This window comes from Molossus molossus, unplaced genomic scaffold (genome assembly GCF_014108415.1).
Source record: "Molossus molossus isolate mMolMol1 unplaced genomic scaffold, mMolMol1.p scaffold_m16_p_15, whole genome shotgun sequence".
Lineage (NCBI taxonomy): Eukaryota > Metazoa > Chordata > Mammalia > Chiroptera > Molossidae > Molossus > Molossus molossus.
Window position 1 is genome coordinate 40,544,601 of NW_023425350.1, and position 72,089 is coordinate 40,616,689.

The 72,089-nt window shown below is 35.5% G+C and overlaps 1 pseudogene; it reads right to left on the bottom strand.

Moving 5' to 3' along the window:
* Nucleotides 1-37,450: 37,450 nt before the first annotated feature.
* Nucleotides 37,451-38,222, bottom strand: LOC118631243 (annotated as a pseudogene).
* Between the last annotated feature and the right edge of the window lie 33,867 nt (nucleotides 38,223-72,089).

Here is a 72,089-nt window from a genome sequence, read left to right on the forward strand (position 1 = left end):
AAATTTTTTCATTTAGCCTGGGTTGTCCAATTTGTTGGTGTAGAATTTTTCACAGTAGTTTTTTAATGAAAAAGTATTTTGGTGGTGTCAGTTTCTGATTTTGTTTATTTGGGTCCTCTCTCTTTGTTTCCTGGTGAGTCTGGCTAAAGGTTCATCAATCTTGCTTATCTTTTAAAAGAACCAGCTACTTGTTTCATTGATCTTAGGAATTTTTTTTTTTTTTTTTTTTAGTCTCTATGTCATTTATTTCCACTCTGACCTTTACTATTTCTTTTCTTCTAGTTTTTCTGGTTTTTCTTTTTGTTTACTCTATTTCTTTTAGTTGTAGGGTTGGATAGTGTTCTAGAAATTATTTTTGTTTCCTTTTTTTTTCAATTATTATCAAAAGATATTCTTCCATTATCTTCAGATAGAATGGGGTGGGGGGAGAAACAGTGATAAAGAGAGATATATCAATTGATTTCCTCCTACATGACCATGACCATGACCAGGGCCAGGGACTGAACTGTAACTGAGGTACATGCCCTTGTCCAGAAACAAACCTGAGACTCTTTGGTCTGCAGGCCGACACTCTAACTGCTGAGCTAAGCCAACCAGGGCTTTTTTTGTTTCTTGATGTAGGCCTATAGTGCTATGAACTTCCCTCTCTGGACTGCTTTTGCTACATACCATAGATTTTGTGTTGTGTGTTCATTTTCATTGATTTCCAGGAAGTTTTGTATTTCTTCCTTGATCTTGGTAATGCATTCATTGTTTAATAATATGCTATTTAGCCCCCATGTGTTTGAGTGTTTTTATTGTAATTAATTTCTAGTTTTATGCAATTGTGATCTGAGAAGGTGCTTGATACGATTTCAATCTTCTTGAACTTGTAGACTTACTGTCTTAACATGTGGTCTATCTTTGAGAATATTCCATGAGCTCTTGAGAAGAATGTGTATTCTGTAGTTTTGGAGTATAATTTTCCATAAATATTTATTAAATCCATTTGATCTAGTGCATCATTTAGAGTCTCTATTTCCTTGTTATTTTTTGTCTAGGGATTTTATCCAGTGATATACCCTGCTATAACAGTATTGCTGTCGATTTCTCCTTTGAAGTCCTCCAGAGGTTTTTAAATATATTTTGATGCTCCTATATTGGGTGAATATATGTTTACCAAGATTATATCTTCCTGTTGGATAAATCCTTTCAATATTATATAGTGGCCTTCTTTGTCTCTTCTAAAGGACTTCATTTTGAAGTCTATTTTATCATATATAAGTATTGCTACCCCAGTTTTTTTCTCATTTCCATTTGCTTAGAATTTTTTCCATCACTTTACTTCCAACCTATGTGAGTCTTGTGTTGTGAGGTGGGACTCTTGTAAACAACGTATATATGAGTCATGCTGTCTTATCCATTCAGCTACTCTGTGTCTTTTGATTAGAGCACTTGATCCTTTTACACTTAAGGCTATTATTATGTAATTATTTATCACCATTTTATTCATTATGCCTATGTTTCTCTCTCTATTTCTTCTGCTTACTGGAGCAGTCCTTTGAACATTTTGTGCAGGGCTGGTTTGGTGCTAATATATTCCCTTAGCCATTTTTTTTCCTTCTTTCTGGGAAGCTCTTTATTTCATCTTCTATTATGAATGACAGCCTTACTGGATAGGGATCCTTGGATTCAGATCCATGTTCATTACCTTGATTACTTCATGCCATTCATTCCCTTCTGGCCTGTAGTGTTTCTGTTGAGAAATCAGCTAATAGCTTTATGAGGGCTCCTTTGTAGGTAACCTGTTGCTTTTCTCTTGCTGCCTTTAAGATTCTCTCTTTGGCCCTGGCCGGTTTGGCTCAGTGGTTAGAGTGTTGGTCTGTAGTCTAGAGAGACCTGGGTTTGTTTCCTGCTAAGGGCACGTACCTCAGTTGCAGTTTGTCCCCAGCCCTGGTTTGTCGTGTGGGTGGTGGGTGGCAGCCACTCGTTGTGTCCCTTTCATGTTGATGTTTCTCTCTTTCTCTCTCTCTCCCTCCCACTCTATCTGAAGAAAAAATGGAAAAATGCCCTCGAATGAGATTTAAAAAAAAAAAAAAAGATTCTCTCTTTGTCTTTAATTTTTGGCATTTTAATTATGATGTGTCACCCTGGCTGGTTTTGTGCTCAGTGGTTAGAGCATTGGCCCATGGACCAAAGAATCATGGGTTTAATTCTGGTCAAGGGCACATACCTTAATTGTGGTTCGGTCCTGGCCCTGGTTGGGGTCATATGGGAGGCAACCAAGCAATGTGTCTCTTTCACGTTGATATCTCTCTCTCTCTCTCTCTCTCTCTCTCTCTCTCTCTCTCTCTCCTCCTCTTCCTCTTCCTCCTCCTCCTCCTCCCTCTCACTCTGTCTGAAGATAAATAGAAAAATATCTTCAAGTGAGGATTTAAAAAAAATTAATTATGATGTATCTTGGAGTGGACCTCTTTGGGTTCTTCTTACTTGGGTCTCTCTGTGCTGCCTGAACTTGTATGCCTTTTTCCTTCACCAAGTTAGGGAAATTTTCTGCCACTACTTCTTCAAATATATTCTCTAACCCTTGCTCATTTTCTCTTCTTCTGATACTCCTATGATGAAGATGTTATTATGTTTCATATTGTACCACAGCTCTCTTAAACTGTCCTCCTGTTTTTTAATTGTTTTTCCTTTTTGGTTCTCTGATTGAGTGATTTTTGTTTTTGTTTTTGTTTTTTTTCTACCCTGTCTTCTAATTTGTTGATCTGATCCTTGGCGTCCTCTAATCTGCTGGTTATTCCTTCCACTATTTTATTTCTGCTATGTCATTCTTTATTTCTGCTTGGTGGTTTTTCATTTCCAATTGGTTTGTTTTTATTGTTTCTTTACTCATGCTATTGAGCTCTTAACTCATGCTGCTGAGCTTCCTCAAAATCATTACTCTGAACTCTACTTCTAATAACTTGTTTAACTCCATTTCATTTATCGCTTCTTCTGTATAATTTTCTTGTTCTTTCATTTGGAATTTGTTTCTTTGTTTCACCATTTTGGCTGTCTCAGCAGGGTTTGGAGCCTGCAAAATATTCTCTGTGAGTGTTGATGTTCTGCTAATTGTGGCTCCTTCTGCTGGGTATGGATGCATAAGGAAGAAACCACAATAAACACCAATATCTAGTCTTACTTTGCAGGTCAAGCAAAGATTCAATTATCCCAGAGCTTTTGCCTGCAGGCTAAATATTAGTCTCAGTTAGTTAATGAGCCTCAGATTGTAGCCCTCAGCTAAATAAAGAATCCCACAGGTGGGCAGGGTAAGAGGATTTCCAGAGGGTGGAACAATTGCTTTCCCCTGGGCTAAAGTTGCTTTGAGAAGAAAATGATTTCTGCACTCTGGGTTATTAGCTCAGTGCAGAGACCCAGGCCTCCACCTTCACAGCTCAGTCCCCAGAGTCACGAGTCCCCACTCTGATAGCCGGGTCCAAAGCTCAAAGCTTTCAGAGGCTCTGCTCTGCCTACTGGCTGGCAGGTAGTCTCTGGCTGTCAATGAACTCAGGTTGCACTTCTCTGGGCCAGTGGCATTAAATTCCCAAGTTAGGGGCAGATGCTTCTCCCCCAGGCTAAAGCCACTTTGATGAGGCTACTTGACAGAGATGGCCCCTGAAGCATGGGGGAGTGGTTCAGCATAGGAACTCAGGCCTCAGCCTTCACAGCTCACTTCCCAGAGCCAAGGACCCCCAACACTGAGCCAGGTCCAAAGCTCAAAGCTTTCAGAGACTCTTCTCTGCCTACTGGCTGAAGTGTCTGGCTATTAATGAGCCTTGGGTTACACTTCTCCAGCCAGGTGGTATTAAATTCCTGAGGGAGGGGCAGTTGCTTCTCCCCTGGGTTAAAGCTGCTCTGGGAAGATGGCTACTTCTTGCGGAGTGACTCAGTTTAGATCTCCTGATGGCCTCCTTCCAAGCTCTCTCCCTAGAGCCACAAACCCTTGACTCTCCTCACACAGTTCCAGTTCAGTCCAGCCTCCCTCTGCTGGAGCCCAAGGTGAGTGGCTGTGGCTGTAATTTAGTGCACTGGCCCTTCAGGGAAATGCCAGTGTTCTCTGCGCCTCTCCCTCCTGGACAAAACCTCTGCTCTGGTGATTTTCTTAGCGAGGTGATATGTGGGTGCCTTTCCCTGTTCTGCCACTCTGTGCTGAGGAGCCGTGTTGGAGTTTTAACTCCTAACTTCTCAGTGGGAACTGCTCACAGCTAAGACAGCCCTCAGCTGCTGCCTTTGGGCACCCAGCCAGACCTTCTGTGCCTCCACAGCTCCTACCAGTCTCAATTTGAGGTCCTCTTTATGTTCCTGGTTATAAGGGTTCTCTCTAGCTGCTCTTCCGTTGGTTTCCTGATGACTTGTCTTTATTTTAGTTGTAATTCCAGTTTGGTCCTGGGAGACAGTCTGTGTAGCTTCCATTCATTCCACTGACATTTTTATTCTCCACAAGAAGTATAATTTAATATTAATAAAAATAAAATTCAAAATTAAGATATTATAACCATGCATATTTTGGCATTTGCTGAAGATTATCACTTATATGTATGAGCACAATTCTTAATGTAAAGCTACACATATGTTTCCAAAATGCTAATTCTTAAAACATACAGTTCAATATATTTTTATACTATCATATGATAAAAATAAAATTTTACTAAGGTATATTTTCATAACTGAATGTTGTAACTGAGGCTGGACAATGCATTATATATCTCAAACATTATTTTCTTTTCCTTTTATTTTCAATGTTTAAATTTATGGGGCAGAATTATACATTATGAATAGCTATTAAAAAACATCATTTTGCCCCTTAGCTAGTGTAGTATGTGTGTTGATATATGGTAGTAACTTGTAAAGGTGTTTACTTGAAAGAAGTCATATTATCAAGCTGAAACACAAGTATAACCTTATATGTGGTACAATACTACAGGCCATTTTGATTTCTTACGTGGATTCACTTTGATGTTGCAAACTTTTCTTAGAAAAGAAATGACAGGGGTTGTTATTGAGAAAATTAGTATATTTTATACAGGAGCTGACTGATGGCGAAGGGAGCATAAGGATTTACTAATGATCTGGCTTTTTTTCTTAGAATCTGTGTTAGATGCTCAGTATGATTTTAAAAAGATAACTATGGATAATTGTGAGTAGGCTTTTGTGAAATTTTTGTTGGTTCCATTTTTTGTTGTGGTTGTGGTTGGTTCCATTTTTAGGGGAATGGTGCCCTAGTAGCCATATAATATTAACAGAGATTTAAAATTATTTCCCTTCCATTCATTCAGCTTCAAAATCAGGTCAGGTTGTTCTGTAAATGAAAATCCAACAGAAGCTGTTTCTCTTATCCTTTTCTTTAGCTAAATCAGTTCTAGACTTCAAAGCTAAAAATACAATCAGTTCAGACAAAAGGAAAACTCACAGATCAGCCTCTTCAAACTTTGAAACTAAGATGAGAAGTCCCATTTTAAATTCCATGGACAGTGAAATGTCATCATAATCATGAAAATTTGACCCATAGGTACAATTTTCTTCATGCATTTTCTTTAAAAGCAGTGGGCTTAGTCATGCAGCCATTAAACAGAGATAACTTGAATGAATTTTGCTTTAACAAAGACTATAGATAGTTTCTACAGGCCCATTCAAAAGTTGTAGCATATCTTCATGAATATGTGGAGTAAAAATCTTGTTAAATGTTTTAAAGGAGAATTTATACCCCTGTGCACTATTGCTGAATGTCTATCGTATAAATCTAACAATTGACAACCTATGTATTTTATCCTGTGTAAAAAAAAAGAAAAAAATAATATTTTCAATGAACGTGTTGAGCATCTTTCTTGAAATACCAGGAAAATATGAAAAATAATACTTTTTAAAATACCAATTTCTTCAAGAATATCAGGTTTACTATGGATGACAGAGTTATAAATTCATAGTTAGTAAACTATATACTATAGCCCTGTAGGTGCTATTCTAGAGTTTATGGTAAACAGATAATAATAATAAAAAAAAAAAACTTTCTAGGAGAATTGATTAAGGCATTGCAGGAAAAATAACTTAATATGAATTTGGAATTATTAAAAATAGTACAATAGACAAAGAAAGTGGGGGAGGGGGGTTTAGGCAGAGGAAAGAGAATGATCCAAAACACACTAAAGAACAGTGTATTTGAGCTTGGCTGGGGCATGGAACCCATGACTGAAGATACATTGTAATGGGCCTTTAATGACACAGCAAAGAATCTGAATACTGGCTCACGGGCAATGAGTAGCCAATCAACATGACTATATTTTGAATTTACTTGGTTTGTTTTTTGAAAATATAATTGACAGTGGGCCATGAGTCATGAATGAAGAATGAGCTATGAGGAGAACTAAGTGTCCAGAAGTAGGTAATGAGGCTGCCTCAGTAATGAATAATCAAATTCAAAAACTTATTAGATAGGGAGGAAGTAAAGAACCCAGGCTTCATTTCTGAGAAAGCAATGACTTATTAATTGGTCATAAATGGGAGAAAAAAAGTTGAAGATTAAGATTCTAGTTTGATAAGGAGAGTGGTACACATAATCAAAATAGGGGATATTATAGGAGAAGTAGATTGAGGAGCCTGGGACAGAGAACAAAAATAGAAAAAAATGAGATATTTGTACCCAGGGTGATTTTTGAAATTTCTAAAGGCCACTCATTAGTGAGTTAGACATACAGGTTCAGGTCTTGTCCCATAAACCTAAAAATCAGTAGTTGATATTCTGCCAGCTGAGGAATTCACCCTTTGAAGAGTATATTAAATGAGACAAGGTCAAGAATCAAACTCTAAGACATAGCATTTGAAAGCATGTGGAAGAAGAGGATTCAAATAGAAAAACTAAGGAAAATTTATATATTAGAAGTTGTTGCTGGTAATGATATTATTCTAAAAGTCAAAAGAGATCGTTTCCAAAAATTTACAGTCAACCCTTTCAAATGACAGCTCTTGTGTCTCAATGGAGCTATGGCACTATTTTTGTGGATGTTATATGCATTTTCAGTTTTTATTTTGTCAAACAACCCAGTGACAATTGTGTTGTAAATAAAAAATGCATTACAGTCATGCCTTTTTTCTTTTATCTTGCACATATACACAAAAATGAATGTTGCATGTAACATTTTTTATTTTTTTGTTTTCAATTTAGCTCTGTGCTAACTATAGATTGCATTTGACTGTGAGTAACTGAATACCAAAATATCACTCTTTAAATACTCAAGGATTTAATTTCTCATGCTTAAAAAATAAATGTAGCCTGGCCAGTATGGCTCAGTGGTTGAGCACTGACCCATGCACCAGGAGGTGGCTGGTCCTATTCCCAGTCAGGACACATGCCCAGGTTGTGGGCCAAATTCTCAGTGGGGGCGTACAGGAGGTGGCTGATTGATGTTCTCTCTCATCGATGTTTCCATCTCTCTCTCCCTCTCCCTTCCTCTCTCTCTAAAATCAACAAAGAAAAGAATAAAAAAAAAAACATAATAATAAGTATAGCCCTCTCTAATCTGTTACATTAGCTTTACAGTATTCTGGATCTGATTCTTTCATATAACAGCCCATTACCCCCTATTACCATGTGGTGTCCATTCTCAAGGTCAAGGTGGCTGATGAAGCTCTGGTTATCACATCTGAGTTGCCAGTTTAATGAAAAAGAAAGAACAGAGGGTAAAAATGATGTTCCTCTCTGCTGAGTCAGAGCCTTTGAAATAACCTTCCCAGAATTCCCTTCCACACATATTTACTTGACCACATCTAGCTTCAATTAGAGATTGGAACTGTAGCATTTATTTCTTGCAGCAATGGACGAGAATAAAATTTGGAGTCTGGTAAAAACAGTGAATATGTGGTAGGTTACTAGATGTCTTTGCCATGAACTCCTAATAATATATGGAAGGGTATGCCTAGTTTGAAAAAAATATAAAAAATATTTAAATGCCATTCTTTCCTTTCTTCAAGTACCTAATATAGTCATGTAGATTATCACATGTAAAACCAAAATATAAAATCAGTTTTGCCATTAAGAAGGTATTACAAACTATACAAAGGTATGCATGTGTTTTCACGGAAAACATGATACCTGATGGAATGCAAATTTTCTAAGTAGCTAAGACTAGGGCAGAACACAAGATGATGAAAGACTTTTATGGGCATAGAAAATGATATGTGATAAAGCACCAAAATGGTGAGAATAACACTGAACCTCAAAAAATGAAACAGAAAATTCAAATCCACATCGAAAACTTAGAAAAATTTACTTATAAAGAAAAATTTGAGCACTCAGGTACACGCAAATGTCTATGCCCTGAGTATCAGCTACTGAGAAAATTTACATGAAAGCCACCCTCCCAAATTTAAAAACAAATTCTTTAATAAAGTTATAAGTTGTGCTTATACTTGATTTGTTAATTTTTTAAAAGCTCTTATGATTCTCTAAAAATAAATTGCTATAAACATTGTATAAAAGATGAAAAAAGTTTGCTGTTTTATAAATCTTCAAGTATTCAATTTAGATAAGTTTAATGTTTAAAGAGGGCAAAATACAAAATATATTTTAGGTGTATATTAAATTTTATCCCAAATGCAGATACTAAAGCTATGTTTAGAAAATTTAAAACAACCACTTAAAATGATTGATGTTTATTCAGAAGAAATTTTTATACAATATGCAATTTGGTTTTCTGAATTAACTGTCTTTACATAGCATAAATAATAAGTAAAATGACTGATAAATTATAATATGTATGCTGAAAACATTCCACATGAAGATGGGAATATACATGATAAACTAAGAAAAATATTTGTAGTATTTTCTCAATGTACAAAATCCTTACACACAGAGATAACAAAATAATTTTTTTTTTAAAGGAGAAAGAAGACACAAAAATGTTTACCAGGAAAAAATATTTAGAATGAAAAATCATATGCACATTCTCCCATCTGAATCAACATTTCAAAATACATGTTAAAATTAAGTTTTTGTTTTCTGTTAGATTGGCAAAATAAAATTTGACAATATTAAACTCTGGAGAGTACTTAAAAAATAAGTATTTCTATATATTGCTGATAAGACTGAAAAGTGGTACAAGTTTTTGAGGAATTTAATGATTGATATCTATTCATATCTTCGAGGCATATACCTTTTGCCTCGGCAAATTCTATTTCTGGAAAGGCATTGAACCTTCAGTCTTGTAAGTCTCATCTTGATATAGACATACAGATATTTATAGTGTCCTAAATGTCAATCAAGAGTAAATTGGTTAAATTATTTGGCATTGGTTACATAAAGTACTGGTATGTTCATATGTAGAATACTATATAAACTTTTTCAAAGTAAATTAGAAAAGTATGTCTTAATATAATAGTATGCATGGTATGGTCCTATTTATAGTTAAAAGTTTATATATACACATGTATGTGTGTGTGTATATAAAACAATTCTAGATGATAACTTAAGAGACTAGAAATAGTGGTTATCTCAGGGAGACTTTATGGAAATGGAATTGAATTATATTCCATTTAAATTTTGCTATATTGCTTGCATTTTTTAACTTGAACATCTATTCTAAATGAATAACTTTATCAATTAAACCTTGGGCTCATGGGATATTATAAATCATGGAAATACAATTGCAGAGTACAAATGTATAAATATATATATATTTAATATGTTTTTATTGATTTTTTAGAGAGAGAGGAAGGGAGAGGGCGAGATAGAAACATTGATCAGTTGCCTCCTGCACACCCCATATTGGTGATCAAGCCTGCAACCCAGGCATGTGCCCTGACCAGGTTTTGAACTCTACTGGTGCATGGGAAAATGCTCAGCCAACTGCGCCACATCAGCCAGGCTACTTATATTTTTAAAATGTATTAATATATAGTTATTCAAAAAGTTTATTCTGAATTATATTCCCAACAAAGCTATAAAAAGTTTTCACTTTCACTACATCCTTATCAATTCTGGATGCTATCAGTATATAAATGTACATGCTTACATCACAAATTATTTATAGTTAATCTAAAATAATATTTTAATTTGTGTGCTCACTAGGCTTTGAAAAATCACAAAACACTGGACATTTGCTGAGTTATCTTAATTTATTACTAATTCATAACTTAGCATTTTCCTTAGGTTGAAATGAACAGAACATTAAATTAAATGGCATTGCCCTTACTAGCCTGCAGGGGAATATGTTGCATTCTATTGCTCCTTCAAATTATATTTTTATATATTGCACACCTTTCACATCATATCAATATGCACCAATTTCCCACCGATCTATGAAATGTTTATCCATATTTGCATTCAATCCTCTCAGAAATAATAAAATGTAATTTATTAAAAGTGAGTAAATTGGCATTTAGATTATAAAGTAAATAGTAAAATTGTAAATCTAGTGTACCAATAATGGCATATTTTGCAATAGATTTAGAATTACATTATTATTTTCTATTTATCAAGAAAGATACTGATAGCCAAGAATATATTTACTCCATAAATATATTTAAAATTTGAATTTCAAATTTTAAGTGTTATATTTTAAATACCTATCTTTGGATAATATTCAATAATTGTTTTCAGTTGCTTCAATATTTTTGTCTTTCTTTTCCTCAGGAAGCTCCAAATATACTCACAGATTTTCGCAATTAAGAAAATGACAAAACAGAAACAACAAAAACCAAAAAACCAACAACATGTTATCTATGAAATATGTGCCCATGAATAAGAGTCATAGGAGTTAGATTTCCCATGCCCTAGAAAGAGGGACCAACCTGAAATATTACATCTTGCATTATGCTTTAAAGGTCAAAGCAAAGAGATCACAGCATACACACTTTCTATGGAAAACCTCTTCTACCGGCTTTGTGAAATTCCAAACAGGCAAACTGGCTAGATTCTGCTGCAGGGAAGGAGAAACAAGGAGTCAACAGCAATGACAGAAACCATGAACTAGTATTCTGATCTCAGGGAGAGCAGCTTCCCAGAGGGAATCACAATTCTGGAAGAAATCAGTTTTAGAAATTCTTCCTGAATGTCACTCGGCTGGCAGTGCCAATTCCTCCTATGTTCATAAATATTCAGGGAAGAGAAAGCCAAGTCCCTCTTCATCGTGGAATTAGCACGTTTTAGGGTTTGAAAAGCATGGTCGGAGCAGGTGATGATGCCAGCAACCAGGTGTTCAAAATCGCATCTCTCGGTGCCTCCTTCTCAGACACGCACCAAGCCATGGGCTGAATGACACCTTAAAATCTTCTTGAAGAGCCACAAGCAGGCCTATGGGTCACACCCTGACTTCCCCTGCCTAAGACAGTCAAAAGAGAATAAACTCTCCCAGCCAGAACTGAAGATAATGAAGTCTCATTTCGTCTACTGAGGAGATCTTACTTTCTGGTCGAAGTCCTCATCTAGATCAAACGTGTGGAAGAGAGAAAAAATGGGACTAGCCTTCGCAATTCTGTGGTGTAGACGTTTATGACAAATCTCAGCAGGTGGAGATTGTGTATTCATGCACTTCCCTCACCTCTTACCAAGGGTGTTCTGCAAACACCCTCTCGCCGCCCTGCCTAGCCCTCTCACACCTGCTGTTGGGTGGAGGATTCCTTATAATTCATTTATTTATTCCATAAACTAAGTTGTCATTTTTCCCTTTTTCCACTCCAAACTTCCCCCCCTCCAGCCTTCTTTTGAGGCTCTGTCGGGCACAGTGATGGTGGCTGACTCCCTTGCTAGGACAAGCTCTGAACAAATAACCTCAGCTTGTCCTCATTTGAGTGGTCTTTATTTATTTACATAATAATGTTATCCAAAATGTCAACATTGAAACTGGATAAAAATGTTTTTTGATACTGTAAACCTATATCTGGGGAAAGATACAAAAAATAGAGTTAAATCACTGAATGAGATCCTTAGAGGAATTTCTTATATAAAATGTATAGTACTTAATCTCTTAGAATGGCAAAATTTTCCATAAGTATTACATATTTGCACAAAAACCATATGCTAGACCCTTCTTACCAGGACTCTGAGGCTCTTGTGCAAGAGGGTAATATGAAATTTATTTTTCCAAGTAAATTTATTTAGTCTGTTCTTTCTTAAAGCACACACACACTCCTATACATGTACATATCTTTGTGTATTAAATGCTCACCTGGTGAAAATCACTGTATTTGTTCATGAACTGATTTTTCAAATTATAAATAGAAACAAAATGCATAACTTTAAAAAGAAAAAGTTTAGAGCCATAATCTGTTATTACTTTCTTGGGTTTGCTTATTTACTTAGTCTGTTTATTTTCCACCTTTTTGTAAGAACTCTTCTTGTTTCTAAGGTAGGAAGATAAAAACACATGGCCTTGAACTAAATACCCCAGAACCTAGTGGGGGACTGATGTATGTAATACAAATCCATCAGTGTGAAAATTACACTGTATGAAAGGAGAGTAACACGGTTGTGAAGAACACATCGAGGGGAAACACACTCTCTCCCCACAATGTCAGAGGCTGCATAACAGGATTGGTACTTGAGCTCTATCCTTAAAGAATAGACAGGAGTTTTCAGGTGGAGAAAAAACACAGACAATAGCAGGTGCTCAGATTAGACTGTGTACATTTATGGAGGTATTAAAAAAACTGAATTTAGTGAAAAGTGAGTATATCGGCATGGCTATACACAATAATGTGGGTGGGGAGATGGGATATGGAAACCTAGTCTAGAAAAATATGTTGAGTCTAAATTATGAAGGATCTCACATGCTGAGTTAACACTTTATATTAAAGGAAATATGCAGTCGTTCATTTGTTTTGAAGCAGGGGTATAACACAATTGTATTTGTATGTTAGAATGGCACGATTAAATGTGGGTAGTGATTAGTAATGTCAAAGCTAACAGATCTCGGTTTATATCTGCAGTAGGCAGAATAAAGGATCCCCAAAGATGCATATGTTCTAATAATCCTGGGAACCTGTGAATATATTAGGTTACATAGCAAGAGGTAATTAAGGCTGCTAATTAGCTGATCTTACAATAAGGAGATTATTCTGTATTACACGGGTGAGCCCAGTGTAATTACTAAGGTCCTTTAAATGTGGTAGAGGGAATCAGAAAATTTGTCAGAATAAATGCAGTGTAAGACTTGGCTGGCCATTGCTGAATTTGAAGATTGAAGGAGGCATGAGCCAAGGGATGAGGGTCGCTTCTACAGGTTTGAAAAGGCAATAAAATAGATTCTTCTTCAGAGCTTCCAGAAAAGCCCAGCCAACATCTTGGTTTCAGCCTGCTGAGACGCCTTTTGGACTTCTAACATCAAAAACTATAAGATAATACATGTAATATGGTTTTAAGTCACAGAATTTATGCTGATTTGTTACATCAGCAATAGGAAACTAAAAGAATATACGGTCCCATGCACTACATATGTGTGACCTTTGGTAAGTCACTAAACTTACTATTTTCCAAATTGTAGTACAAGATAAGAATATGATTCAATGTGTCTTCCAGAAAAACTGGAATAATGTATATAAAGCACTTTGCCTATTGTTAGGGTTAAATAAGTAGCAGTAAGCAGTAGAAGTAGAAGAAACTTCTTTGTCATCATTGAAAGTTCGGTGAATTAAATAACTTGGAGTGAAAAAATACAAATTCTGATTTTTAAAAATAGATCATATGAAATATGAGTAGGTTCTGAACAAAGCTAGTAGTGGTGGGGTTAGAGAGGAGAGAAAGTTCTGAGAAGAATTAAGGGAAGATTCAGACTTTGGGCTGGTTGGAAATGGATCTAAAATGTAGCAGGTTGCCCCTGGCTGGTTTGGCTCAGCAGTTAGAGCATTGGCCCGTGGACCGGAGAGTCCAGGTTCGGTTCCCGCTAAGGGCACATACCTCAGTTGCAGTCTTTCCCTGGCCCTGGTTGGGGTCCTGTGGGTGGCAATCACTTGATGTGTCTCTCTCACATCGATGTTTCTCCCTCTCTTCCTCTCTCTCTCCCTCTCGCTCTGTCTGAAGATACATACAAAAATGTCCTTGGGTGAGGATTAAAAAATAAATAAATAAAATGTAGCAGGTTTCTATCTTCTATTTTGGGTGATTGAATATATTTCATACATATCAATATGGTTTAATAAATCATGCCATGCTCTGCTACATGAATGCCTGTATAACTTGGGATGAGAGCTATATGAGAGATGGTTTCACATTCACAGACTTTTCCCGCCTTCTAAAACTATTACAAGCATTCAGTATCTGTGCTGAGCTGCAAGAAAAACTGATCAAGTATGACATTCAGTGGTTCTCTACCTTCCTAATGCCGTGACCCTTTATACAGTTCCTCATGTTGTGGTGACCCCCAACCATAAAATTATTTTCATTGCTACTTCATAACTATAATTTTGCTACTGTTAGGTCTGAGGCAACCCCTGTGAAAGGGTCATTTGACGTCCAAAGGGGTTGTGACCTAGAAGTTGAGAACCGCTGAATAAGACCTGTTGTCTATTGTACCTGCTCTGCTGAACCTTCAATAGAGTCTTAAAATCTACCTTGTAACCTCATTAACACCTTTTCCTCCCCAGCATCTTGACCCCCCACGTCTTTAATAAAATGCTTGTCTGCAGGGTGATCACACTGCTTGTGCTAGTTGTAAACACCTGAATGTTCCAGCCTGATAATTATCTTCCCCAACAAACTCCCTTTTAAACTTAGGCTCCCAACAGCAGAGTTTCTTAGTTGCTATGTATTCTGGATGTATACCATCTGGTCAACTCTCGAAACAAATTCTCTCCTTCCTACCAACAGTTTATCAAATAGATATTTTCTTTTACATCACTTCCTTGTTAAAAGACAAATGTACATTGAGAACATACTTATCAGGCATCCTGCTGAAATTTGTACTTGGACTTCTGCTGATTTTAATTTTCATAAATGATCTACAGAAAGGAAATTACTGTGGACTAGCTGGAATTTCTAATCAGTCAAAATTGCAGGGGAGGCTAGAAGGAGAGGAAGCCACAACCAAACACAGAAGGGGTTCAATATGCCCTGTAGCTAAGTGGGCATGTGGTAAACGGAACATAATAGGAAACTTTGCAAAGAGCTCAACACATCGGGCCTAAGTGATTAAGAAATAAGTAATGCCATTCAACTGAAATGTGTGATGTTTGGGGCATAATTATGGATCAGTCACTCCAAAAGAGTATGAACTGTGTGAAACTTCAATTAGACCAGAAAACAGATAAGATCCACTAATATGGTACACTTGGAAACAGATTTGCATTTCAATTTACTTTAGCTTTCATAAAAAATACTGCTGAGAAAGGAAATAGAAGTAAGATATCAGGATTTGCTGGCAGAGACTCATCTAATAAACTGGGAGAGAGAGAGAATGTTTGAAGTTAAGTGTATAATTTGATAAGCTTTGATACATGTATACACCCATGTAATTACAACCTCAATCAAGATATATACATTATTTTCATGAATATGTTCTTGAGTCCCCTTAAAAGCAATCTTCCTTTCCCCATACTTCTTATTTCTATCTCCATAGAATATTAGGGTATATTTCAGAATTTCATATATATGAAATCATACAGGATGCACTCTGTATTTGCCTACTTTCACTCAGCATTGGGCTTCTGAGATTCTTGCATACTGTCAGGTTTGTTACTATTTCATATCACAATTTGTTTATCCATTCTCTGATTGATGGACAGTTTCCAGTTTGGGGCTATTGTTTAAAATAAAATAAAAATCTTCTATGAACTTTCTTGCACAAATCTTTTTTGTTTTTGTTTTTTCAGACATATGTCATAAGTTATCTTAGAATTGGGTCAAAGAGTAGGTATATATTTAACATTATAAAAAATAGCCAAAATGGTTGGCAAAGGAGTACTAATTTATATTCCTACTAGTAAAGACTGAGAGTTCCATGTCTTTTCCAATATTCTGTGATACAAGTTTTTACATTTTAACTAATCTTCCTCATGTGAAATGGTCTCTTATTTTTAAATTTAATTTGTGTGCCTCTTGAAGACTGAACATGTTAAGTACCTTCTCACACGGTTTGTGGCTATAAGTCTTTTCCTCATTGCAATCGTTTTTATTTATGTTCTTTCTTTATTAAAAAGGAGGGATACACCCTGGCCAGTTTCTCTCAGTGGTTAGATCGTCGGCCTGTGGTCCAGAGAGACCCAGGTTCGGTTCCCGCTAAGGGCACATACCTCGGTTGCAGTTTGTCCCCGGTCTTGGCTGGGTTGTGCAGATGGCAGCCACTCCATGTGTCCCTTTCACATCAATGTTTCTCTCTCTCTCTCCCTCCCACTCTATCTGAACAAAAATTGGAAAAAAAAATGTCCTCAGGTGAAGATAAAAAAATTTTAAAAAGGAGGAATATATGCAGTACATTGTCAGATACAAATATGGCAAATATTTTTCTAGTCTATAACTTGCATTTTCATATTCTTAACAATGTCTTTGGATAGAAGGGGTTTATGTCCAATATATTTGTTTCTTCCAGGAGATGGGGAACCTTTTTTCTTCCAAGAAACTTTTTTCTGAATATTTATAACATCATTCATGGGCCATACAAAATTATCAACTTAAAAATCAGCCTACTGCCCTGGCTGGTTTTGCTCAGTGGTTAGAGTGTCGGCCTGCAGCCCAGAGAGACCCGGGTTTGGTTCCTGCTAAGGGCACGTACCTTGGTTGCAGTTAGGGTCATGTGGGTGGCAGCCACTCGATGTGTCCCTTTCACGACGCATGTCGATGTTTTTCTCTCTCTCTCCCTCCCACTCTATCTGAACAACAACAACAACAAAAAAAAAAAAATAGAAGGAAAAATGTCCTCAAGTGAAGATTAAAAAAAAAAAAAAAATCGGCCTACTATACTGGTCAGACTAATTTGATGAGGCGTGTGATGTTAGCTGGTACTGATTTCTAGAGCCTTCTATTGCCCATGAGCTGGATATTCCCCACTCCTAACTGATAGTGCTCCCTCTGTGGGCTGAAGAAAGAACTCTTCCTTTGTTCTTGGAGCTTCTGGGGCTGCTGAAGTCACTTGACATGTGGTAACGAAATCTAATCTGCATCCATCTTCACATGTCTTCTTCTCTGTGTCTCTCTCTATATCCTCTCATCTTCTTATAAGGAAACAACTCATGGTAGATTTAGAGTCCAAACTAATCCAGTATGACCAAATATCTCATCACTTAACTAAAAAGCTCTACCTCCACATAAGGTCACATTCTGAAGTCGTGGGTGGCATGAATCTTGGAGGAACACTATTCAGTACACTGCATCTCATATATAATAACACAGTTTATTTTGTTTAATGAGCTAGTGCCTAAATTTATTGATTAGATACAGAAGTTGTTTTATAGATTTTTAGGGTTTTCTTTTTACACAGTCATGTCTGTCATCTGTGAATAAAGAAAGTACAGTGATACCTCGGTTCTCGAACGCCTCGAATTTCGACCAAATCGGTATTCGACCAGGAGATTCAAGAAACTTTTGTCTCGGAATCCGAACAAATATTTGGAACTCGAACTTCCGAGATGAGCCGAGTTGAGCCGAATGGCGTTCATTCGGCCCAGCGCGCCTTGCTTGCGTCATCAGTGTGAGTGCAGAGAGAGAGAGTCACGCTTTGTGGAGTCACGCTTTCCTATTGGGTTTCATTGCTTCGGTTCTCGAACAATTCGGTTCTCGACCGTCCTCCTGGAACGAATTATGTTCGAGAACCGAGGTATCACTGTATTACATCTTTCATTCCAATCTGATTCTTGAATTCATTTTATTGCTTTGTTGCTCTAAAGAAGACTTCTGGTACAATATTGAGTGTAAGTAGTGAGCCATCATCCTGTCGTCCGATTTTATTAGCAGAGCATTACAGATGCTTTTTGTCATATTGAGAAAGATTCTTTTGTCCTACTTTGCTGAATATTTTTATGATGAATGGCTGTTAGATTTGCCAACACTTTCATTTAATACATTTGTGATGATAATCATATTTTTTCTTTATTTTATTAATTAGGTGAAGTATATTGACTGATTTTTGATTACTGAAGCACCTTGCATTTCTAAAATAAACCCTAGCTGTCCTTCTGTGATGTATCATTTATACTTTGTTGGATTCAATTTAATAATACTTTATTGAAGATTTTTGTTCTCTGCCCATGAGAATAGGTCTATAATTTTTCTTTATATTCCAATTTTGGCTACCTGTGTTATGTTGGCCTTATAAAAAAAGTTGGGAAGTGTACCCTCCTGTTTTCTGAAAGAGTGTGTGTATTATTAGAATTATTTATTCCTTAATAATAAAAAAATTCACCAGTAAGACTACACATTTCTGGAGTTTTCTCAGATTCTTGATGATGAGTCCAATGTTTTTAATAGATTTATTCATATTTTTACTTATTCTTTGTCAGTTTTAATAACGTATTTGATAATAAATTGTCCATTTGAACTGGTTGGATTCATTAGCAAAAAGTAGTTCATAATATTTACATATTAAAATATTTGTAGTAGCTATAGGAATGTCTTTTATTTTATTCCTGATATTGGTAACTGATATTGCTAGAGTTTTATCCATTTTATTTATCTTTTAAAGAATCAAATTTGATTTAGGGTTTTATTTTTCTATTTTCAGTTTTATTCTTTTCTGCTCTTATTTTCTTTCTACATTTTATTTATTTAATTTATTCATCTTTTTGTAGCCTTTTAAGTTGAAAACTTAGCTTGCTGAATTTAGAACATTTCCACATTCTAACATTGGCATTAAAGACAAATATTTCCCTGTAATAACTGCTGTAGTTCATAGCCTAAATTTTGATATGTGTATTTTCATTATAATTTAGTTCAGAATATTTCCTCTTTTTCTTTGAATCATGGGTTAATTAGAAGTGTAGAGTTTAATTTTCAAGTATTTTGGAATTTACCAGATATCTTTCTGTTATTGATTTCTAATTTAATTGTATTGCTGTTGGAGAGCACACCTTGTGATGGTTTAATATTTGCTATATATTAGCTTTATTTAATTTCTCAAAGTATGGTATATCTTAGTACATGTGCCATGTGTTGATAGCATAGTGGAAATATTCTATTATCCTTACTGGTTTGTTTGGTTTAACTGTCCCACATTGAGCTGTTTTAACTGTCAGTGACTGAGCTGTTATGACAGACATAAAGATGTGCTTCTCAGAAGCCTCTTTCAAGAAAGGACACAATGCCCAGCTGTGAGGAATGTGGTTAAGGGACAGCATCCAGATGTTAACTCTTTTAGGCCTGCTTCAGCATTGTAAGGATCACTCTCAAGGCAGCCCCAGCCAATGGCTGAGCAGGAATGTAATACAAGGGCCTGCCCTGGTTACTACTTCTAATATGAGAGTCCTCTAGTAGGTGATCTTTGCTCTGCAGTTCCTGTTTGCCTGGAAAGACAATCTGCATCATAGTTTAATATCTCTTCTTGCCAGATATTGCTTCTCCTATTTTCATTCTATAGATGATACTCCCCAATACATCTTTGCACTTCTACCTTCATCTTAGAGTCTGCTTCCTGGAAAACCTAACAGATACACTTGTTAAAATCTCCCATTATCTCTGCGTATTTGTGTAATTTTCTGTTTATGTCATTTTCCTTAATGTATTGGAATTTCTCTTAAGTGCATACACTAGTGTGGTTATTGTTTTCTAATGAACTGAAAATTGTCCCTTTTATCTCTGGAAAGACATTCTGACCTACTTCACTGTTATAGCATAGACATAGCAATTGCCTTTTGCATGATGTACATCCTTTTATTTTTTATTCTATCTTTGATTTTATAGCAAAGTACGTGTTTTTTAGACAGGGTAGAGTTGGATCTCTCTTATGTAGTCTGAGAATCTCTGCCTTTTAATTGGAATATCTGGCACATCAACATTTTAATTACTTATTGATATATATGTTCTCATCTATTTTGCTATTTGTTTGTCTCTGACTTTTGTTCTTCTCTTCTTCTTTCCCTGACTTGGTTTGAGATAACTGAATATTAGTATTCATTTAATAGTTCATCTTAATTATGAATTTATTTTAGCTATATTCATTCATTGCATTATTTCTTAGGAGTTAGTCAATATATTACAATATTAATTCTTAACTCATAACAGGCTTCTTAGAGTTAATATTGTACCACATTATATAAAATGTATAAATCTTAAACCAATACAATTCTATTTGTTCTCCGGTTTTTTGTGTTGTTTCGATACACACTTTGCAGCAGGAAGCTAGTTGTCGTTTAAACATTTTAGATGACAGTCTTTCATGCTCACCCACATATTTACCATTCTCGGTGCTTGTCTGTCAATCCTCAAGATCATATTTTTTATTTAATGTCATTTTTCTTCTTCCTGAAAATCTTCATACATCATTTCCTAGACTGCAAGACTGCCAGCAGCAGGTTTTTACCTTCATTTATCTGAAAATGTCTTTATTTGGGCTTCAGTTTTGAAAGATATTTTCACTACATATAAATTCTTTTTTTTTTTTTTTTTGGCAGGTTTTTATCCCTTTCATCCCTTTTAAAAATACCATTCCGTTGTCTTCCAGCCTTCATTGTTGGTGATGAAAAGACAGCCATCATTTCACTCTGTTCCTTTGTACGTGATGTGTCTTTTTACTCTAGATGTTTTCAAGGGACATTTCTCCCTCCCCCTCTCTCCTCTTATAGCAAGTGGCCTATGATGTATTCAGGTGTTATTTTATTTTTATTTACACTGTTTAGGGTTTGCAGAATACTTTGGATTTTTATGTTTATGTTTTTCTTAACCTAATTTTAGAAATTTTAGACATTGACTCATTTCTTGAAATATTTCTATGGGATCACTTTTTCTACTGTTTCTTTATGGGTTCCAATTACAGATATATTTACTCATTGATACTGTCCCATGAGTTACAGAGGATCTTTCTTTTCTTCCTCTTTATTTATTTCTTGCAGCTAGTGTATTTTTTCATCTGCCTGTAAGTTCACTAACCCTTTTGTTTGTTCATTTTGTTAATTTTATTTAAGATACTGTCCTTTTCAGTTCTGCCTTTTCTACTTGGTTGTCTTTTACGATGTCCTGGTCTACAGGCCCTTTAACACTGAGGTCTTTCATTTCTCTTAACTCCAGGAAATTTACCTTGCATTGCTTAAAATATTTCTTCCTGTGCATTAAAAAAATAATAATTTTCACTTTCTGAGGACACTGTTATATTTTCTTTTAGATTTTCAATATTATTTTACTTCGTTGTTTCCTTCTGGAATAGTTCTTCAATCTAATATATTACTACTAATTCAGGTGTGTTGCCTCTGTTTATCATTCCTATTAATAAAAATGTATTCTGCCCTGGCCAGTTTGGCTCAGTGGTTAGAGTGTCGGCCTGCAATGTGGAGAGACCCGGGTTCGGTTCCCACTAAGGGCATGTACTTCGGTTGCAGTTGGTCCCTGGCCCTGATTAGGTCGTGCGAGTGGCAGCCACTCGATGTGTCCCTTTCACGTCAATGTTTGTCTCTCTCTCTCTCTCTCTCTCTCTCTCTCTCTCTCTCTCTCTCCCTACTGCTCTGTCTGAACAAAAAACGGAAAAATGTCCTCGGGTGAGGATAAAAAAAAATGTATTCTAATATTTTTACCTGGACCTTTTTGTTTCATACTGTCAATATTTTTCTATCTCTTTTAATATAATTATTATGCTTATTTTTAATTCTTAGTCTATACATTCTGATGTTTCTGCTTCCAATGCACTCCCTTCCTTTAGACCATTAGAGAAATTCAACAGCTGGGAAGGAAAGTCTTCCTAGATTGAGCTTGACCAGCCCTAGAGATTGGGCAGAGTGAAAAATACTATTTTAATTGTGTATTAAACTCCTCATTCCTTCAAGTTTTTGCTTTGTTTTCAAAATGTGAGCAATTGACCATATTCCTGCAGTAAAGTGGAAGAGGAAGAAATGTCTTGCAGTGTATTGGAAAAGCATAGCCAGATTAAAACCACTTTTCTGCAATCTGTGCTTTTGGTATCTACCGAGCAGCCTTCTGCACTGGACTGGAGCATGCAACACCTAGTTCAAAAGAGCTTTCTCTTTCAGAAGAACCTCTATTGGTGGTGAGGCTTTTTGTATTCTAGGTTTCCTTCTATAATTTCTCTAGGATTGATTTGGGGGGAAGAAATAGCCATATAATCTGATTCTTATTCCTGGCAAGTATCAGATCTCCATCCTTACAAATCTACTCTAAAAGTAGCAGATTTCCTGGAATATAATACTAATAAGTGCTTTCAAGTGAACGAATAGAGTCGTCACATCCCTTTTCATCTGCTTCTCAGGGACTTTGGCTTCCTGAGATGTTTTTCCCTGACTATTGTACTGTTTCTAAGTCAGTCCAAACCTTTTGGCTTCTTGAGATTTTTTTCCCCCTGACTATTGTACTGTTTCTAAGTCAATCCAAACCTCCCTAAAGACTAACACAATTTCTGAGATAGTTTTGTTTTACATGTTATGCCTGCCTCACTAGTTTTATAACGTAAGATTTACTCTTTATTTCGTTGGGCTTATAGAAAGAAGCAAATTACTTTAGAGAAAATGTAATTTTAATCAGTAAAGTCAATTGATTACTTATGTTGAGTCCTGTGACCGAGTAAAATTGATATTTTTTGTTAATTTTCCAATATTGCATTTAGGACCTGACAATAAAATGTAGGTTTGATGTGTGTACATGTGTGTATGTGGAGCAGAGAGTTGGACCCACATAGCTGATGTTCTTTGAAATTAATTTATGGAAGAACAGTTGCCTCTAATATAAAAACAGTTCATAATATCAGAAACTATTTTTATTTCTTAATTGTGAAATATACAGAAAAGAACATAAACACTGCTATAAAATAACAATTTTAAAAACACTCACATACTCCTTAGACAGGTAAAGATACAAAGCATTATATTCTTTAGGTGTTCCCTATAGTATTCCCCTCAATCTCATTCTGTTACCTACCACTGGGTTGAGCAGTATCCTATCTTCTGTTTCAATCACTTTCTTGCTTTACTTTATAGTTTCCCACTATATATGCACCCCTAAGCAGTATTTTGTTTAGTTTTGCATGCTTATACAATATAAATTAATGAAATCATAAGTATTCTGGTATGAGTTACAGTTTTAGCATAACATTATATTTTAGTTCATATTAATGAAACAGTGGCAGGTTTTTGGTTTCATTTTTACTAAAGGAGACTTTTTTATATAAATGTATTATTTACTTAGCTATTCTGCTATGTATGGACATTTAGTTACTGATTTTCTTGCTAATATGGATCTACTACAAAGATTTCTCTATATATCTTCTATACATACACAGAATTTTTTCTTGGGAGAACTCCTGGTCATAAACTATCTGTATGTCCTACTATACTAGAAAGTACCAACACTGAAACAATTATCTCATGATTTTCTGTATTACCTTCTGATTTCCCGAGTCATCTCATTTTATTCCTAGTCTAGAATGGCTCCAATAAATAATTAAAACAGACATCACTCTCTATTACTTAGTATCCCCAAATCAAAGTTCTATCAGGAGGAAGTACTGCATAATTGGACATAATTCTAGAAATCAGTGCATGGCTAATTTGTTCATGTTGGCATTCTTTGTAACAAATATGCTTCACAGCACAATTTATCCAGCTATAGCAATTGATCCTGATAACAAACAGCTAAATGAGATCCCCCAAAATGTCTAAATACTTCAATCTCATTCCTCTTCCATGGACATGTGGACCGCTGATCCCTACAAAGCAGAACAGAATGATTTGCTTACATCTGTACGAGACCATAAGTTAGTTTGTGGGTTTTCACACTGAAAGAAGAGCCCCTGCCCGCAGAGACGTTTCTCACCTCGACGTCTATCATTTGCAGGGAGAGATTATGGGGAAAAGGAAGTTATCTTCAGAGAGTCGTTAGAAGATCTAGAAACCTGGCTTTTTGTCTCCTCTTATTATATTACATGCTCAAAATATTTTCCTTGACTATTATTTGTATAGCATATTAATATCATACTTCATCACAGAAGTCATTTTATTTGAAGGTTCACAATTAGACTAATAACATCTTCAGGAGGGAGTACAGAAACAGTGATGTACATACATCTTCACTACCCCCAAATTTCATATTTTTATCCATAAAATTACATATTATTTTTTCTTCAGTATTGCAACTAAAGCTCCTGTATAAGTCTTGCTGGCATTCAGAATCCAAACATTGTTCTATGTTTGTCTATTACTGGACACCTCATTTGTCAACATATGTGCATGCATATGGATTCTTATTACAGAGGTCAGCAAAATACTGCCTGTGGGGTAAATCTGACATACCATCTGTTTTTGTAAAGAGTTTCATTGGAACACAGCCACGCCCATTCATGAACATAAGGTCTGCATTTTAATGTACAGGTGAGAGTTAAAGAAGAAGCTAAATAGCCTACAAGGACTAAAATATTTACTACATGGTCCTTTATAGAAAAAAGTTTGATGATGCCTGTACTAGTATGTCAAGATTGACAGTATAATTTCAAAAACTGCTGGAATAATAATAATAATAATAATAGTGTTTTCTAATTCCCTTCTTAATCTTGTTGTTTACTTTCTTTTTTTTTTTTTTTTTTATCCTCACCCGAGGACATTTTTCCATTTTTTGTTCAGGTAGAGTGGGAGGGAGAGAGAGGAACAGAGAGAGAGAGAAACATCGACGTGAAAGGGACACATCGAGTGGCTGCCACCCGCACAACCCAACCAGGGCCGGGGACAAACTGCAACCGAGGTACGCGCCCTTAGCGGGAACCAAACCCGGGTCTCTCCGGACCGCAGGCCGACGCTCTAACCGCTGAGCCAAACCGGCCAGGGCTGTTGTTTACTTTCTTTAGAAAAATTTAATTATGTACTTCTAGATGTAAAACCGCCCTTCTTAAAGTTAGTGAGATTTTGCCTGATAGATTTTTGAAATCTGACTAATAATTTGTTTTATACTTGTAGCATTCATTTCAGCTGTTCACCGAATATTCTGATTCTTTCTCCTCTTGCACATGATAGGATTCTGCTTCTTCACTGACCTGAAATAAGTCTCAGCAAAGTAACTTGTATTGGCCAAGAAAATAGAACTAGAAATAGGACATTTATTTTTCTGAGCAAAAAATGCAATATTCCCAACTTTATTTTTCCCACTTTTAGAGAACTCAAATGGCCATGAGGATCGGGGCCCCCTTGCTGATATGTAAAGATGAGGAGTGAGAAATAAACTTTCTTTTTAAACCACTGAGACTTTGTGACAATTCATTACCAGAAACATACGGACCCTATCTCGATCGACACATAAAGTGGTTCAAGAGGTGGAATGTTGTCATTACAAGGAGTGGCTGGCAGTGAGACAACAGTTTTCAGAGAATAGGAGGATGATAATCAGTAATAGGCAATTACAAAAGACTTGGTAAAATTCCTACCTATAATAACTTGAGAGGCAGATAATGTAACAATGGGCTTCTAGCTCTAGATGAAAGAGATTGAGGGTAAAGCATGTTAACATTTTAAGTTGGTGATTGTAGGATTCTTTTGACAAGATAATAATAGATACATGCGAATTCAGAAAATAAGTGGTTAGTTTTCAAATAGTATTGAAAGGGGATAGAAGAAAATCCCCAGATGTAGTAATTTACAGTTAGAAGAGAAAAGGCCTTTGAGCAATAGGTCAAATAAAATGCAAATAACAGTCAAATAAGTACAATAAAAACTCAGCCTTGTGGCAAAAGTAGATAAAAAAATTTTAAATGTCGCCCAGCTGGTGTGGCTCAGTGGTTGAGCATCACCCATGCACCAAGAGGTCGCCGGTTCGATTCCAGGTCAGGGCACATGCCCAGCTTGTGGGCCGGATCCCCAGGGGGGGCATGCAGGAGGTAACCAATTGATGTTTCTATCTCTCTCTCCCTCTCCCTTCCTCTCTCTCTAATATCAATAAAGAAACAAATGCTTTCTAAAAAAAAAATTTTAAATGTCACAGCTCATCACCCATTGTTAGTTAAAACCTCTTAATGGGTGAAGGTGTTTCCAAGTTTGTCTGTTGAGTCTGACAAAACTGTTCAGGAAACAAAGACTAAGTGTGCACCTGTGACATGTCATCTTGATTGGTGAGGTATGGCACCTTTGGGAAGAACATTTAGGAGTCAGTGCACATTTCACAGAGTCCTAGTTTCCTGACCTCAGTAACCACAGAAGCGTGTGTCAAAAATGAGTCTCCATCATCCCATGTCCCTAAATGACTACACTGAATAGAAGCCCTTGCTAATTCACAGAGTACAGAGAGAATAAGATTGGTAAACTTTATTAAGCTACAGAGATTTTTACAACCTATCCTGACTCCAAACACTACTAGTTTTAGAAATTTTATCTAATCTATTTGCTGAGTCCTATTGTCTTTAATCACACACAGAAAAATTAATAGGTGTTTAACGAATCTTATAATTTTACTTGAATATTGCATCAGAGTGTAATATTTTAAAGACGTTTCAAATAACAGTTGTCACAGTGCTTTAAACAAATAGCACCAGGAACACATACAGTTGTGCAAGCTGGATTTCTTACTCAATGCAATGAGAAAGAACATACACAAGCAACTCTAGCGTCTCCGGGTGTTAGGAAAAAAACTTATTGTAGGATTTAGGCTTTGATTTGTGATTTGGAGGAGGGTCTGGAGAAGTAGGATTTGCTGTAGATTGGATGCTGTCAGAAAGCAGGGAAAATTCTATGATGACTTATCCCAATAAATCTTATCTATAGGGAGAGGAGATTAGAAAGAAGATAAAGTTGCAATTGGAAATAAGTAGAAGTTATTCATTTTGGCCAAGAAAGGTGGCATTTGGTATTTTGTGAGTGGAAAAGTGATCCTGTTTCTGCCTGTGCTTAGACAAGTTATAAAGTGGTCTTACTTTGCCTCATTTATCTTAGTCTCAGAGTAGCTCTGAGATTAGTATTCTATGAAATTATGTACATCTAATACAATAACATGAGTTATTCTAACTGAATGCAAGAACAGTTTTCAAATGTCACAGAATGTTCTTTTTCTTTCAACTTAAATATACAAATTCAAATCTGAGATGAGATTTGATGAAATATCATCAAGAAAATAACCCAACTGTGGTTTTATAGGATAAAAATATTTTATACATGACTTAAGTTTGCATATACACAAATAAAGACAACTTAGATTGCAATATATTCTTTTCATAGACAAGGCAATTTTTCCTCTTGATATTAATAATAATATGTCTAAATTTCAGAAAAACTATGTTTATATTATAAAGTAAATACATTATTTGTGTTCATAGATAATCCATGATCTGCATGATGATACAATCACTGAGTTGATTTTGTTAAGATATGGGGAATATCACTCTGTAAGAATTACCATGTTTGGTATTGGAAAGATGACCTGGATACTGGCTGCTTGGACTCAGTCCCTATGGTATCACTATTATGATGAAAGCCATATAAGCCTTTTTCATGCTAGATAAATGTGTGTGTATATAGATATATATATATTTTAATCCTCACCCAAGGACATTTTTCCATTTTTTGTTCAGATAGAACGGGAGGGAGAGAGAGGAAGAGAGAGAGAGAGAGAGAGAAACATCGATGTGAAAGGGACACATGGAGTGGCTGCCACCCACACGACCAACCAGGGCCGGGGACAAACTGCAACCGAGGTACGTGCCCTTAGCAGGAACTGAACCCGGGTCTCTCCAGACCGCAGGCCGACGCTCCAACCGCTGAGCCAAACCGGCCAGGGCGATAAATGTATATTTTTAAAAAACTAAAGCAATGGAATCTAATGGTTGATTTAGATGTTGGGTACATAATGATGTCAAAATCACAAGGCAATTATTAAAAATTATGAAAGTTTTAACATTTAAAAAAACATTTGTAAATAGTCACACTCTATATTTCTTGGGGTTTGACAATATTTCTATTTCAACATTAAAGTCAGCTCACATACTTTTATTTTCTCCACCCCTGAAATTTTATTTAAAAGATAACAAAGAATAAAATTAAAACATAAGCCTATAAAAACAAAGACAAGCTGAAGAGAGCTTTTAGTAGACAAGATATTTCAATACATTTCTTGAGGGTAGAAAGTAAATGAAAGAAAGAAAACTGAAATATCTCAGGGGTCAGAAGAAGGATTGCCAAATAAAATACATGATGATCTGTTAAATTAATTTCAGATCAACAAAAAGTTATTTATTTATTTTTATATGTAGTCTCCATACAATACTGAATGTTCTGTATTTTCTAAATTGTTTTCATTTATTTATCTTTCTTTTTTGTTAACCTGATAGTCCTAGCCACAGGAAAGCTCCTATACTTAGAAAGATTCGTGAAGACATATAATTCATAAATCCCAAACAAGATGACACTGAAAAAATAAAAGACACGGGATAAGAAAATAACATTGGAAATGTAAATGCAATGGGAAATATAACGTTGAATAATGGACAAATATATAAAAAATTTGTTTCTTCCAGAACACAACAAAAACACTGTATACATGAGGAAGGAAATGAAAGTCTAGTGCAGGAGTTGGCACACTATGGCCCCTGGGTAAATCTGGCCCACTGCCTGTTTCTGCTCGCCTGTGAACACTGCTCAAGAAGGCTCGCACCGTGAGCTGGGGAAACCAGGCCAGGGCACCCCTGCTCCATCCCCAGCTCCTGCCTGCCTCCCCAACTGCAGGCATCCCAATGCCAAGCTATGGCCGGGTCACCCCCTGCGTGCGGGGGACTCTACAGTTAGCAGTTACCAGGCACCAAATAGTGGGATCCCAACTGAGGACCCAGAGACTCAGCAAATTTCCTCCTCTCCAGCCGGCTGCCCAAGTTGAGAGAGCTGGGTTCTCCTGAGGAAGAGAAGGGTACCCTGGGTCAGGTATCCCCGAGGCAGTGAATGGAACTGACCAGGGTGGCTTCCTGCCCCACCCTTCACCTCCTCATCTATCACCTTGCTCTCTCCCTCTCTGGATGGTGGCTCTTTGTTCTTCATTCAAAATGTGTCCCCAGCATCTAAAGCTGGGTGCAAAGCATACCCGCCGCTTCATAGGGTCCATTACAAGCAAAGGGGAGTGGACAGGGCAGGATTCCTCTCCGATTTAGAAAGCACCACACCACATCCTCAATGCTGCCACTTCACTAATAAAGCCTAAGATATTTACCACTTTACATAAAATGTTAACTAACTCTGAGTCTAGTTCTCAGCCAAGCGATTAAAAAATGTGACTGAAAATTAAGTTTAATGAAGAACGGTAAATCAGAAAAGGATGAAATAATCAAAGAAATAATAGAAAAAGATCCCTCAAAACAGTTAAAAGGGAACAAACACATATTCAGTGTGAAAGGACCCACCAAATGAAATGGGGTAAAAGCTCACACTATGAAGAGAGCTGCCTCCATGTTCCCTGGTAAGAGAAGGTGGGAGGGAAGAACAAGAATCAGCTGCCATCAGACTCTATTAGCAACATCCAATGTCGAAAGCAACAGGCTTCAATGCCTTCTAGTTGCTGAACTGTGTTCCTGTCATCCCAAAAGTCCAACTCCTCTTTATATGCATTAAAAATCACAACCAAGTGCAATGACAAAATTAAAATATTTTCAGACATGCAAGAACATCTTTTTTATTATAATAAGTTACTTATGGATACACACCAAGGAGGAAGGCATAACAGACAAGCAGCAAAGAATACACTGTAGGAAAACAGTGAAGAGAGAATTATCCAAGGATAACTCGCCACAGGCTTAGCTTTATGAGTCCAAAATTGGCAGAGAAGAGAGGATTCAGAAAGAGAGGTCTCTGCATGGGAAAAACAATATTCTACAGAAAAATTAGTGCAATCAAGAACTTGGGGAAAAATGGGACTATGTTAGAATCTATTAGGGGAGCATAAAGAAAGAAGTTATTTGAACTTAAACTTAGCTCGTTTTACATTGAGTAAGAGTATTTGAACTGTAGATAAATCAGTGTAATCCCGGAACACTGCTTCCAAGGCGAGCAGACATATTTATAGTGTAAATATAATTTGACATTGTTTATATCTTTTGTAACTTTCATAATCAGCCATTATCAAATCATAGAAAAATGAATTCTGTCTATAAAACAGAGTAGAGTTCTTTACATTTATAAGCCTCTCTGTGGAGTGATTAATAATATGGGCTAATGTAGACCAAACTACTAGAAGCCGAAGAACTAAAACCGAATTAGAAAGATATCATTTCAAGTAGGTTATTGTCTAAGAAAAATCTTGGTTTTAAACAAACTGAAATTTTAAACTGTTTTTTAATTCACTGGGGCCAAACATGTATGTATTACAACTCAGATATCAAAATAAAGTGGCTTTCCTTGAGGGGGGAGGGGGCAGGCATTTTATTCAAATTCCTCAAAGAAATAAATGTTTTGTTTTTTTCATTTCTGACATCTGAGTGGTGCACAGAAAAGATATGAAAAGGTTTGGGGTGGTGGTGGCAGCATATTTAAGACGACATTACCAGGCAGGAGGGTTTTAGAGTGGGGAGGAGGGGATCAATGGGGAAAAAGGGGGGACATCTGTAATAGTTTCAACAATAAAAAAAGACACCACTATCAGTATCCATAGATTTTGTTAATACTTTAGAGACAATAACCTCTTGCTTTACATACAGCCACTTTAAAAGGAGAATCCTTTGAAGCCACTCAAATGAACTTTTAAAAGGACCTTTAGCATAACAGCAACAAGAACTCTTATTGATTCATTATTATGTTTAAAGCATGTATTAATTTCTTTTCAAATTTCATTTTGCCCTCCCAATGACTCTATAAAATACTATTTTTTAAAATTGTACACATGATGAAACTATGGCTCTAAGAGCAATACCTTGCCCAAGATTACAAAGCTTAAAAGAAACAGAGTCAAGACGCAAATCTAGGTCTGTGTGATTCCTGAGACACTGATTACACAAGCAGAAAATGACTAGACTATCTATGCTAATGGAAGTCGGACCCACAACCTCTGAAGCAATGATTCCAGAGTGATGTAGACTTGGTCAGTGACTGCCAGCTTCCCTGTTCTCCACACTGCCATCTGTGTCCAACTTAGGATCAACCAGATAGCGCCAAATATGCTCCCCAAACCAGTTTCAAAGGATATCCCACTTCTAGTTAGCCCATCCCCAGCTTCCCCATGTCAATAGCCTCCAATCAGAATGTACACGAGTGTTCCCGTTTTTATTTTTTACTATAAAGTTTTCCCACTTCCCTGCCTGATTTGAGTCCCTGCCACACACAATAATAGAAACTGAATCCTTTGCTAGAGCAAGCTCTGGATAAATAGTCTACATTTGTTTTCATTTGGGTGGATTTCATTTATTTTCACATACCAAATGCTGTAATTTCATCCACTATACTGAGGTTCAGATTTCCGACCCAACAACTGATTGCTAGTTTTTGTAAAACTTGCTTTTGGAAGGAAAATTGTCTAGGCAAAATTAAACAGGAAAATATTCAGAAAAGTCCCCCCACCTTAGATAACTTAGGGTGGTATATTATGGTAAAATAAAACTGCAAATCTTTGTTCAGTTCTTTAAATTGGCCCATGTTCTGCATTCAGAGTTGGAGAAAAAGAACCAGGGCCAAATGACCTTTTACATTGTATTCCTTGGTTCCATTCCGCAGCTGGTATCGTTATAGATCAAAGGAACACAAATGTCCAGATGTAACTGCAGATGGTGTGTTAGAGCAACATGTTTGCTAGCTCTCTAATGGCTTCCTCTCTACAAATGGAATAAAATGCAGCAAAGACTAAAAAGCAAGCACACGAATATTTCCAACAATAGCAAGGTGTATGGGCAAATAAAAAAGTTAAGGGAAATACTTAAAACTGTATCAATGCATGAAATATGACTCAGGCAAACTAGGAGAATTTCTTTCCTAGTACTCTGACTTCAGAGAAGGCTACTTGAGGCCTCTAGGCCACAGTATTTATTTCTCAACTAATGTTTCTAGGAAAATCAGTTTCTCCAGAGCTCATGAGGTATTCTCCAAAGAGCAGGGAGTAGACTCTTTTCAAAGGAACTGTGAGTAACTAGGTTACATAGCATTGTACAAGTTTCTTTCTTACTACTTCCATGAGCTTTTAATATATAGGAGAATATGACCTGAAAATGTTCCTAAACATTTACATAGTTGGTTTCATGAAATTAGTGTTGAAAGAAAAATAATTGAGCTGATATGCTCTTCATTAAGAACTATCTTAAAGCCTTAATACATTTTCCATATTCCACTGCAATGATATACAGAATGCCCAGTCAGAAAAAGTTTCAGAGTTATACTTTTGAATGTTTGAAGTACAGTAAGGTGAAAGCTGGAAGTTTCTTCCTGACAGTGTAGAGCAGTGATTAAAGGCTGGGACATGGAACCAGATTGCAAGGTTGGAATTGCTGGATTTGCTGCCTGGTGGCTTTAGGCATATTATTAATTACCCCATGCCTTAATGTCCTCTTCTATTGAAAATTATTGAGATAAAGAAGCTGTGGTACATATATACAATGGAATACTACTCAGCCATAAGAAAAGATGAAATACTGCTATTGGCGACAACTTGGATGGAACTTGAGAATTATCATGCTAAGTGAAATAAGTCAGAAAAAGTTAAGAACCATGTGATCTCATCATAAGTGGGATATAAAACTGAAAGCAATGAATGAACAAATAAGAAAAATAAACAAAAACTCATAGACATAGACAACAGCATGGTGGTTTCCAGGGGGAAAGGGGAAGGGGGAGTAAAGGGTAAAGGGAGACAAATCATGGTGACTGAGGAGATTTGACTGAAGGAGACTTGACACAATGAAATATACAGATGATGTATCATAAAAATGTATACTTGAAACCAATAAAATCTTAAACAATGTTACCCCGGTGAATTTAACAAATATATAAAGTAAAATAAGAAGATAAAGAAATAAAAAAGTGTTGAGAGTATTACATTAATTAGTATATGTAAAGCACAAAAAATGTTACCTAGCTCACAATTTGCATTATCATTGGTATAATTAATTACCTTTTTCTGAGAAATTTGAGTGGCCGACCTAGGACCATTCGGACCTCACTCTTTCCTCCCTGTTTACTGTAAACAAGTTTAGTTTTTGATGATACAAAAAATTGAGGTCAGAAAATGAAAAAAAAAAAAATCCTCAATGTTTGATATTTGGGAACGGCTTTCAAAAGAAGTGGAGGAGGCTCATATGCAAATAAGACGTTTCAGCCACTTAGAACCTTTACCCCTAACAAGGAGACAGGTTGACTCCTCTTCTGAATAAATAGCTACTGCATTATGTCACCCTCCTCTGATTGTCTCCCACTTCTAGAGAGCTATGCTGAAAACGAGCAAGGTGAGGCTGCTCTGAGGGCTGCCTACCTGGGCAAACTCTAAAACTATTTGAAGCATAGATACCCTTTAGTGAGTATGGAGGGTTCATGTTTTCCTGCTGTGTTCACAATTAGGTCCTTCCCTCAATTTAACAGTTCCTTATTCTTCTATTTAAAGAATGTCTTAATTTATAGATATCTGATGAAATGATTATATTTTAAATCAGCAAAATATTCTATTTACTTGTTTTTTAAAATATGTTTTTACTGATTTTTTAGAGAGAGAGGAAGGGAGAAAATCAATAGAAACATCGATGTGAAAGAGACATGTTGATCTGCTGCCTCCTCCTGCAAGCCCTCCCCTGGGGATCCAGCCTGCAACCCAGGTGCTTGCCCTGCCCGGGAATCAAACCGGCCCATGGGGTGACACTCAATCCACTGAGCTACTCCAGCTGGGCTAACCCAGCAAAACCTTTTAAGTGTCATAATTCTAATTTTCTCCCTCCCTCAAATATTCTTCCTTCACATTGCTACTGCATCAGGTAAAATAAAACGTTCAAAAACTGAGAGTTCTTTGGTCTAGCATTCTATTTAAATCAGCACTACCTTCATAATCTTGCTTATTCAGTTCCAAATTCAGCTATAGGATGAGCAACATTTGTATTACATTTTTGAGATATTGTGCTATACAAATTCTCATTCTCCTAACATATTATAAGCTATGTTTGTAGCTGTCTGGCCTTTAACTACCTTCCACATTGGAAGATAATCCATTATAGCTATTAGCTTGTTGCTCTGTCAAGATATAGGGACAAATAAACCTTGAAGGATTTAGAAAGTTACAGATTCTGAAGTTCTTTTATCAAGTTTATTTTGCAGGTTAAATTACTTGTTTTTATTAATATCAGAGAGTAATTCATACCAATAGTGAAAGGTCACCTTAAGTGTCTCTGTGAATAATTATATGATTCTAAAATCTTGCAGCTGAAATACTTGTTTTTAATTCTTTTGTTCACGCTAAGGACATATCAAGGCAAGAGAGCAATTTCAAAGGTGATATTTTTAATATCTTCTCTGGTTCAATCATTGTTCATGGTAGAAAGAAGGTCAGTCACCATATTCAAAGCCATTTTAAAAGGCAGTAACTAAATTTATTTATGGGAATAACTATAATCTCTTTTGTATTCTTTTTTCCTTGTCAACTCTATTTTCTAAAGAAAATGTAATGAGTTATCAAAAATATTTCATAAATGTTTATGTGCATTTGTACTTAAATTTTAACCAACAATTGAATTAGCCTTTAACGAAGAGGTAATTACTAAGTTTATCCAGCTTCCTCACCTTGGTCTCTGTGTATTATATTTCCTTTTTCATAAACTTAAACATTTAAAAATTATTCATACTTCTTTATATCACAACCATATGATATTAATAAGCTTAAAACTTAATCCTTAACTACAGTTTTGTTTTTGTTTCTGTTTATTTGGCTTAGAGCCTAAATCCACCCCCCCTCCACCCCCCCAAAAAAAGACACACAATCACATAACACATTTCAGAAGTGTAAGAACTTAGAAAATAGCATGGATTTGGAAACTACAAATACAAATATTTTTCTATAATTCTATTTAGATTATTCAGGCAAAATTGGTATTTTTAGCCATTTCACTCTTTAGTAGACGGTACTATGAGGGTAGATAAAAGAAATAAATAAAATGGGGTGTTATATATAATCTATTTAGTTTTCTGTAACAATATGATGGGAAAAAAGATGTGAATAACAAGAAAATTTATGTTTGTATTATCCCAATTTTCACTAATATATATATATACACACACATATATATATACACGTATATATATATATATACATATATATATATACACACACACACACTCTGATCTTCATTACTAAAGAAACACAAAAATTTTCTGCGCTACAAAAACTAGAATCTATGTTCTACTGAGAACCACCAGAGATATGATTCTTGCCTTCACCTGCAAAAATCAACTTAATCAAATGTGTCTTCTTATTTGTCCTAAGCAAAATTGTCCTCTTGATTTTTCCAGTTTTTTTTTTTTTTTTTAATTTCTCTTTTGACTCTCACATGATTTGGCGAATTTCTCCAGCTCTCCATATTCATATGTTTCTTTTTCCTCCCGTCCCATAGCTGTTCTTATCATATATTATCACATTTATCTAAAGTTATAGCACATTTCATTTTCTTCTTTGTAAAAGTGTCTGAGTTCACATGAAAAATCCTTAAAATAAAAGGCTGTAAAATTAATGAGCATATTATTAAATTAATTTCAGAACGCAGGATAATGATCTTAGAAATTCAAGTCTTATGAGAGGCAGTTGCCCTCAGGGCTACAAAGAGCTTAAAAATTACCTCTAGAAAGATAGTTATAGTTTCTAGTTAACAAATAATTTTACATTATACCTTTGGAAAATGAGGAAAAGATACAAAACACTATGTTATCAAGACCTCTACAGGCTGAAAAATGCATCTATAACCTTGAATATTAATTTAGTACACTCTGAAAAGTAGGACAGTAGCATAAATATAGATCCTGGAAATTTTTATTTACCAGCTACATAAACTTACTTATAGTTCATTTACTGACTTGTATGTTTGAAAATAAAATATATAGAATAAACAATTGTTTGTAATTCAGTTCAAAATGCATTGATTATAGCATGCCCTTACATAATGAATACATTCATTGTGGTATATTATTTTAGCATTTGATTTATGATTGTAGAGTTTATATTCAGAAGTACTTTGACAAAAGTCTTAGAATCCTCCATAAACCTTGATGAAAGTAGTTACAAGCCAGTTTCACAGCATATGTTGATAACAATTCAATGTAATATCAAATGAAACCTAGGATCTCAAACTCATAGCACAGTATAGAAAAGTACCTAGAAACCATGCATTGAATAAAAACATATAATTCACATTCTTCTCCTAAATGAGAACTCTTTTCATGTATACCTGAGTGTTACCATCTCTGACTACCATGCAGCAATTTTAAAATATGATTTGGTCTTCTGCCAGGTCTGCAAGAACAAAGGATGTTATTTCTGATTCAACAAATAAGTTGAAAGTAATTAAGAGATAGGTAGAGAGAGATGAAGAGAAATTGTATATACTAATAGGGAATTAAGATACATATCAGCTAATATAATGTTTCGAACTTATTTGTTTCCTAATTTCTTTTAAAAACTGTAAAAAGCCCTGGCCAGTTTGGCTTAGTGGTCAGAGCATCAGAGTGCAGACCAAAGAGTCTCAGGTTGGATTCTTGTCAAGGGCATGTACCTTGCTTGTGGTTTGGTCCCGGGCCCCGGGTTGGGGTTGTGCAGGAAGCAACCAATCGGTGTGTCTCTCTCACATCAATGTTTCTCTCTCTCCCTCCCACTCTGTCTGAAAAGAAATAGAAAAATATCCTGTGGTGAGGATTAAAAAAAAAACTTTAAAAACTATAAAAATATTGGTGGCATTTGTAAAAATAATGAAAAAATTTGAAAAATCATTGGAGTAGTAGGTAGGAGTATATTTAACAGAAGATGGGCCAGGTGTTGATAATTGCTAATGATGGGAAATGGAGAAGGATTTTATCTTGTTCTTCTTTCTATTTCTATATACGGGTGAATTTTTCTACAATAAATAATAAAAAATAAATATAAAAGCAAAGCAACATGACATAAAACATATAAGTAAAGTTATTAAGACAAGAAAACCCAGTCATGTTCCTTTAGTTGACAGGTCGTTGCTAAGTACTTTAAATCACACAAAATGGCATACTTGAGGCTTCATACTTTTAGGATATATTTTGTTAGTAGAGATTTTTTTTTCCCCCACAGCAGTAAAAATTACATTTTTTTTGGCAAAAATTCTCATGTGTCAGAACTTTTAATGTTGTGTCCATCAAATTATAGTAAAAAGACAACTATAAACAAAACACAGTTTCTCTATTTGTATTAATAACACAACCATATTTTGCATTATAATAAAACAAGTTTATTTTCCACCATCAAGTGGGCTTTTCCCATTATTTCATTTTGGTAAGGATCATTAAAATATCATAAAAACCAATTGTCTATTCATTACCCCTTAAACTATCCTTATCAATGAAAGATATGAAAAAAAGAAAAAGAAGATACTGAATATGCCTTGAATTCCACTTGTAATTTAAGTGGAGCCAATAGACCCTGAATGTTAATTTTGTTTTGGTAGAGCTGTATATTAGCCAGCTAGGGCCGCCATAAGAAAATACTACAAGCTGGGTAGCTCAAACAATAGAAATTTATTTTCCCACATCCTGAAGGCTAGAAGTTCAAAATCAAGGAGGGTTGGTTCTCCTAAGGTCTCTGTCCTTGGCTCATAGACAACAGCCTTTTCACTGTGTCCTCACAGGGCTTTTGTGCAAGCAAATCTCTGCTGTCTCTTCCTCTTCTTATAAGGACATTAATCCTTGAGTTAGGGCCCCACCCTTATGACCTTATTCAACTTTAACTCCTTAAAGACCTTATATTCAAATACAGTCACATTGGGGCTTAACGCTTCTATATATGAATTTGGGGGATACAGTTCAGTACGTAACAAGTTGACTTTTTTTTTTCCTAATAATTCGAGAGGATTACTGGGCAAAAGTTAATTTTTCACACAAGAAAAATCTTTTCAAAGAAGATCATGACTTTCAAAAGGTCTACTTGCTGAAAGTTTACTAACTGGAATATTATCCTTCAGATAAGAACCAAATCCTCTGGGATCCATCTTTAGCCCACTCTGCACACAGCCCTTCAGCCTGCTGATGTCAGCCACTCACTTCTGATTCTGCAGGCTGACCCTCAACGTCTGCTGGCATATGTTGTCTTAACATGTGCACAAATGTGTGGTCAAAAGAAATTTTAAGCCCTGGCCAGTTTGGCTCAGCGGTGAGAGCATCAGCCTGCGGTTCAGAGAGACCCGGGTTCAGTTCCCGCTAAGGACGTGTAACTTGGTTGCAGTTTGTCCCCGGCCCTGGTTGGGGTTCTGCAGGAGGCAGCCACTCGATGTGTCCCTTTCACGTTGATATTTCTCTCTCTCTCTCTCTTTCTCTCTCTCTCTCTCTCTCTCTCTCTCTCTCTCTCTCTCTCTTCCTCTCACTCTAACTGAACAAAAATGGAAAATAGTCCTCGGGTGAGGATAAAAAATTAAAATTAAAAAAAAGAAATTTTAAGTTACAAATGGCAAACAAACATATGAAAAGATGCTTCACACCACATGTCATTAGGGAAACACAAATTAAAGAGATACCACTGCACACCTATCAGAATGGCTAAAATCTAGGGTACTGACAATGCCAAATTCTGGTGAGGTTTGAAGCAACAGAAATTCTAGAGTTCATTTCGAGTGGGAATGCAAAATGGTAAATCACTTTGGAAGACAGAATGGCAGTTTCTTATAAAACTAAACATATACTCTTATCATAAGAGCCAGAAACTGCACTCCTTAGTATTTACCCATAAGTTGAAAATGTATATCCACACAAAAACTACACATAGAGTATAGCAGATGTATTCATAACTGCCCAAACTTGGAAGTAACCAAGATATGCTTCAGTAGATAAATGGATTAATAAGCTCTGATACATGTAGACAATGGAATGTTATTCAGTAGTAAAACAATGAGCTACCAAGACATTAAAAGACATAGAGAAAACAAATGCATATTACTAAGTGAAAGAAGCCAATCAAAAAAGGTTACATACCATAAAAGTCCAGCTATATGACATGCAGAAAAAGACTAAACTATGGAGACAGTGAAAAAAAAAAAAAAAAGGCAGTGATTACTAGAGATTGATGGGAAATGAGGGATGAAAAAGTCAAGCACAGAGAGTTGTTAGGACAGTGAAAATACCCTGTATGATACCATAATGATGGATACATGTCATTATAGATTTATCAAAAGCCATACAATGTACAACACCAAGAGTGAATCTTAATGTAAACTGTGGACTTTGGGTACCGATATGTTGATGTGGGTTCACCAATTACAACACTCTGGGGAGGGGTGTTGATAAGAGGGAAGCTATGCATGTGTGGGGACAGGACATATGGAAAATCTCTATACCTTCTGCTCAATTTTGCCATGCCCTTAAATCTGTTCTAAAAGAGAAAGTCTATTTAAGAAATAATAATATAAAAAGGAAGTTTTAAAAAGTTTGAATCCCAGCTCTTTCAATTACTCTATGATTTTGAACAAGTTAATCAATATATGTAGTCCAGTATACCTATCTTTTATGTGGAATAATACAGGTATTCACTTCTTAGAATTATTGTGGAAGTTAAAAATAAAAATACAAAGATTTTACAAAATACTTTCAAATACTGATTTGTACTAAATTGAATGGAAGGCTTTTTAACTCAGACATCAGTGAAAAGCAAATATTGTATATAGAGCACACACACACACACACACACAGAGAGAGAGAGAGAGAGAGAGAGAGAGAGAGAGAAAGTTTATTATAAATGTAGATCATAGATAGATAGATGATAGATAGATAGATAGATATGTTTTCACTAATCAAAACAGTGATTATTTTCTTTAATTCAGCAGGTTTATTATAAACATAGGACATATATAATCATTGTTTTGATTAGGTAAAACATAGTTATGGTTCATATTTCAAACTTAACTAAATCATATATGATGAAAACAAATTCCCCTTACTCCCTTCTTCCAAGTTCTATGCCTAGAAGTAACCACTGTTATCATTGTCTTGTATATGTTTACAGATGTCCCATATATTTATCAACAATGAATGAGAGTGCTTGATTCTGGAGATGTTATTAATCATACTGCATAATTAGTATTGTACAGGTAATAACCAATCAGAATAGATTTTGGCCTTAGCATTCCTGGCCAGGGACCTGGAGTCCCCTGGTTAGACACTTGCTCAAGGTCAGTAGGTTCATAAGTGGGTGATGTCAGGGTAGGGTCTAGGCAGTCATTACCCAAACTCTATGCTAGGTATGTGGTGGTTAAGAAGGACTGTAAAGAGGGAAAACAGTGGTATGGGATATGAAGTAGTATATGTTATTTCTCAGTGTTTCCTGAACAAAAATCTTTTTCTATCACAGATGTCATACTTAATGTTCTCTCTCTCTCTCTCTCTCTCTCTCTCTCTCTGCCTACCTACCTGCCTACCTACCTATAACCTACCTATAACCTATATACATAATCTAGTTTTAGTAGTAAGAATTTTGGTAACATTTTTTCACTTAAAAATAAAAGATTTGCCAGAGCAATGTGGTAGTTTCTTTCTATGCCTTCCCCTTTCAAAATATTATTTCTAATACATTCATATTCCCACTGTGTAGATAAAGAAACTGATGCTTACACTGATTAAGGAACTGCTCAGAACCACGAGCTATGATTTATCCCATATCCTTGTGACTCCGGAGCAAAGGTTTTTAATTAGATTAATCAGCTTTATTAATGATGAGTCTCTGAGTAAGGATTAAATTTATTCTTTTACCTGAAATTAATATTTTCCAAGCTTTACGAATTTTTACTTTTATTTTTTTTGTTCCCACCTTCCTCCCTTGTGCCCTTTCTAAACCTCCTGAGAATTGCTACTTTCTAGTAGTTCAAGAGGAGACTCTGTACAATCACATTTTCGACTTTTTCTAACTTGAGAAATGTGGCAGTCAATGATCACTTTGGACAGTTTTTCTTTGGATTCAATTTAGATCATATACATGACGCCTTCAGCCTTCGCCGGCCCTTTCATGAGCAGGATCAGAAGGAAGGCCCTTCAGGTTTGATGGATTTCAAGTCTCATATAATGCAGTATTCATTTTCAATGTGTCATTCAAAGCCATTCTCTTTCTATACCTCAAAGTCGAGAGAGGTATTTCTATAAAAGAATTTCCCAACCTACCACTGTCACATTCGTGCGATTACAAGGAACAGATGATAGAGAAAAACAACCAAAAGAAGCACCATTTGCACAACCTAAAACAAAATAAAATGCCAAGTCATATTTGTCTCCATCTATTTCTTTCAGCTGCTTATTAAGCACAGATATTGGAACAGACCTAAGAACTAATAATGTGGTTCCAGAGCTTTCCATCTTTCAAATAACTTATGCTAATTGGAATGTCCATAGGATGATGGGAATGGAAGAGACTAGCTGGATGAGCTCCAGCTCTCACTGACTAATGGGTGATCCTAGGCACCTCTTTTCTGACTTTCAGATTCAACTTCCATAAAATCATCATAAAATCTATTCTTAGTGCTATTTAGAAGATGTATGTAAAATATTTTGTAAATTGCCAAGCACATAAAATGGAAGCTATATTTTCAATCTCTGACAAACACTTGCTTTTGATAAGAGAGTTTTGCCACTGAACCTCATTCCTTGTTCGCTGCACTTAAAAATCCCTACAAATATTTAAATCCTTACAAATATTTAAAATTTGGCATGTGAATTTTGTCCATGGCAGGGAAGATGGACGGTAACACCATCATTGATAGAGTCATAGAAGGTCCAGGAACAGTGGTTCTGTGAAATTTAGCAGCATCTTCTCTAGTACCTAGAGATGATAAAACTTGAAGAAAATTTTCAGAACAAAATGAACAACAGGAGATATAAAGTGCCATGTCTAAGACAACAAAAAATAATTGGTAGAACACTCTACAGTCCAGAACTCGAGGCTCCCAGATAAGCTTTCCCTCCTCCTATGATATTTATGTATTATCTCCAAAGCACGAATGCTGGGGCTCAGGTAAGGGACAATTCAGCAGTGGAAATATGTGGGAGCAGAAACTCCTCCCAGCCTAACTCAACTCACTCATATAATTCACTCTGAAGAGTCGTTCTGGTGCTAACCAACCTTCTAAGACTTGGAAACAAATGTGTGTCTATAAATAAGAATCTAGGTAGAAGCAGATCACTTTTTCTTCCTTCCACTGTTAACATTGTTTTTATATTTTAACTTCTACTTTCGTGGCATATATGGAAAATAATAAATTTCAATGAGACCATTTCAGAAAATCATTTTCAGGCCTAAAGATAATGTTCATTCACTGAGCGCTAAAACTGAATAATTAATGAATAAGGGTTAAGACAGTTTCATAGGTTAAATAGTTCTTGCTTCTGATAGAAAAACAAATAAAATTTCTTTAAGTCATCACTGATCTCTTGAAGTAAAAGAAAAATCCAAATATAAAAACCTGTCTTCATTTATTAAATATATGTGTTCCTAATAAGCGCAACTTACTATTTTATAAATCAAAATTTTTTTTCAAATTAACTAGAGTGGCTTGCTATTCACATGTGAAAAAATTAACTACTCGTTTTAATGTAAATAAATATAATTAAATATATCTGCTTATTATTTTGTATTCTTAAATTGGTAGCTTTACTAATTCTAAAGACCAAGACGAGTACTTGAGATAGAGCATTCTGTCACTGCCACATTTATTCAGTGAAATGTAGACGGTCCGTATGACAAGAGATGGGAAAAGCAAGGAATTCGTCTATACATTGTATAAACTCTGAGAAAGCTGAAATCAGAGAAGTTCTAATTCAGACAGGATGACCAGCAGTTACCAGTTTCTGAGGAATGAAGCTGCATTCGTATATGTTGGACGACAGGAAAAAAGAACCCAGGAAACTTGGCGACAAATTTCATGTTGGCTTTTCCACGAACTGTGTGTGGTGGGTAAGCCCTTTAACATTTTGGGGGGTCTCTAATACACAAAATAAGGATGTTGACGATATCGTGGGTCCTCAAGATTTTTTTCTACAATCCCCTTTTCAAAATGTGTTCACTTTTAAAATCTAATTTTAGACTTAAAAAGTGTTTAATAGTATAAAAACCTCCCTTATATCTCCTAGGCTGATTCCTCTAATGTTTATATCGTACATAACCACAGTAAAAATGATCAAAACAGAAAACAAACATTGGCACAATATTATTAACTACACCACAGACTATATTTAAACTTCACAAATTTTCTACTAACGTCATTTTTCTTTTCCAGTATTCTACACAGTGTCCCACATGTTCAACTGTTATTTATACTTGTTACACAATCTGTAGCAGTTCCTCAGTCTTTCTTGCCTTTCATGACTATGACACCTTGAAGAGTATTGACCAGTAATTTTTCAAACTGAATCTAAATTTGGGATCATCTGATGTTTTCTTATATTTAGATTAAAATTATTCATTTTTATCAAAAACACCACAAAAATAATGTACCCTTCTCAGTGCATCATATCAAGGGTTTTATGATGTTGAAATGTTTTATCACTAGTGATGCTTACCTTGATCCCAGTTGCAATTCTTATATTCTGGCATGTGACATGGAAATCATAATGATTCAAGTTATTTAATTCTTACAGTTATTCAAACTACTGAATTCTCCGAGTTAGAATTCCTCAGGCTTAATAATTCAAAGAGATTTTAGAATAAAGTATTCTTGCAGCACATCTATCGCTCCTCTTGTATCTACGTTTAGTCCCTGGAATATCTTTGGATGTAAAATGTTTCCCAAAAGAAAGATGCAAACAAAACTATATTTATGTTTCCACGTCACATTAGTATTGGGCTTCATCTTATCATTTTCCAAACACATTTGGATATGCTTTCTCTACACATGCAGTTTTCTAAGTAAAATATATGTATGAAAACCTTTAAAAGCTAGGGTCATAAATATCTCATAGAATCTGGTATGTAAATAAATTACATTTGTTTGCTCTTTCTTGCCAGGAATTCCCAAAGAATACATGTTTAGTAATGGTATACTCTTATCTCTGCTTTATACCCTTATCTCTGCCTAACAACCAACTACTTCAAAAAGCACTGCGAGAGTAGAATATTTGATACCTGCAGTGTGGGGATTGGCTCCTACAAGCATATCTCAAATACAGTTCTGTTGCCACATTTTCCTTAGGAAAAGTTGTTGATATTTCCTGATGCCTCATTTTCTCCTTTGAGGGTAATCTTTTATAAGATATATTTGTATTAAAGGAAATATATATATTCATATAAATTCATTTATATATACATGCATAGATCATAAATATCTTTATATTAGGGCAAATATGTTGTCTCCTCTTGCTCTAAAATTCTTTTAAAGGCCCCCTCTCTTCTGTTCAGGATAAAATTTAAACTATTTAGAAGCTTTACAACCTAGCTTTAACCTTTCTCTTTAACCTTATCTACCAGTAAATATCTACATAAAACTTTTATACTAGCTTTTCGCATTCATAGCTTATAATTCCAATTGTTTCTTTTTAATTGATACAGATATCTTCCTCCCAACTTCCCCCTTCTCTCCATTTACTTTTTTTTGAGAAAGAAAATGCCACTAGTTCCATGAAGACTATGATGAATTCCAGGCCTAGGGATTATTCCCCCCCCCCCACCTCCGCCTCTCCCTCTATAATTAATGTCTATAATCAATTAAATATGTTGTCCAGGTCACTAATATTTTATGCCTGCTTAAACTTAGTAAATAACTAGCAATGGCAATATTCTATCTATCCCAGAGTTATATAACATTCACATTCCTAAAGGACAGATTTGTACATTGAAATCTTGAATAAGTAGTATAGCATAGTTAAAAAGAGCATCAGCTTTAACTATACATAATATGATGAAGGCATGTCATTCAGAATTAGTATTAATATTTGGAATATTTAATTTAAAATATAGGTAAGCTTCTGGGTATCACTTATAGAGAAATTCTTATTTATTTTAATTGTTGATATGCTTATGTAATTTGAAGTATAAACTTACATTTATCATTGCTTGGGTAAAATTCTGCAATAATTATGATTTGAAAGCTGTAATTACATATACTGAAACAGTTATTATGACATTTTAAACAGTCATGAAAAATGAATTAACAGACCATATAAATGTTGAGAGACTGTGTTAACTAGATAACATTTGAAAGAATGTTACACATATTTTGAGCCAATAAATATAAAAAGGTGTGTAAAACATAAAATGCAAGGCAGATTAATAGGGGTAGAATAATAGTAAAATTCTTTTCTCTGAAGAATCTCTGATATACTATCATTCAAAAGGTAAACAAATAATTTGAAAGAATTTTATTTTACATTAAGATAATACATTTGATATAGGTTATTGGCCTTTCAAAATAAATTCTTATATGAAAATTGCACATATTTTTTAAATCCTAAATATGTATAACTTACTCTATAATAAATACTATTTAAATAGGACCAAATAAATAATGCAAATAGTATAAAAATAATAATTATTAGGAAATATGAGATTCCAACAAAAATATTCTTCACTCCATTGATATTAGGGAAATGGGGCCATCACTGTCTTACATTAGAAGTACAGTATATACAATTTAGCCACACAAGACGTTGAGCTCTTATTATTCTTGCATAGTAATGGAACACCTTTTAAATTGACAATAACATTTTTAGTGGAGTTGTAGAAACTATACTTACTTTTTATACCAATTTTGATAAAATTTTGTTCTCTTTCGATGAGAAAACAGCATCATATTGCATAGTCATCTCTTCTACTAGCCAAGAGGTCTTAGAAGTTTAAAGCAAAATTTATGACAACAATGTCAGTGCCAAAATAATGCACAATGGTCATCATTTGAAGAGGGTTTGGCAAACCTTTCATTGTCAAAATGCAAAATAAAACTGCAAAGGTTAACTTCTTATTTATCAATCTAAAACTCATTATTATCAAATTCTCTTTTAAAAATAAGAAAATGACACCTATATTTGTTAATTCAAATTTATTTATCATATATCTTCTCTGATTTATAAATGCAGTGATTCCGTATAGTTTTATTTTCCACCATGGAAACGTTTGGCCCTTCTGCGTGGTCCAAGTGCAATTCCTTTTTCTCCCCAGCATAAGGACAACAATATGACTTAAGGTAAAGCTATGACTCCAAATAAATAGAGAATGACTTAATGTTAAAGTTGCTTGCTAACTTCTTTATTCACAATTCTTTAAATTACTTTTTTTAAACAAGTTATTAAATTATTGTTTTCTACTTGACAGAATGTTAATTCACCACTATACCATGCTACTTGATTTTATTAACCAATATATATCTTCTTGAATTGACTTTATACTTAATTCTCCTTTAAGAGCCTTCTAATATTCCACCTTCTCTACAAGCCTTCTCCAGATACAGTGATCTACCTGTCTGACCCCTTGTGATTCTTTTAAACACCATCTGTTACTGTTCTCTAATGTTTATGTGTATACGTGTTATTCTTTCAAGTAAAAAGGCTTTCGTTATCTAGCTTACTTAAATCACAAATTACTAGAAAAAAAGGTAACAGGTTTTTATTCTTCTTCTCTCTCATCTCTCTGGAGTTACTGACCTCAGCTAGGCAACTGCCTTATGGGATCTTTTATGCAGTTGCAATCTGATAGCACCTGCGCTGAAGTCACAAAGGTCACCCCAGTTAAGTGTCTGGCAGTTACGAGCTAGGACCTCACTAGGAGTTCTCTTCACACGACCAGGACTTCCACACAGCATGGCAACTAGATTCCAACAGTGATAGCTCATGAGCTTCAGAAAGGCAGATGGAAGTTGCGTTATGTATATAAACTAGTCTCAGAAGTCACACACCTAGACCTCATTTTAAAATGACATTTAACTTCATCTCTCTGCTTCAGACTCCTCTTACTTACTCCACATCTCACTATCTAAAGGAGCTGGACCAAAAAAATAAAAAATATATGATTTTAATAGATAGTGAAGCCAATGTTTTGATTCCTGTTAATTACAGTTGCCTAAGGCTTATGTTACTCTATCAATCAATGTCTATAATTTCCCATAGTTAAATTTTTAATTAACAAAGATATCGTATAAAAAATTAATTGGGCTGTTTACTATACTTAGCTTTAATAATTAAAATAGAAAAGTTTAAAAAAACAGAGCTGAATGCCGGTATGAAGTGCAGGCAGGCACACAATTAACAAAGTCATATACAAGTAATCAGGGTATAACAGAAAGCTGTGCTCTGTGTTGTACCAGGGGATAACATTCAATATTCAGAATAATCAAATTCTCTGAAAAACTAAGTACTTATTTTTGTTTTGTGGCAGTTCAACTTATTAATTGATTTCAAATATCAAGTAGAGATTTTAATTTAAAACACTTGTTGAAATCATGTACTTTCCACAATGTTCAAGGTCCTCATGTTTGTTCATAGCTCCAGAGTCCTGGCTGAGGGAGGGAGTGAATGAGGAGGACTCAGGATCAGCCTGTGCTAGTTGCCAAGATATACACCAGGCTTCCCAGAGTTCATTCCGGAGGTGCTCTTTTGAATTTGCATAAAAATGATGCCATATGGGTTTGTAGATCTGGTTATGGAGCATGATATTACAGGAATTTCCTTCCAAGGAAATTGTGTATTAGGAAGGCTACTACAGTTCTTGGCATAAAAAACATGCAGTATGAATCTTAGCTCTGCCACTTACAGTACTGTGACTTTGAGGAAGAAATGCCACATATAAAATGAAAATATCAGTTCCTATCTTTCAGAGTAGGTATGAGGAACAGAGCTAATACATGAGAAGTATTAAACACAGTGTCTAATAGAGTAGAAATTACTTAAATAGCATCCACAGTAAATTATAAGAGAAATGTTGTCATAGAGTTTTAATCCTTGGTTCTAGAAGTATTTGTTTTTGGTAGATATAGAACTCTGCAATTCTATTTTAGGTATGTAATTATATAACTCACTAGTCAAAGCCCCAGTAGAAAGCATAAAAGAGAGCAGTGTGATTCAGTACAGGAAAAACACTCTTGAACAAAATGTTACTAAGTATTTATGTAAGAATTGGTCAGCTTGGATTTTCAAAAATTGGTTTTCTAATTTTCTACATGGTTCTCAAAATCTAGCTTCCTGGCACAAAAGAAATTGTCTTTGTGAGATCACATCCTTTGATAACTTCCTTTAGGAAGAAGCCATCACCCAGTGGAGGAATTCAGTTAGATTCCAACTCTTGATTAGTCCTACCCTTCTGCATACAAGTTGAAAAAAAAATTCCAAATGTGTGTTTAGAATATAATCTGATTGAATCATTGCCTTTTTTAATGGTGTACCTCTAATTATCCCTGTTGGCTTTAAATTTTAAATAACCAGTTAAAATTATTTCACAGTGAAAAAAATGATATTGCTATTGTTTTTTTTAAAATAAACAACAGGTGATTTTAAATATTTCTCAGCAAATTACCAATGTGTTCCAGAGATGACTACAATATTAATAGCTGCACAGTACAACCCCCCAAATTCAAAGTCCTTACCAAAGACTTAAGCACTGCCTTACCTCTCCTAGCTCATCTCGTATGATTATTTTCCTTGCTCATTATGCTCTAGCCATGGCAATCGTTCAGGTCTTCAAACATATGTAGCCTTAGGGCCTTTGTACAAACTGTTCTTTCACTAACGCTCTTCCTCTTATTTTTTGCATATATCATGTCTAAGCTTCAATCTCTACTCACAAAGACACCTTCCCTGCCTATCCGCAGGACTAAATATCTCTGCACTGTGTGCTTCTTGTCATAACTCACATTGCAAATAGAAATCATTTGTGTATTCTTCTGACTACTTGTATTTTTCTATGACTCCTCCCACTATAATATAAAGCCATGTTTGTTACCTTCATCTGTCTAGTGCCAAGCTAATAGGAGGTGCCATCAATGCTTGTTCAATGAATAAATAATTAAATAAGAAGCATTTAAACTGTAAAGAGTCTGAGTATTTCCAAATTAATACAAATGAGGGTCCAGAGAAAAACTTTACAAATGAATATAGTATTCATATGAAAGAAAAACATTTAGCCCTGGCTGGTTTGGCTCAGCGGTTAGAGCGTTGGCCCGTGGACCAGAGAGTCCCGGGTTCGGTTCCCGATAGGGGCACGTACCTCAGTTGCAGTTTGTCCCCAGCCTAGTTTGGGGTTGTGCAGGTGGCAACCACTCGATGTGTCTCTCTCACATCAATGTTTCTCTCTCTCTCTCTTCCCCCCTCTCTCCTTCCCACTCTGACTGAAGATAAATGCAAAAACATCCTCGGGTGAGGATGAAAAAAGAAAAAAAAAACAGTTAAAAAGTAATAAAGTTTGATCTTAGAAAAGAAAATTGTGGACAAATAAGGGGTTGTATAATGAAACTGACAAGTCTAGTCACAGAAAATAATCTCACAGGGTGATCTGAACAAAAATTTCTAACTGGCTAGGCCATGGTGTATAGCTATACCCTGGCATATCCACTTTTTAGTGAAAGGTCTATCTTTGCCTTAACCAAGCCCTGTCCATTGTTCTTGTGCATCAAGGTTAACACACCTTTGAAAAGCCAAAGTAATCCCTTTTTTCAGATCCCCCAGAGGTGTGACCTTGGGATGGGGGTTAGGAGTGGGATCAAGAGCTCTTGTGGAGCACACTGGCTTCCTCTTCACCATCGCAGGCTTTGGTTGCTCAGGCTCTGTGGGTGGCAGCCAAGGGTGGGTCGCATGCTAGATGCTGCTGAGAGTGGTCCAGGTGATCTTGTTGATGGTGGTCCACACGTAGGAGCTGGCTGACTTTGCTGGTCAGATCATCTTCTTCATGACCCCCAGGACACCTTGCCACGAACCGCCTGCTCCACGCCCACGGTCTTGCAGTGAATCAGCCCGTCACACCAGGTCTTGTGGCTAGCTATACTATGCAGGATAGGGATAGTAGTCCTAGGAATCTTCAGGTCAGTTAGAATGCAATTAGGGTTTTCAGATAAAATACAGGATGCCCAGTTAAATCTGATTTTCAGATAAATGAGGAATAAGTTTTGTATTATAAGCATGCCCAAAATATTACACAGACATAGCTGTACTAAGTAATTATGTGTAGTCTAACTGAAATTCATATTTAACAGGTTATCCTGTGTTTTAAGTGCTAAATCTGGCAAGTCACATCCAACTCATTATCCCTGTTAAGGAAATTAAACCTGGACAATATTGGCTTTCCCTCTTTGACAAGACAGAGTTGTGTGACTCACTCCTCACATCCTAACCTCCCTATTCCCCCCCCAAATAAAAGCATTACCCTGCTTCCACCTCTTATTGTCAGGAGCTGACAGGGGACTGGAACCGAAGATAATCTATCCTAAGCTGTGTCACTGCTATGACAGTTATAGCAGGATGTTACAGGGCAAACAATGTGGTGATCCCAGAAGTACAAAGAACAAAGGCACTGCTGAAGGAAATCCTCATTTAAAAGTAAAGCTAAGCATGCTCCATTTCTTTTTATTGTGGTTATAGTTCTTTATATAGTCTTTCATTCAAAAAGTAAAGGGCAAAAGTCCCCTCAAGTCACTTAGCAGGTTAATATCAAGATATTGTTTAATCTTCTGAAATGTAATCTTAACGGCAGGGGCTGTGATAGCCACAGAGCCTGTAAACCATATCTACTTTGGAAAACTGCATTCGCTCACATAAACTCAAAATGACTGCTTGATAAATGGACTCACAGGCGCCACCTCTCCCCATGCACCACGTGGCTCCTTTTGTCCTTTAGACCTATTTGTATTAAATGGTGCTTGAAATCTTATCCAATTCTTACACACATTACATAAAATACCAGTCTTCTCACATAACTTAGACCTATTCCTTTAATTAGAAATATTTCCTAAGGAGAAGCAAAGGACACCTATGTCATCTCTTGCTTCTCTCTCCTTCCACCTGCCCATAATTCTTGGGAATGGAAATTGTCTTTCTCTTCTCATCCTCCTAAGTCATGATTTCCTTCTACAAGACAGGTGATCTTGATATCATAGGCAAATAGGTATATTGTCTACACTGTGGTTCGACTATGAGATGGGCCTTTATTACTCGATCCTAGATATCCTAAAAAGAAAAGGGAGAAACAAAAAGAATTTGGAAATTTCATCCAAGGACAGTGATAACACTATTTATATTTTTAGCACCACCATGTTTTTCTGTACATTCTTCCTATAATAAGTTATATTTCTTTCTTTTATAAGTCTTCATTTTCTCCAAAAGTAATGGATGTCTCGAGCAGAAAAGGGCCAATGTTATAAGTTCTCAAAGGCAAATGAAAAAAATTAATGATGATTTTGAAATGTCACTGCTGTTATATTGTAAAGGAAGAGAAGAATATTTTAAAATATTTAAAGAGTGATTTAAAAGCTTTAAAGTGACAACAGACTTCACAAACACCCCACCCTATCTCCCTGCCTTGAACAACCTGTGAACTTACAAATAAATGTATTTGCAAACTACCTTTTAGAACTTAACTGCTTGGTTAATAGATGAATTTCTGTATTCAGTACCATAAACAATTTTTGGAGGAATCCCAACATATATGATATATCCCTACCAAGGCTACCTTGAAAACTTTTGGACTTATTCTGATGAAACAGAGTCAAAGTTATAATCTACCCAAAAGAAAGTAAAACACTCAGAGAAGAAAAAGATAGAAGGAAAAGTTTAATAGTGTTTCAGTGAACAGCTGTACCAATTCTGAAAATTTTCTCAGTATCATCCGACGAGAATCTCTTTAACAAGGCAAAGAATTCTGGGAAGATAAGTGGATCTTAAAACAATTTCAAGAAACAATATACAATTAAGCTACCATATGTGTTTCCTCTGTATGAGTGATACACAATACATAATGAGGTAAGGGCTGCAAACATTTCACACACTCTTTTATTTTTACCATGAAAGTCTTCCAGGCATTCTAAGATATGGTAACATTAGTTAGGGAAAAACAAATATCGACTTCTTCCCTTAAAAGTTTTAGTTGTTCCTTTGAAAAATATATTCCTTCATTGCTAGGCAACTCAAAACCTATGCCCTCAGTCAAGATGAATTACTATCGTATCTGCTGTCCCTTTACAAGTTCAAGCAAAGAAAAAGAGTGACTCTCATTGGACAATTAGGTGATCAGATCTAAACCAAGTGTTTCAAACGTGTTCCTCGACTACAAGTTAAAATATACTTTTGGAAATAGGGAGAGTCTTGCTGTTTCTATACACTCCACAAGCATTTCCAGGCATCCATTTGTTCAACGGATATAAATTAAGTGCTTATTTACTGTGAGCCAGGAAAGCTTACAGAGACAAGGAATACAGGAGTAACACTTTATATTTTAGAACAATCCGCCCAACAACATGAGAATACACCTTCTTTCCAAACACATGTAGGAGAAACAGCAAGCCTTCCCTGCTGTCGTGGAGTTCACGACCCACTAGCAGAACAGACAAAAGTTAAAATCACTTTGGCAAAAGTCTTTCGTTTAAAACTAAAACTGTACCTACCCTGTAACCCAGAAATTCTAATCCTAGATATTGACCAACAGAAACAAAAGTATATGTCTACAAAAGGATATGTCTAAGAATGGCCGAGGCAGCTTTACTCACAATAGCACAAAACTGGAGAAAATATATATGTCCATCAACTGGTGAATGAATTTAAAACAATGTGTTATAGTTATACAATGAAATAGCAGTAAAAGCCAACAACTATTGATACAGCAAAAAACATGAATGAAACTCAAAACCTATGCTCAGTAAAAGAAGCCTTGTCCAAATTATTCCATCTATTTGACTATCTAAAACAATTTGGCCTTCTCAAGGAAATCATCCATTCATATATCCCTTTTAAACCTTGCATGATACATTTTTTTTTCTTATATTTGATCAGTTCCAATATGCTCTGAGATCTACCATCTTGAAGTGCACACACGCTCAACATTTCACATTATCCTCAAAAGACTTCCCCATTTTCTATTGTTCTTTGATGACTAAACATCTAGAAAGAATTGTCTACACACAATGGCTCAAGTTTTTCTCTTCCTATTCCTACTACATAATGTATTCTTATCTGATTTTATCAGCACCCTGGACAGAATGTGCTCTCCCCAAATTCTATAATTATCAGAATATTGCCAAATTCAATAAGCTCCTCTCCATCTTTGTCTTAGCCTCTTAGCTGTACATAATACTAACAGGAACTGTCTTTTCTATTTGTTAAACTGATGTATAATTAACAGAGAATTAAATGCACAAATCTTACATGTATAGTCCAATGAGATTTAACAAATATAAACAAAAAATATAAAAAACAAAGACATAGAACTATTTCTACACACTCCAGAAAGCCAATGTGTTTACCTTTCTAGTCAATCATCCCATCTCCAGAAATAACCACTGTACTGATTTCTATCATTATAAATCTGCTTTGACTGTCCTTAAAATTTACATAAATTAAATTATATAATAGGTAACCTATTGTGCCTAATTTCTTTCACTAATGTTGAGCTTTATCTGTGTTGTTTTGTCTTTATCTTTTTTATTTCTAAGTGCATTCATTTTCTCCTGCTGCATAAAAAATTACCGCAAAGTTAATGGCATAAAACAGCATATATTTATCCCTGGCCGGTTTGGCTCAGCGGTTAGAGCGTCAGCCCATGGAACAAAGAGCTGCGGGTTCAATTCCAGTCAAGGGCGCATACCTCGGTTGCAGTTCAGTCCCTGGCCCTGGTCCGGGTGGCGCAGGCAACCATCCAATGTCTCTCTCTCACATTGATCTTTCTCTCTCTCCCTCCCACTCTATCTAAAGATAAATGGAAAAATATCCTCAGGTGAAGATCTCAAAGCAAAACAAAAAGACAGCATATTTTTATTATTTCAGTTTCCATGGGCAAAGAGATGGGGCATGGCTTAAGTGAGTTTTCTCCTCCGAGTTTCACAAGGCTGAAATCTGCATGTCAGCTGGGCTACAATCCTTTCTGATGCTAGGGTCCTATTCCAAGCACAAGGAAGCTGGATTCTTCTCCTTGTTGTAGGAATGAGGTCCCCTATTCTTGTTGACTGTGACCCAGGGGCTCCTATTAGGTCCCAGAGGACCTTGCAGTCCCTTACTACATGACCCTCTCACAAATTTCACAATAGGAAAGCTTACTTCAAAGCCAGCAGGAGACTGTCTCTCATCTCCAGGAAAAGTCCAGTCCTACTTTTAAGTGCTTTCTTTTTATTAAATTAGGCTACCTGGGATAATCTCCCGTTTAACTCAAAATGAACTGACTTGAAACTTTAATTACATCTACAAAAATCCCTTCACCAAGCGCCCTGGCCAGTTTGGCTCAGTGGTTGGAGCGTTGGCCTGTGGACCAGAGTCTCAGGTTTGGTTCCTGCTAGGGGCACGTACCAAAAAAAAAAAAAAAAAAAATCCCTTCACCAACCCACAGAGTACAACCTAATCACAGGAGTAATATCCCATCCCATTCACAGGTTCACCCCACACGTGAGGGCTGGGGACTATTCAGGACATTTTTATCTGCAGGTGGGGATCTTGAAGATTGCCTTAGAATTTCATTGGATACCGCAATTTATGTATCCATTGTTTTGTTACTGGACATCTCAACTTCAATTTTTTGGCTATTATAAATAAACTTTCTATGAACATCTGAATATACGTTTGTATGGGCATATGTTTTCATTTCTCTTGAGTAAATATCTAGGAGTACAACTGCTGTGTACTCCTGTGATAGATCAGCATACGTTTAACGTCACAAGAAATTTCCTAATAATTTTCCAAAGTGATAGAATGACTTTATATTTCCTCAAGCAATGCATGAGAGTTCTGGCTGTGCCATACTTATATTGGGACTTGGTATTGTCGACCACAAATATTTGCCTTTCTAATGGGTACAAGTGGTTTCTTATGGTATTTTAATATGTTTTTCCCAAATCATTAATGATGCTGAGCATCTTTATTTGTGCTGACAGGCCATTTAAACATTTTTGTCAAGTTTCTTTCAAGTCTTTTGCTAATATTTTTTTTAAAAATTTTTATTGATTGATTGATTTTTAGAGAGAGAGGAAAAAAGAGATAAAGATAGATTTTTTCCCACTTATTTATCCATTCATTGTTTGATTCTTGTATGTGCCCTGTCTGGGGATCAAACCCACAACCCTGGTATATTGGGACAATGTTCTAACCAACTGAACTACCAGGCCAGGGCTTCTTTTGGGGCCTTTTTATTATTGAGTTGTGCAGGTTCTTTTTATATTCTACAAGTTCTTTGTCAGGTATATAAATTGTGTAGGTTTTTTTCCCCAGTCTGTGATTTGGTTAAGCTCCTTAATAGGGTCTTTTGAAGAAGAAATGCTTTTAATTTTGATTAAGTCCAATTTACCATTTCCTTTTTCTTTTAAGTGTAGTATCTTTTGTATCTTGGCTAAAAACATGTACCTAACCTATAGCAATAAAGATACACTCTTGTGTTTTCTTCCATCTTGTTTAGGGCTTCAGCCTTTTCCTTTTGGTCTATGATACAGTTTAAATTACTTTTTACACAGTGAGAGGTAGAGATCAAAGTTCCTCTTATTTTTTGCAACATGGCTATCCAGATGTTGAGAGAGTAAAGGAGGGAATGGGAGACATCTGTAATAATGTCAACAATACATTTTTAAAAAGAAGATTTATCCTACTCTGTCTTTCTTGAAACTCTTATCTTCTATTTCTAAATATAGACATTCTTCAGAAATTAGCCTTAAGCCCTCTTTTATTCACTCTCTTCCACATGCCTTTGCCTTTTGCTGAGACTTTCAATGAAATTTAAATACTGATAATACCTAAATGTATATCTGCAATTAAATACTACATTAATGGATCTCCAGATAAATCAATTCCATTGTCAATTTGACATTGTCCATTGAATATTTCAAAGATATCTTAAATTAAACATAGCCAATATCAATCTTAATTTCCCCAATTACAGAATTGCTCCATCCATATGAATTCTCCCCATTTCCATAAATACTATCACCGTGCTCCCAGAAAGCTAGAAATTTTGCTTAATTCATTTCTTTCTTTTATCTTCCTCAGTCAATACCAGTAAACTTTGCAAATTCTTTCTGCAAAATTACCTGAAATCCAAGCACTTTTTAAAATTTGCTCTGCTATCACTTCAGTGCCCACCTACAATAATCTCTCCCCTGGACTAGTTCAGCAGCCTGTTAACTATGCTCTCTTCTTCACTTTCTCCCCTCTCCAATCCACTCATCTCAAAGCAGCAAAATTCAACATTTTTAAATATACATTATATTATGTAACCCCTCTGTCTAAAATTCTTCAATAACTTTTACTCAGTGCACCACAAATAAATATATATTAACATCTATTATATATCAAGCATTATTTAAAGTACTAGGAATATAATAGTGATTACAGGAAGAAGTGGTTCCTAACTTCATTAAATTTACATTGATTTGGTATTCACACACCCACACACCCACATGCATGTGCACACACCTATACAAACTGTGAACTTTAGCAAATATACAGAGAAGTAATTAACTTTATTACTTCAAATAGGAATTTTACAGGGTTAGGGAACAAAACAAGGATCTTTCAGATACTGATTCTTTAGCACAAATGACCTAAAAAAGAGACCCTGGCAGAAAATCATACATGTAAATGTGCAGATTTAAGGTATGATAAGGCATGACAAGGATTCAGAGATGGAAGGACAGATGACCAGAATGGAAAACAAAAGAGATCAAGATGAGCCAAACTTATAGGTCATATTAAGTAGCATTTTTCTTTAAAATAACAGAACAATTTGAGAAAGATCACTGTGGCTACAGTGCAGAGACTATACTGAGAAGCAGACAGAGTGAATGTGAACAGAGCATTGGAGGTGTTAGCAATGATCTAGTCAAAGTAAGATGGTAGCTCTTTCCGCCCTCAGGACCCTTCCAAGTTCTGCCCAGAACGACCTCCATTGATCTTGCTTGGCAGGTCTCACATTAAGTGTTCCCCCTTAAATGGGAGCCTTCCCTGACCACTAAGAAAATAAAATGTTTCTTGTTCAGCACTTTCACATACCGCATTGATCACTTCTTGTGTATTTGTTTATTTCTATCTCCAACACTGGAAAGTGTGCACCAGGACTGCAGGGACCATGTGTGTAAATTGTCAGCAAGTGCCACAGTGGCTGCTTCAAGGTTATACTCAATACATGTTAATTAAATAAGGTAATTGTCTTCAATATGATATTAGCTTCCCTTTCTTCAAATATACATGCTTCCTTTGCTCAAGCATGCTCAAACCTTTCAACTGTTCTATGTCTCCATGCCAGGTTTCAGGCAGAGAACAGGGACTTCCCAGACCGTGTGCTGTCTATATGGTTGACTTTAGAGCGATGGTTCTGCAGCCAGGCTGCTTGCATTTGAACTTCAGTTATTCCACATCCCAGCTGTGTGGCGTTGGGAAATTTACTTAGCATCTCTGACAGTTTCTTTATCTGTCAAATGGTGATATTAAGAGTTCTTCATAGTACTGTGTGAGTATTAGAGACTGCCATGCTATTCATCTTACGGGGAGAGCATAACGTTATATAAAATTAATACTGTATTACAAATGTGATATGTGTCAAGAAGGAGAATGAAAGGGTATCTGAGAGTGTACAACAGATTGGCATGTTCATTATTATATAACAAGCACTCCTGCTATTTAGAAGATAGTAGAAGAAACTTGACTGCATTTCATATTCAGGTTCATCTTGCCAATGCACATTAAGTAACTGAGTTGAGGAAAGTCTGAGATCTCAAATAATTACCCTACTGTCATGAAAACATAGTAGTTGCCAAATGTGTGCATATGTGTATGTAGTCATCTCATGTACTGGATTTCACATCTATCTCCTGTATAATTTATCTGCTGGCAAACACTATATAACAAATTGCTCCAAAGCTGAGTGGCTTAGAATAACACTCATTAATTCTCACTGATCTTGGGTCCACTGAGTGTGGGTTGGTTGAAGCTGGACTTGGCTGAGGCAACTCTATACCTTATGTTTCTCTTTCTCCTCCTGGAACCAACAGTGTCGTGAGTTTTTCTCATGACAAGGGCAGAAGTGGAATCACAAACAGAAGTCCACAGGAGCTATTGAGACTGAGCTCTGAAGTGCCACACTGTCACCTCGGCCTCATTTTACTGAAAAGAGAGACTTAGGGTTGACCTCAAAGTTCATGGGGAAGGGAAATGCACACCTCTTTTATGAGAAGAGCTGCAAAGTGTATGGCAAAGGAGTTGGACATAGGAGGGATGAAGAATTGGGGCTTGGCTACAGAGAAGCATGAATAAAAATGTCATTAACTAAATCTGCTCAGTTTATTCTTTATTTTTCCTATATGGAAGCAGGGATGCTGAATGTTGGTTTTACAAAGAAATACCGGACAACCAAACCACTCTATCATCTGAAAATTTACATGTAATCATAAGTAGACTTTCAAGTAAAATAGGCAGGAGGAATGAAAAAGAATGATAAGGCAATAATTTTTTCTTTGAAACGCGAAGATAAACACCACTACTTAAAGCAACTATTTTGTAGGTATATGACAGAATGAAGAAATGAAGCATCTTATATAACCTACAATTTTGTTATTCCTCTTAAAAAATGTTTCTTTATTGCACAGGGTATTTTTAGTAAGATAATACCATTTTTCTTTTCTTTTCTAAAATCCCAATTCAAGCTCTGTCTCTTATGGGATTATGCTGGGAAGCCAAGTATTTTATAGTTTGATGGTACCCCATTGGGACCTTTCCTTACATAAAAGACACTGGGTTTTTTGTTTTGTTTTGTTTTTTTCTTAAAAAAAAAAAAAAAAAAGTTTTATTCTGTATTCTGTAATTGCCTAGATTTCAGGCTCCTTTTTCCCCAGCTGTGTAGGAAATCTAATCAAGTTTAGAAACTGAATTGTGTGCTCTGGCTTCAATCCTAAAATAGCCACTTTCCTGTTCTTTTCACTAAAGAAGTCTGTGTTTCTTTTTGTTCTTTTTCTTCTTTTTTATCAATCTTCCCAAGTTTCTGTATTTCCTTTCACTTTGGCAGGGCCACTATTTAGTACAGTACTTTAAGATGTGAATTTTAATATAAAAATTTACCAAAGGAGTTATTCTAATATCCTTCATCACCTAAGAGCAATTACTGTATGTAACTTATCAAAAATGGAAGGAAAACGTCTAAGGGAGATTTTAATTCTGTTGCAATGTCCAATTGTCAAAAAAATAACAGAGAAACATCTACTCTGAAAAATCATTTAGGATTTTAAATGTTCAAAATTTTATCATCTATCCCTTCATTGTTTTTACAAAACCCCTTATTGTAAGGCTCTCAGAGAACTCAATATAACCAAGTTCTATAGATACAAATTTAAAAGGGGACTTACGAGTTCACTTAGCCTGATCCTTCGTTTAATTTAAGAGGAAAATGAGTTGAGAGTAGAGGAGACTGAGTTTATCAAGAAAAGACTCAGAGCTGTGGCCTTAGACCGTCATAGGTACAAATACCACCTTTGCCACTCAGAGATGATGTGACTTGGAACAAATAACCCAGCTCATCTGAGCCTTAGTTTCCTTATCTGTAAAATGGGGATAATAACATCTTCCTTGAAGTATGGTTGTGAGAATTAAATGTGTAAACATATTTTTAAAAAGCCTCAGATATAATAGGTACTTCTTAAGGTCATATAGCTAGATAGAGTTTCAAATATAGAAAATACAGAAACAGAATTCCTCACTTCCAGTTTAGTTTCCTTTCCCCATGTTGTTTATGTTCGCCCTGTTTGAGAAATGTACAATTTATTGGTAATACAGGAGGTACAAGTAGAGCTCTTCTTTAAAAAATATTTTTTTTCTTTATTGATTTTTACAGAGAGAGGAAGTGAGAGGGAGAGATAGAAACATCGACGAGAGAGAACATCGATTGGCCACCTCCTGCATGCCCCTCCCCCCCAAACTGGGGATCGGGCCCACAACCTGGGCATGTGTCCTGACCAGGAATTGAACCAGCGACCTCTTGGTGCATGGGTCGAGGCTCAACCACTGAGCCACACTGGCTGAACACAAGTAGACCTCTTAATCTATCATTTACACAGACTGTACAGAATAAGAAATTAAAGAGAGGTTTGCCAGTGCTTGTAAAAATGGGCTGAGACACCAGTGTCAATGCCAATAGCATAGACATTTCTGTTGTCTGAAATAAACTGCAAGTGAGTATATTTACCTAGTGCGCTCTCTCTCTCTCTCCCCCCCCCTCTCCATATTATAAAACATATTATCTTACAGTGTGTCATATGTCAACATATCAGGATTGGAAGATAAGAAAATAAATGGAAGTCAAAAAGGGGAAATTCTAAGAGTTCCTTTTCTCTAATTCACTTACTCTAGATGAGTAAGTGTTCTGACCTAGTAACGACTGTGATATCCTATTACAGCAAATACCTCTTAGATGTGATTCTGTTGCAGAACTAAAATGTGGTGTTCCTTGGTGATAAGAGAGTTTATATTGAGGACCATTTGAAAGAGAAAGTCAAAGCTCTTTTACTAGTTTCTACGCAACAAAATCATACCTTCGAATTCATTCCTCTGTAGCACCTGTCGTTTTTCTTTGGCTTGATACATTTCATCAGACATTGGAGAGTCCTTTTCACCAATATAACACTGTACCACCATGCTATACTATAAGACCCTATTTATGGGAGTATTTTTTAGTACTTACTCTATAAAAAGTGCTCTGCTAGGAATTTTCTGTGGTATGTATGCTATCATGATAGGCAGAAGAATTAGGCATAATCACACTCATTTTACAAGGAAATGGCAGTTTTGAGGAGCTAAACTAGGATGTGAATTGTCATATATCAGATAGCCAAAGCCCATGCTCAGAGATTTAGTTCCTGAGAAAGCATTATCATTTTCTGAATGCCTAGAAACTGTCAGGCATCGGCATAGTGATTTAATAGACTATCTCATTCATATATGAGCTTTATCTGTTGGGGGGCCTACACTCCACCGCAACTTGTGAATTGAAATATCCCAAGTGATTATACAAAGTATGGTCCTTATGTCCTACCAATACTTGTTTCATTAAACTCCATTCATGGAGAGAATTTAATTGTAAATCAATGTAATTTAGTTGTTTTCTAATTTGTAACCGTTTTAAGAATTTATTTTTAAGGTATTTATATATATATATATATACATATTTTAATTTTTAGTCATGCACAGAAATAATGTGCATCTTTGATATTTTATATTTTATTATATATTTTTTTTCATTTTCTACTTGGCTACACATTTTCTCTTCTTTCCTCATGCTATATCAGTTCACTACCCTACTCTATCCCCCAATACCACTAAGTCCATGTAGCCTATTTTTTCCAGAAAATGTATGTATGTATAATATATATGTAACTTTATATAGACACACATGTACACTTTATATATACAGTCAGTCTTCTGGGTCCACAGGTTGCATACCTAAGGATTAAACCGATCTCTGATTAGAAAAGTATTACATTGTTGGTATATGGGAGAATATAGATTATATACAAATACTATGACATTTCATATGAGACTCGAACATCATGGATTTGGGTATGGGGAGGGGGTGTAAGAATCAATTGCCCGAGGATACCAAGGAATGATTGTATGCATTCTCTGAAAAATATTTTTCTCACATACACAAACACAAATATGTAATCAACCATATACACACAGGCAGTATACATGGATAGGTTTTAGTGTCATTGTTTGTATATAAAAAACAGTATCAAATATCACACTATGTGCATTTTCTGTACCTTAATTTTTATTCATAAATATTTTTTAGAAAATTCCTCCAGTAAATAACATAGATGTAATTCATTCTTTTTATTATCCTACCATGTGTTCAAGAATTTCTGTATTTAATGAACACCACTTTATTTTCACAATTTTTTATTGGAAACAATGTTGAAATAGTCATTGCCATGCCTGTGACCTTAAATACTACTGGCTTTCTTTTCATGGCATGGGCTCTCCTGAGAGAGATTAATAGATTAAAAGGTATATGTATTTTCAATTTGAATAAATCTTTCCTGGCAGTACCCCCAACATGTCCAATTTGCATTCCATCAGTCAAATCTAAGAGCCAACATTTCTCCCCTCCTCCTGGAAGCACTTACTACCAACAGTCCTCTTTTTCTTTTTTGTTTCCATCAATGTTTGTTAGTTAAGACAAAGTGATGCACAATGATACATGCATTTGCATTTTATAGACAACTGACTAGAGAGAGAATCTTTTCTTTTTTGGTCATTTTTCTTTTTCCGTATTGTCTTTCTTGCCTTCCCTTCCCCCATATTTCTACTGGGTTATTTGTTCCTTTCTTTGTCGTGTAAATACTTTTAATCCCACGCATTATTTAATGGTATTGGAATTAGTTTTTGAACACAGGTTTCTTCCACTGTCCAAGAGTAGCGTGTTCTCCGAAACCTTTCAAAAGCTAAAACGACATAATGAAAGCGCGCCCCTCGCTTCAGAACGTTCCTGTTAAGCCACTTTGCTCTTAGGAAAGACCTGCATTAGTGCCTGTCTCCTCTAACAGAAATACAAAGAGAATTTTCACTTTTACAAAACAAACAAAGACAAAAACACCTACATTAGTATGGTAATGGTATTTTCTTCCCAAGAAATGCACCCTCACCCAAGTCAATGTGTTTTATTAAACAAACCATACATTGCTCACTGGAAGAAAAATATAAAAATTGTTATATAGTAAATTCTCACATTTATATTGGGATCTATTTTTGAACAGTGCTGGATTCCAATGAATAATTTACCTATTGTGTATTTACATCAACACTATATTAATTTTTAATATAGCTTTATGTTACATTCTAGTTTGTGGTGTTTTGTTTTGTTTTGTTTTTTTAAACATTGTCACACTTTTCTTCCCACATGATTCCCATCAAACATTGGGGCATTTATTCTTTTGTATAAATTTTTATATAAATTTTTCAGTTAGAAAAAGTATGTTATTTTTTACATTTATTCCAATCAGTGCCAAATGATTGTGGCTCTGACATCTTGGTTCAGTTTCCAATTTTCATAGAAGTGGAGCTAGAATTTTAAATTTGAAATAGTGTTTGCTGCTATTGTTGATAAATAGTTTTCTTTCCGTTAAGCAGGTCCCACTTTTCTCCCATAGAAATGTCTTGCTGAATTTTATCAAATGCCCTTTCCACATTGATACTTTTAATCCTGTGCTGTCTCTTCACATTGCACATTTGTCTTTAGACATTGTATTGTTTTAATGAGTCACCTAATGGTCAAAGAAATATCCCTTTAAGTGGGAATATAAGTAATGGTGTTTTAAGTCATTAGATAGCTTTTCATGAAGAGTTGCCCTATCCTCTTGCACGAAAGAGAGAGACAGCAACTAAGCAAGTTTGGAACCAGACACTTTCATTTTGGGCAAATAATACTGAAAAAAATTAATAATCAGCCAGGCTTCTTTCTGCTTCGCCCCTGCCCCAGCTGGAATTAGTCACTCTTTTTTTGAATCTCACCAGAGTATATGTTTCTGTTGATTTTTGAGGGAGGAGGAGGGAGAGAGAAAAAGAACATGGATATGAGAGAGAAACATCGATCGGGTCATCTCCATATGTGCACTGACCAGGATTGAACCCGCAACCTGGTATATGCCGTGTCTGGGAATACAACCCTCGACCCTTCGGAGCTCGGGACAACGCTCCTACTAACTGAGCCACACCAGCCAGAGTAGGAATGCATCATTCTTTCAAACTCTTTCTTCTTAATTTTATATGTCATAGCACAATACATTTTAAGTATATGTTAGTATATTTGCATCTCACAGTAAAATATGTATCCTCAGGGGCAAAGCTGTTTTTTTTTCTTTATATTGGTGCCTTGTGGAGTGCCAAGCACATTATAGCTACTCAATAAATAGTTGTTGAATAACAGAGGTTTTAGTTTATTTATTTCTTGCCTCTAGAAAGGCAGAATGAATAGGAAATGGTGAAAAAAACTTAGGTGCACTTTATGATGACTGTCTTCTTAAAAGTTAAGTCTTTTCTAGGAGAGTTTAGAAGTTAACTCACTCTCTGAGGAATTAAGAATGTTGTTCTGGTGACAAGGAAAAATTTGCTGTAATTCTGGCTGAGCCATAATGAATTCTGTACCATCTGTTAAGGATTAAAAAGAAATAGAAAAGCAAGAGATGGTAAGTGTACTTAGATCACAGATCTAATCAATAGCATGTTCAATTTACTTAAAACGCTTATACATGTGAAGTTTTAACTGCTGCTTTATATTTAGTATTGTAGGAAATAAATCAAAACCTCAGCAACCTTTCTCAGTAAGTGGTACTTAATGTCTCTTCATCAAAGAAGCCAGACTTTAGGACCAAGAATCTTGTAGGAAGTTAGATTGGGTGAGGCAAGTCACAAAAGAGTGCATGCATTTACCAGATCACAACAGTCAGTCTGGTGGTTTGATGTCAGATACTGAAAACAGAAATAAATTTGAAATACATTATTTTGAAATATACTTTCAAAGCCATCTGTGGAACTCACAAATTTAAATAGTAATACAATCAGAGTGTTTCTTCTACCGCTCTAGGCTAAATGTTTCACCTAATTTGCCCATTGCACACATCCCAGGGGGCATGTCTTTCAGAAGCTTGAAATCTGGGGAAACTCACAAGCACACACACAGACACAGACACACAAATCAGATTTTCTATTCTAAGGACACATGTTTTTCTCTTATGTTCTTGATACCTCTTTGAGACCAGGTAAAGGCAGTAAGTATCCCTAGATTTGCTGTAGGTAACCCAAAAGAAAAAGTTTAGGTGACTGAACAGATACTTATATTCCTAAGCTATATTCTTTCTCCAGACACCCTCAGCATCACAACTATCTTCACTCAAAATTAACAAAGGTCATTCATTCATTTATTTAATAATTATTTTTGAGTACCTATTACATATTAGGAGCTATTTGAAAAGCTAGAGATAATAATGATGAACAAAACAAGCCCAAACCTCAAAGGTTTACATTCTAAAGGCAGAAAGGCTCTTCAAATATAATATATATATATATATATATATATATATACACACACACACACACACACACACACACACACACACACACCTCCAAGTCAAAACTAAGATGAAAAATCATAATAGCATTGACCCACTGTGGTGACCAGGGACAGAAAAACAGCCATGGTACAGCAGCACTGGAGAGAATAATGGGCAAGGGACCAAAATCACTTTGCAAGGGGAAATGAAAAACAGAGACAACTCATTCCTTTTGAAGACTTGAATACTTCTTGAATTTTTATTGTAGTTGCCATTCTGAATGCTTAAACCTTCCTGCGTATGGGACCATTGAGGGAGGGGTCATCTTTTGAGCAGGTTGACATAATGTTGATGCTTGGTCTCAGAGCAAATTAAAAGTCCCGTTGATAGATGATCCACTTCAAATCAAGAAAAGAAGATAAATCTAATCCAGAGATTTTCCCCAACTAAGCTTTTCTACACTTCAGAGGTCTTGTCATTGATTCAGAGTGAGCAAGTGTCCTGGCTTTGGAAAGTGTGATATTTATTATATACATTTTTTTTTTTTCTGTTAACAGGAGAGTTTGGTTGTACATGCTCAATGGGATCTCTCTGCTGTTGTAGACACTTCAGATACAATTGTCTCCCAACATAGCGTAGCTAAGTCCATGATTTATTTTTTCACTAGAGAAAACATCATTTGCTAACAGCATTAGGTTCGAAATCTAGATGTACAGTGACAGACCTGCCATGAAGCAGATGAGGAAAGCACAACAAAGAAATCCATCAAAGGGGTAACTGCGACCCATTTCCACCATCTGACTTGAATGACTCTGGATTTTATCTTAAAACTCACCTGCCATGTGGGAAATTAAAAAAAAAAAAAAAAAAAAAAAACATGTCACAGATTTGGCATAATTAAATCTTTCCATCAGTGATGTATTACAACTGTGTTCTCAGTCTGCTGGACTGCGACCATAGCAGTTATTTAAAATATCACTCAAAATAAATGTCCTGATTTTAGTTATTAGCTTAAAATTTGAACTTGTCAAATCACGTGCTTCCTCTTTTCAAATAAAATATTGCATGCTAAGCACAGAAAAAGATCAATTTTACATACAACTTGGTATCAGATATATGGATAATGAGATTGCATGCCTTATACAAAATTGGGTGTTAGAAATACACAAAAGAATGTCATAGAGTACATTCTATTTCTACCAAAAACCTAATGAATGTACAGCTATTGAGCATATACTAATTGAAAAACCAGATGCTATGGGTGACACACATGTGGATCAGACAAATCCAACCTTGAAGTTGTACACGATCTAATGTTGAAAATTTGACATAAACGCATGAAACATTAAGTTACAGCTTACTAGATTCAATAGAACAGACCAATTCCTGATTAATTATAGAATAAATCTAACTATTTAGGGGCTCAGTAGCATTACAACAGTTTTATTGGAGTTTCTCAATATGTCTCCTTATAAGTACACATTGGTAAAGTTCCCAAAGGCAAGCACTGCTAATTCTGTGAGACAGCCAAAGAGAATGTCATTTGTATGATGGCCTCAGAGCACTGAGCACAGATAGACGATGACAGATTTCCATTACCAACAGCTGTTGAAGCTCTTGCTGCGGTCCCTGGTTGGGCATCTCCTCCCAATAGCAATTATATTATATCTTCTTTTACTGAAGCAGGTGTCGCAGCATGTGGAACAATTTGGTATTGTTGACAGATCTGATCCCATTTGCTGGCAAGGTAAGTTTGTTTTCCCAATTCTTTGAGTCAGCTAACTCGTTAGGGGCCTCTGATGAGCAGCTAAAGATGCAATGATCCTCTTAAAAGTGTCTACTATGATGAACACTCATTGGAGAACTGAGACTAGCTGACAATATACTATCTGTAAACTGCCTTCCATATGGAGGAATGGGAAGTGGGAGAGAAGAGCACCCCCATTAATGCCATCTGCAGAAACATGTTATACAGGAGGTGCTGGGCTCCCTTACTTGTTCCTAGGTGAACTCTGATTCCGAAGAACATGTCCTGAATAGATGCTCTTTGAGCTATACAGTTTATAATACAGGTCCTCCTGTAATATAGTAAAAGGATTATTAGTACATTATATTTCTCTGAATTTCTCTGCATACTTTGGCACTCTCCACATTTCCACATTAGTAATATCACAAGCATAAAAAGATTATTATTTTCAGTTTCAGTAGTGATGGGCTTGATGCTGCTTTCAATAATTACTGAATCCCTGCCTTTGGATTTACACTTTGCCACAGCTAACTTTTTCTTTAAAGTGTTAAATATCCCATCAGGAGAATGTCACTGAGATACTGGCAGAAGTCATAAAACACAAAATAGAAAAAGAGTAAGAGTTGTTTGTCTATATATGCATTTTTTCTTTCTTTAATAATTTAGTAGATATTTTGTGTGTATATTCACTACATTCCAGAAGCCTGTGTTTGGTGCTAACGACAATAAGTATAACTGGCCTGCCACCTGACTTCACAGAATTGAAGTTTTTGAAGGAAATTTTTAGACAGTGATACTAAGCAAATAATTACAATAAAAGCACCTCCCACAGTGGGTGGTAATGAAGTACAGAAAGAAATAGAAGGCTAGAGTATAGAGATTGTCTATAGAATAAAAATGAGATAGAACTACATTTTTAGAGTTGCAGAGTTTAATTTAGATTGACCAAATTTTAAGAATTCAGGCTACCTGAAACAAAGCAGTATGTGTGGGTCTCTTTGAAGCATTGCCATAGCATTTTAATGAATGAGCAATCTTACGAAAATATAAGGAAAAATATTAAGCCTATTGTTAAAATGATCATAAAAAAAGTTCTGCCTAATACAAACACATTTCAAGGGTGGGATTGAAATTTTCTGACAGGCAATACATATTTGTCACAGTAGGTTATGTATTATCATAAATAGCTTATATAGCTGGTTTCCAATTTCAGTCAGACATTTTATTCATGTAAAAAAGTTAATAAAATTTTATAAGATTCACCCAGCTGGTGTGGCTCAGTGGTTGAGCATTTGACCCATGCACCAAGAGGTCGCTGGGCACATGCCCAGGTTGTGGACCAAATCCCCAGTGTGGGGCATGCAGGAGGTGGCCAGTTTATGTTCTCTCTCATCAATGTTTCTATCTCTCTCTTGCTCTTTTTCATCCTTTCCCTCTAAAATCAATAAAGGAAAAAAAATTTGTTTCAATTTTATAATATTTATCAGTATCCTTTTTAGAAAAAAAGAATAGTAATTAAGAAACAAAAAGTTTAGAATATACAAAGCAGTAACTTGAACCCAGGACAATAATCAAAAGATGTCCCAAGTTAACATCTGTCCATCAACCTAGAAAGCAATATAGCCAATTTGTAACAAAGTGTTCTGTGGGGAAAACACCTAAGAAAAGGCTTCCACACAATAAATCACATTTATGATATACTAGAATATCTTGGTGTCATGAAGAAGGTAAATGTTTCATCTATAATAAACAGAAAAAGAGAGTGTAATTAGAAATACAGGGTAGGGGAAACAAAGTTATAAAAGCAATTCAGGTGCAAATACAAGCAAACTAATATCTAGCATGCTTATCATTTAAGAAACATGTATTAAACGTTGTGTAGTTATAATTCTAGCTAGGTGACTATACTGATGTAGAAGATAGACAAGGTTCCTACCGCACTGCAGTTTATACTCTAGAAAAGGAAATATATATTAAATACATTAAATATATGTAATAATTAAAATAGTATGAATACACTAAAAGAGTAATGGGATAGAGTATTTGGGGGATGGCAGCACCTCAGGTGAAGTGGTCAGAAGGCTTCTCTGGGAAGACTGAATGATGAGAAGAAACCAGCCTTGCTATGCTCCAAAGAAAGCAACACAGGAGGATAGAAAGCTGAAGTAGAGGCTTTAAGGCAGTGAGGGGGTTGGCGTGTGTTAAGAATAGAAAGAACAATCAGTGAAGCTGGAATGTAGGAATAAGGGGAGAATTGCATGAGTGTGGGTCACAGAGGAGGGCAGGGGCTGGATTAGGGAGCACATGTCAGGCTATGGCCGGAAGTCTGTAGGTTCTTCCAAGGTGAATGTCAAGCAATTGGAGGGCATTATATCTGGGAGAAATACAACCTGATAAGTAAATTCAAAGCATCACTCTCATTCTCATATGTATAATAGACTCTTGGGGTAAGCGAGGAAGCTAAGACCAATCCAAAGTCTGCTGCAGTAGACCATGTAATCAGTATCAGGAAGGCAAAGTGTAAGAGAAAAATAATGGTCATATTAAGGATATATTTTTGAAGCAGTACTGTCATATCTATTAAAATATGACCTAGTAATTTATTACAAAGCAATATAAAAATTTTCTAAACTAAATTAAGACAGAATCTCTTTAAAAAAGTAAAATATCTCATTTAAATATTGCTTCCTTTTGGTATTTTCACATCTGTTGTCTTTTACTCTTCCCACATAACACTCTTCTCTAATTTCAAAGACATATTCATTCATAACTACTAATTAATGCCATTCTAGCTGCAAAAAATAGAGATGTACTCAGATTACTTCAGGTCACATAAAAATACACAAAGATATTAAAAATAAAAATAAAAGTTCCAAGCTGGTTAAGCAGCTGCACAGAGTCCTTATAAAGGCTTGGAATGACAAGTACTTCGCTCCTTGTTATAACCCAAACACTCCTGATCCAAGTGCAGATCTGGAGGCATAGTTATCATGTCATTCAATAATGTGGCTATTTGATGCTTTCTAAATTATGCCTAAAATCTCTCTTCTTCTCTCCCCTCCTTTCTCCTCTCCTCTCCTCCCCTCCCCTCTCCTCTCCTCCCAGCTCCTTCCCTCAGCCCACCCCTTCTCCCATTGTAGTTAGTTTTTCTGTTTGTTGTTCTAGATTCAACTTTCTACTTCTCTCTGTTTATATATGTATGTGTGTGTTCTTGTAAGTTTATCTTCAAATTTCCTAAAGAAGAGATTTCTGTTATTGGGAGTTCTCAAATCAGGCTACCTCTCCTGGGTGCCTGGTTTTAGTGACACAGACGTTGCATGATTCACTTCAGCTATTGGGACACCTCTGTGTTCAGAAAATTTGGTATATAGGACCCAACCATAGTTTCTCACCTGTGGCCACTTTCTGACAACAGCATCTGTCTCTGGCTGCATATTAGTCAACAACTGCAGACTTTAGAATACTGCACAAGCCTCAGTATCACACCTAAGAAAGTCTGATGACATATATAACACATTATACACGTGCACACAAGACAGACGTGTATACAAGACAGACATAAAACTGCACAGATTTCTGACGTAAAACCAGGATTGAGAATCACTGACGTAGGCTCTGGTTGGCTTTTTTCAAGTGCATTAATAAAATTGAACTGAATCATTTTATCCTACAAAAAATATCAACACATATGGTTTATGAGTATTTATGGTCTTCAGAACTGGATGTATCTTTATGTATATAGCCCTTTATAGAATTTATCTTTATATGCTTTTTGTTTTATTTTAAGAAATAGTTGAATTCTAATAAAATGTAATACAGAATAAATCACAGGCCCCTAAAATAAAAGTTAATTCAGTAAAATCATATTATAACTTAACTCATTTATGAGATTTCCCCTCAACTTCTGTGTTGCACAAAAAAAAAAAAAAAAAAAACCCTAAAAATATAACTCACTTATTTTCATTAAATATAAGTATATAATGTTATTTATATTTTGCATAAAGGGCTATGAAACCTCACATTTACAGGTTTTTCTAATGACTGAGAGTGACTAACAGAAACACTGAAAGATAAATAATAGATCCATACTACATAATAGACAAGAAAAAGTGATGTAGTCACTATCCATAAATTTAAAACACTTATTTCAAAATATATTACATCTATATACTCATAATCAAATAATTCACTTAGTTTTTGACAGCATAAAGCTATTAAGTGAAATCTATTTATCTATTCATTTATACATAAGGTGATCACATATTTTATTCTCCAGACTGAGATACTTTTCAGAGTAAAAGAGGTCAATATTAATAACTATTCTGTGGCTCAACTGCAATTGTTATGAAGATGTTTTCTATTAGTCAGATTTCAGAATCCCTATAGATATGACTTCATGATAAAAACATAAATAATTTGTTTACACATTTTCAAAATCATCTAGTACTTTAGAAATTCTATGTATTCTGGAGATTTCTGTGGCTAAACGATCTTTCTAATGCGTTTTTCTAAAGCTTTCAAAATCAAGTGGTTTACTTATCTGCTGTGGTAGTCCAGTCTTCCCACTGAGAAACACTAAAAATAATGGATGGCTTTTTAGAAATAAAATAAAATAAAACATGTTTTTGAACATATTAAATATAATTTGCAGAAATGTGGTACTGAAGTAGGAAAACATAGAGAAATAGAACTTGAGTTTTTTGGGGTTTTTTTCTTACAAATGATCACAGTGGCTCTTGACAGGGTGCAAAATTAGGCACTTTTATTACTCTTGGGGCCAGAGAAACAAAAATTTGACTTCGAGGCCTGCTAAAAAGGAAAATAGAATAGTGGTAAATAATCTGGGTTTTGAATGGGACCTTGAAAGCCTTCTCTCTTTATACAAGGAGGAATCAGAAACAGATTAGATCTTATAAAACCTCAGTTTTAATTGTCTTGACCCTTGATTA